General features: G+C 39.5%; 1 protein-coding gene across 1 annotated transcript; it reads left to right on the top strand.

Moving 5' to 3' along the window:
* Nucleotides 1-15743: 15743 nt before the first annotated feature.
* On the top strand, nucleotides 15744-46359 carry MTPN (myotrophin). The gene is made up of 4 exons (XM_038154187.1): nucleotides 15744-15943; nucleotides 37609-37722; nucleotides 38664-38747; nucleotides 43133-46359. Exons 1-4 carry the CDS (start codon nucleotides 15872-15874, stop codon nucleotides 43217-43219), a joined length of 357 nt encoding a protein of 118 aa, XP_038010115.1. The 5' UTR covers nucleotides 15744-15871; the 3' UTR covers nucleotides 43220-46359.
* Nucleotides 46360-72089: the final 25730 nt, after the last annotated feature.

Below are 72089 nucleotides of genomic sequence, written 5' to 3' on the forward strand. Positions count from 1 at the left end.
CTTCTTTCCCATTCTTTCCCACTTGAACCATCCACAAACAAATAGGTTATTGTTTTTAGTTTAAGAAGCCTGGCTTCCCCTCCTGCCTGGTTTATATGAATATACCCACACAAGGCAGTATTTTTCCCCTCCCAGCTCTATCATGATCAATAATGAACTCATATTTCATTGCCATATCCTTGCCAATCTCCTTCAGCATTTTTGAAAAGGGATTATTTCAGTTGCAAAGTGCTTAGAATAGTACTTATAGTTTTGTTTTGTCCTGCTTCAGTCAGTTGTCTTGAGATGGATGACTCAAAAATAAAGGAGGTACCATAAAAGTACAGCTGATGCACTATAAATCTGCACACCTAGCTGTGATTAATAGAGACAGGTGTTTTAGCCAGTGATTGTACGAGGGATTTTGGTGAAGAGGAAGAAAAAGAGGTCCAAGAAGCCATAGTGAAGAATAAATTGTCCTGACAAAAGTGGCAATATATATATAAAAATTTTAACTATCTGCATAAGATAAATGGTTGGTCAGCAGCAGAGAATGTTATTTGCCATAGTGAAAAACTGTCCTTTCCTACCAGGGAGCAAGGCAGCAGTGCCTTTGGCTAAAAGAAAGTACAGAAAGTACCTGAAAGCATTACTTTTTGGACTGTTTCCCCAAATAAGTACCTTATTTACTTTTCCCAATCCTCTGCCTCCAGGCAGGGAGGCTGATGGGATAAAAGCACTTAGGCAGTGCTCTCCTAAACTGTCAGGTGCAAGTCTCTGGATGTAGCACAAAGTACAAAGGGTCATAATCTGCATATGGAATCTTCTAAGGCTCTTTCATCCCAAGCTGCAGGAAAGATCCCATTGGTACATGAACTTATGGCTTGGGTCATAGAGACATTCTCAGAAGCCCTGTAATATCATCATGTAATAAGCAAAGCAGCAATGTAATAATCATCATGTAACAAGCAAAGCAGCAAGCATGTAAGTTTATCTTCTCTTTGAGAAATTCAGCCCCAGATAAAACTAAATGTCATGGATCATGTTAAGTTTAAGAAAGTGACTTAGGGTGGTTTCTAAAGGTCTGAAGAAGAGGTTGAATGAGTGACCTCCACGTGCCAATGAAAAGAGTGCTGGACTATTTTAATGATTGTCTGCACAGAGGGAAGTGAAACTGTGCCTGCCTCACATGTCCTCTCATGCATATCCAGACTGTGAAAAAAATAAAGAGCACACAGATATCTCTTCAGAAAGTTGCCAAATAGCACTTCAGCAAAGCATGCAATGGTAACTTACAGAAGCTACCATGAAACTAGACAACCTTTCAAATCCATTTATCAAAGTAGTTACATTTCTCATTTCAAGGCAAGTGACAGATAATAAATATAGATCAAAGGAAGCCTGTCCATACATAAAAAGTTGTATTAAATGAAAAAATGATTCACAAAATAGCATTATATATTTTATAGCCTCTTCAAAGCTCCTATTTAAAAACTGAGCTTTGTTTTCTACATTGAACCTTAACAGCTATTATATCACATGCTATAAACCTTGGGGAAAAGAAATCACAGATTAAAGATCTGTAGTGACTAGAGATGGTTCCAACCACAGACCAGAAGCAGGATGTGAATCCTTTTAGATTCCAGGGACATCTAAAATGAGATTTCAGTTGGGAAACACAAACAAATGCTTTAGTTAAGAAAATTCATGCTAGAAACCAGATTGAGTAAACACCTTCAGCCATCCTGCTGAGCACACAGAGACATTTTAGATTTCTTTTTCTGACGTGGAAGAGAGCAATGCACCTTCCCATCAGACAAGAGGCATTCCTGGTACTTCAGGTCATGTAGCTGGGAAAAGCCCCAGCCCTGGGCTTTGGATGCAGATTGTGCCACTTGGCAGGACAATGTTTTACTCAGTGTTTTACTGATGGGTAACCAGCTCCTTGGCAGAACACGGGGGTCCCTGTTTCTTCTCCATTTTGTGATCCCAGCCCATGACCCCACAGGTGATCTCCTTCACAGCTGCCCTTGGTAGGTGTATCAGGAGAAAATGTCAAGAGACAAGCCCTGTCAAAGACAGACAAAAGCCCTCTGTTCAGGGAGGAGTGAAGGAGAAGTCAGATGGACGAAGCTCACACACAGTGTCCAAGACTTGACAGATGTATGGATGCAGTCACCACTGCTGCTCTTGGGACAAAATAAACAGTGGTGCCAATGACCTTCACACACAGCCTGCTTGTCAGTCCTCTGCAATCCGCCAGAAGTGACAGTGACAACACAGGGTGTTATTTTCACCTTCTCCAGCTGGTTATAGTCAACCTGGCTCCCTCATGCACAACTGTTTTCTTTTTGAACCTGACAGCAAATACGGATTTTCTAGAGAAATGAAGTCTAAAATTTGGCCATCATTGCAGATTTTATAATGTATCTTGTAATTTCTGGCTATTTGATTCCTTCCATTCCTATAGTAAGAATTGAAAAGTTACCTTGAAATTGCAGAAGCTGAAGGAGGGATTTTGCACCCCCTAATATCTTAGGGATGTTCAACTGTAAAATTTGTACACAATTTGTTTGAAAACTATCATTATTTTAATAGAATTTTCTAAATGCCAAGTGTCACTTTTTCACGATCATTCACTCCTTGGACATATTAGAGAGAAAATTTTAAATGTTCCATCTATTCCAAAGTTTATGCCTGAAATTTTGTTAGAGTTTGCAATGCATGGAATGAAAACCTAGCTTCTGATCTGGAAAAAAACATTAAAACTCTGTAGAATACTGCATAAAAATTCTATTGCTTGCCAGAAGTGCTTTATATGAAAACAGCATTTCTACAGATTCTCCTGCATCTGAAAGGCTTAGTCAGAAAAACATGGTTTAGATATAGAAAATACTAATAAAGCAAAGCCAGAAAACAGGAGAAAATGTGTATGTATCAGCGAGAAAAATCACAACTTGCTTCCTGTAATGCCATGAGAAAACCAGGGAAAGAAATAAGTCCTTTGGGGTTAGTTACTCAGTCCCTGTGCTGGCAAAACACTGCATAAAACAATGTTAATTTGTCTGTGGTCTCTGCTGAGGTTTGCAGGTTTGAAGAGAAGCTATGGCAATGAGATTTTAAACATATCTTTTCCTCTCTTTTAATATCTAATCCATGCCTGCCTTCTTTCAGTTTAAAGCCAGTACATGCCCTTGTAAAAAGGACCTCTCCAGCTCTCTTTTAGGCTCCCTGCACTAAGGTCTCCCCAGAGCCTTCTTTTCTACAGGGTGAATGATCCCAGCTCTCTCAGTCTGTCTTCAGAGCAGAGGTGCTTCAGCTCTCTGAGCATCTCCATGTCCTCTTTTCATTGGAACCTGTAGGCAGATCCCACGTGGTGTCTGCCCCAGTATCACCTGCCTGCCACACCTTGCCTTTAAAAGTGCAGCAAGAAATTCTCATGAGAGCATCCTGTAGGAACAGAGGGGGTTTTTTTATTATATACTAGCTTGGATAACCAAAAGAGAAACTTTCTCTCTCTCCTGTTCTGCTCTCTGTAAAGCTGTGGGAAAATCTACCCAGGCTCATCAGATGCTACATAAACATAGCGTGACAAAAATCTGAAGTGATACGGGACTTACTGGCCTTCTATATTCTTATTATTTTGTCCTATTACAGCAGTGCTTTTATGAAAATATTTTTTTTTCCTGTTGAGGTTCAGAGAGGATCCTGCACCATCCCTCTCTTCTCTCACCTTTCCACGCCCATGCAGAATAGCTTCCAGATGAATACAGTCTGGTATCATCTCATTTAAAAGGGCACAAAATCATTATGCCACTCCCCAAAAATATCTCCAAGCATTTCTCACAGTGCTAACTCCTCCAAAATTAACACTCTAACATTGCATTAAGGATGGGAGCTTGAGCTAACTGCCACCTCCATCTGCTCTGACAGGAAGGCAATGCAGAATCTGTCTTTTTGCAGAAGGCACAGGCAATTTACTGACAGGATAACAGGACAAAGCTTCCATCTGCATCCCATTACAGGTGCACTGACATCTATAAACTAACTCTTTCTGCTCCCTCCAATTGGAATTGCTCTTTTAAGGACAGCAATAAAATATGTATGACTGCCAAATAAAGGGCATTGTATCATTTTAAAATCATAATGAGTCATGGACAGGGAATACTATGCTTTATATGATGTTCACTAGTAAAATAAGCAATCATTTCAAAACATCAGTGCAGATTAAACACAGTTCTTAGCTTCTTAGAAAGCAAACCTCAGTACCACCAAACCAAACAGCTGGGATCACTGCTAGCTAACAAGACTAAAGCTATGTTTACCCTTTTCCTGTATATAATTTCTTTTCTTACAGCAGCTGCAAATGGTGATTTTAATTAAGGCTGACTCTTCATTATCCCAATTCTTCTTAATTTTGCTAAATTTTAGGCACTGGTTAATAATCATAAAGAGGACAATAAATCTGGTACACCCTAATTTAGAAATGCTTGACCTTGCATTTTTAATCTACTCTCGTTAATGATCTTGAGCAGGTAAAGCCAACTTATTGTGGTCAAAACTCTGCACAGCTACTTCAATTACACAACTGCCAGATTCAGAAAGTCTTGACAGAATATGTTTAATATTACTAGCCCAAGGCTATAAAAGTCGTTAATAGAAGAATTGCCAATAGATTTCAGAAGTTTTATGCCTCCAACGTCATGATTCATCCACTAATTATTTTTATTAAATAGAGTTTTAATTCAGATTCTATTCTTGCGATGCTGACTTCAAGCATTAGTTACCCTTTTGATGTCAGATGGTTACGGAGTAAAACTCCCCTAACTGCAGGCAAACAGAACAGCTACCCATTGATGGTAGTGTGGAATATTACAGAGAATATTCAGCTCAGCTCCAAACCTGCAATTTACTAGGGTAATGCTTCAAATACCATGGCTGTTTCATCAACCATGTGAGGTTCAATAACAGAAAATTAAATTTAAAATTTAATATATAAGAACTAGTTAGGTACAACAGGAACAGGCTCCAGAGAAAAGGAAAAAAAAAATCTGTTTACTGTTTCTCAGAGCACATTCCCACATTTTCTCTCCCTACTTGCATACAAAAACTTACTCCCTCTCAGATGTTCAGACTATGATGTACTGGGATTTTACACCATTACCCAGTCTGGTGGATCTATCAACCAGAAACCCCTTCCAAATGCAGGAAGGCTTACTCTACCAATTTTACTATCTGCAATACAGACAGCAAACATTAATACCAGGCTAAAATAAATCAGTTATGTCAACATTTCTGAGCTAAACTGCTCGTGTTAAAATCATTGCCAAAAAAAGTGATGTAGGCACTGACACTAACCATTTTAAAGCCACATTCATGCTTCTGGGAGAAAAACCTATATATAGGGATCATTTTTAGAATTAGGTACATACTGAAAAGCAAATTTTTTTTTTTTTTGATTAGCAAGGCAAATGTAGCCAGCAAGATTCTGGATGGAAAAGTGCAGCAGCATCTGGGAATTTGCAGAGCTGAGCTGCTGAGATACAAGTGACTGGAAGAGCAGTGTGAATACCTGCCCATTCCTTTCTCAGGTAACTTGGTTATGAACATGTCTGTTCTGGTGAATATGAATTATTTATGCTTCATCTACAGTTTGTTATAGCAGTTGTTAAGTAACCAGACAGTTATGAAAGGTATAAATTCACAGAAAAGGAACATGACTAATCCTCCTAGGAAAACCAGGTTTGAGCACATCAGACTGATTGTGCACCCACTGAAACAGGACTAAAGCAAGCAGAAATCTGCGTAAAGATTCAACCTGTAGAAATATGTTCTAACACTTCTCTGTATAATCTACATGTACATGCATGCAAACAGACCTGAAAAGAGGTAAGACCTACAATTACAATGACAGCTTAATTTGATTTTGCAAGCAATAGAGATAACCTTTGAGCATCCAGGTACTGGTGTGTGATAAATATGGACATAACACACTGAGAGAACACACACCCTTACGTAGCTCCAGAAGGTCATTCCTGCTTTATAACATTAGGTCAGGATAGCTGCTATTTGGTGTCCAACCTCTTTATCTCTGCTAGGTCAAGCCAACCTAAACCCATGAAAAACTTATCCATGGATCTTAAAGCACTTTATAAAGATTGATAGGTATTATTTCAACTCAACAAATGTAGAAGATAAGACTAAACTCATGCAGTTAAGTCAAGTCTTTAATCACACGCAACTAATCATGCAACCCTCTGTGCAACAGCCCTGAGAAAGAATCATAAAATCATTTTGGTTGGAAAATACTCTAAAAATCATCTAGTTCAACCATTAACTTAATGCTGTAAAGTCCTATTATTAAACCATGTTCTTAAGTGCCACATTTACATGTCTTTTACATACCTCCAGGGATGGGGATTCCACCACTTCCCTGGACAGCCTGTTCCAATGCTCATCAATCCTTTCAGTAAGGAAATTTTTCCTAATATCCAACCTAAACACTGCTGCACAACTTGAGCCCTTTTCCTCCTCTCCTATTGCTTTTTCCTTGGAAGAAGAGACCAAACCTCACCTGGCCACAATCTCCTTTCAGGTAGTTGTAAGAGCAATAAGGTCTCCCCTGAGCCTCCTTTTCTCCACCCCCAGCTGCTCTTCATTGGATTTTGCTCCAGACCCTTCCCCAGCTCCACTACCCTTCCTCTGGTCACACTCCAGCACCTCCATGTCTTTCTTGTAGTGAAGGGTCTAAAACTGGACACAGCACTCGAGGTGTGGCCTCACCAGTTCCCAGCACAGGGGGACAATCAGCTCCCTGGTCCTGCTGGCCACATCCCGGCTGATACATGCCAGGATGCCGTTGGCACGCTCCTTAAATCCCATTTAGCTTCTCCGTGTTGCACTCTCAGCACACAGGAGATTCACTTCGGAAAAAAACCACTAGAGGTCAGGCGGGATATAATCATGGCCACAATGGAAGGGGGATTGCTCAGAGTGCCATTAGCAAGAGAAATCAGGAACCAGAGTGACACTTATATTAAAAACAAAAATACTGGCTACTGTGCTCTTGAAAACTGATATATTCGAGACAGATTCTAGCCACTGGTATGAACTTATCAGACAGGAAATAGTTTTATTAGATAGAAAACAGGTGTGCAGGTAAATACAGGCATTTTATATAAACTGAAGTTGTTCCCAATAAACACAATTTGTGAACAAACACTCAGAAAGCACTCAAATCTACCCAAGGTTTACTTATTTGCTGTATCTTCAGCTGCCACTTGAAACAGGTTTTCCACATTGCTTTCATTATACAAAGGTGTCTGGACAGGACAATACATGGAAAAACACTGTAACACTCTTTTCTCCTCTGAATGAGAACTGCAGTCCCAGTCTCAGAATACGTATGGAATATCATACTGAAATGAGCACAACTGTTCAGCAGCTGCTTCCCTGAACCTCCCAGTCAGTTGTCACTGCTTTGGTGATCTCCCCAGGGACATCTATTCCTTCAGTGCAAATGGATGAGTCAAGCTCATAGGTTCATGGGTGACCACTCCCTGCGCCACAAAACCGGTGGCACCGCTCAGTGGGAGAGCTGACCTGCAGCTGCCATAGCCTCCTTTAGCCTAATAGGTATTCCTGGCCACAGGAAAAGTGCTACTTCTGTCAAAAATACCCCTGCCCTCTGATATGGATACTCACAGTCCCCTGCATCCTCTTTAGGGCTGTAAGCTCAAAGGCTACGTAGCATTTTGTACTTCAGAGAATGATTCAGGGAATTTCCTCAAACAATCATGTTTCTTTTTCCCCTGTGCCATGTCACTACCTGGTACACTCATCATCCTGCCTGATATGCAGCTATGTGCTCTAACAGCTCTTCTATATTTCCTGGAAGCTTATTTCCCAGGAAGCATCCAAAATAATTCCACCAACACTGGCATTAAGGAAGGCTTAGTTAACAGAAAGAAGGCAATAACAGCTTTGGTTTGTTTACTCACTTGCAAATAGCCATATTTCTTTTATCAGCTACCATACCCTCAAGCGAACAGAGGAAATCATTGAAAAGTCAGTAACATTTACTAAGCTTCACATCTAACTGTATCTCCTACATTCCTAATTCAGTATAGGTCTGTAAATCTATATTTAGTGATACCTGTCTCTGATAGTTCTGCCAAAACCAGCACATCCAGGAGAAATATCACTTAATTCAAGTTAGCCAAAATCTGTATAGGTACTTGCCATCTATTGGACTGTGAGATAGCTGTCTGAAGTACCCAAGTCTTTAATGGTATTAGGCAAAAACAGAAACAAAAAATTTACAGATACTTGCCACAATACAATGGGAAATTAAAAAAGAGAGAACATGCAAACATATGTTACTCATTAAAAGAGAATCTGCTAATCTCTTAATACTTACTGATTTCTGACAGCTCATGTCATCTTTAACAGATATTAAAAGGAAGTCCTACATCTTCTATTTAGCTGCTTCAATGTCAGAAGCAAACTTACACAAAGCAGAAAAAGCTGGGAACTCTTCTGCTCTATGTCTGAATAGACACACAAAATTTAATGTCTAATTGCTTCCTGTAACAATGTAAAGTTATTTCTGAAACTGTGGCTAATAGTGACTTGATTATTTGTCTCTTACCACTATGAACAGGGTCTACAGAGGCAAATTGAAAAGTGCTGCTGAAATCTGCTCTGGATCCTGTGCCCCCATACATATATATAATGTGGCATTGCTGTTTTAATACTTCTAAACCATATGCATAACCAGAATCCACGTATACTACAGTTTTCTTAGATTCAAAACAAAAAAGCACCCCTAAAAAAAAAAAAAAAAAAAGCCAAACAAACCAAAATACGCCAACCAAACAAAACAGAGGGCCAACTCCTCATCAGTTTCTACGGAGAAGAGGAACAAGGAAACACAGACATAGGAAAAGTCATTCTTTTTCTCTTATTTGTATTTTACCTCCACTGCTAGGTCCTGAATTTCACATTGCATAGCAGCTGGAAATTAGAGAGTAACACCTGGTGGATGGATAGAGAAAAAAAAGTCACATCTCTGTGCACAGGCTTTATTATTAGCATGTACATAATGTAATCTGCAATTGTCCTTCAAATGGGAACTGTGAGAAAACACTAAATACTCAATCAGGTGCCATTAGTGATTCTGCAAGATAAGGAAGACCATTCCAGAAAGAGGGAACAGATATGGGATAAGACATACACAGCATGTGTTGCTTTATCCAGAGAGGCTAAATTACACACTGCTCCAATACTCCATTCCTCTAGCAGAGACAGAGTAGGCAACACCACAAGAATAGTGACAAAGCCCCTGAGCATATTGGCTGGATGGAGCAAAGCATGGATAAAAAGTGGCTCTGCCAGCTCATGGTGGATAAGTACAAAGCTTTAAGATTATCTATAACTGCAGAAATATTCTGGGCATAGGACTCTCCCTCTCCTTTTCCATGTTGAGACTTTATAACTCCATTAATTTGCTAAGGAAATAAACAGAAGCATCCTATTAGCAGAAGGTTGGTTAACTGAAAGCACAAATAAACAATGACAACCAGGAGGGGCTGCCATAGCCAGTCTTCTCCATTACTGGGGGTACTGCAGGCACTTTGGGAGGCCTGGGATAGCACAGAGCAGAGGCACCTGAGCTGGCTCCACTGCTCCAGCCAGGCATCTCCTAGGACAAGAAAGAGCAATGCAGTTTTTGTGCAAAGGGCATACGGTGATGGAGAGCTGCAGTCTGTTAACAGTGGCGATGGCTGTACCCTGTCACTGTGCCTGCCACTACAAACATCAGCAGCTGTGCTTCTAGAGTGTGACATATAAACAACAGGAACAACCTGACAGAGCACACTGAGCAATACTTAGCTGCTCTCCTGAGATACTCCTGCAGTATTCCCACTACGATGTTGGAATAATTAATGTTACAGGTTTGCTGGGGCCTTCAGTAACTGCACTAGTAAGGTGAAAGATAAAATTTTAAACAAACAATTTCAATTTAGGATGGCATTTAGTCCTTCCACTACCTGCCAGGACTGTGGAGAACGCAGCAAAAACATTCCTTGGGAAGACAGAAGGGGCAGTGTTGCAACACAACATTGCTCTAGACTGTACTGTACCACAGATGCACTCCAAACTGAGAACAAAATGTTTCATAATCCATACAATCAATGTAGCAAGATGAATATACACCCACTCAAGGAAGCTATTCCCTTCTGCAAAAGGAGGCAAAAACTCTTACATAGATTATGGTAAGAGCATTACCACAGTTCTGCCTCCGTTAATATAAAGCGACGGCCCACATATTAAATAGGAAATGGAAAAGAGAAAAATATGGAAAGAGGAAGGAAGGAAGACCTCAGTTGCTGCTTCAAAGTAAGGAAAAGGCTGATTAAAAATTGACAGTAAGTCATTATGGTTAGCTGAATAACACTGGTTAGTTCTCAAGCACAGCATTTTCAGTTTATATAACCTGTCAGATTTTTACAGGAAAAACAGAACTGGAGACACAACTGAAATCCAGGTGACATAAGAATACGGTTAGTTACTGTGAAACAAGAACATTTTCATTAATGTAGAAAACTAAAGTTTTTCAGTGCTGTACCACAGAAGAGAATTTGTAGTGTGGCTATGGTCTTTCTTGCATCTTCCACTGCGAGTGTGACTGTTATTGCTTGTTGTTTGCTAAACACCACTAGTGAATAAGGCAAAACCCAAGAAAATAAAGCATTTACTGTCTGTGCACTTATAAGGGGATACCTGGCTTATCAAACACATTGGTATATTCAAAATATTTCTCAAAGTATTGGACTATACAAATTAGCACAAACATACATAACCAAATGAAGGGGTTTTTATAGTTTTGGGGATTTTAAAAAAATTTTTTATTGGTCGGGGGATGTTCAGATTTTGGTTTGTTTTTTTTATCTTCTGATGCTTATAGGACATCCAGTACAGCTGTGACAAGCCTACACAAATCTAGCACCACACTGCTCTGAAAATGTACATCTTAGGGTGGAGCCCTGAGTGGTACCTCAGTGGTCCCAATTTGATTATGATACAGAGTGGACTATGAGCATAAATTTTTCATCACTGTTTTCAAATGCTCAAATATTGAATCCCCTGTGTATAATCTGTATGATTAATTTGGACATTCTGAACTTGAAAACTGTTGGTTTGATTAAAGCAGATTTATTCCATATCTTGTAATCAAAACTCCTGGGTTTTCTAGACCAATGACAGCTTACAGTACACATGCAGACTATACATGCTGTAGAGTTCCAGGCAGTGCTTAATATACTTACAATATGAAACTTTCAAAAATAGCAAGATTTGGAAGCCAGCAGTCAATGTCTCTCCCACTTGCAAAATCTTTCCACCATGAAAGAAAGGAATTTTCTGAGAATCTATCAAGGGTAAGGAAACCATAACACACGATGAAGCACATCATTCATGAGAGGAAAATTGCAGATCTAGCAAGGCAGAGATCATGAGGCAGCTTCCTTGAAACTTCTAGACATTTTCTTGGGTTTTGTTCTACTTCTGGCATTACCCAACCTCTCGGGTCCTTCTTTAACCCAACATATAAATTAGACCTATTTATGTTCACTTTCCAAATGCAACTTTCACACAAACACCTTTTCTGAATTTGGCTAAAAATACATGCATAGGTGTAATTTCTTTTTTCCTCAATGGCCACCATTTCCACAAAAGACAGAATTTTGCTATCCAATTCTTCCAAAAACAGCTAGGAATTCCCAGTTTTCTAAGTGCTTGTAAAATTCTAGAATGTCACTTATGGTGTTACTCTAGGCAGCTGAGAAAATGCAATACTAATAATAATAATTTATTTTCATTTGGCTAAAACAAAAAAATCACATCAGTATCACTTTTAGTAGTCAGTTGTTTATTGCTTTAACAATGAGTACTGTGAGGGAAACGATGTTGTTACATTTCCTCTTTGTTAGTCTCAGCCCCTAATGCATCCAACTCTCATCTGCTTACTAGCAGAAGATTTCACCTTTGTCAGCACTGCAAAGCCCAAGCTGTTGTAGAAAAAAACCTAAACTGCAACCTATTCAGCCTCTGGCCCCATCAACAATGCTTTGGGCTAAGTTCTCCTGATTGTGATGCTCAGCTGCCCTGAACAGCCCCCTGCTTTGGAACAGAGACGTGTTGACACTCACAGCCAGCACGGCAGGGTTAGATACCCAAATGCTTAACCCTTCATTTCATAGGGTTGCTTGAAGGCAATTTCCAGCCTCCAAAGGAAAATCAAGGACTTCCTAGTCATCCCTCGTGACGCTGCAGATGGAGTACCACTTCCAGGTTTGCACTTCCCAGGGTAAAAAAGACAGGGACATATTGCAATGAGTCCATTGGAAGATGACCAAGATGATAAGCTGACTTAAACAACTGACTTGTGACAAAAAACTCAAGGAATTGGCTTCTTCAGCCCTGAGATGACAAAGTTAAGGTAGGAGGATCTTACTGCTATCTTCACCTATCTCATGAGAACACAGAGAAAAGATAGAGACAAACACACTTGAAGAGGTAGAGATAGGACAAGAAGTGACAAATAAAAAGTCACAGCAGTGAAACTGGAACTAGAAAGAAGGACTTATTGTTTGTTTTGTGAAAGTAATCAAACACCAAAATAAACTACCAGAAAAAGTTGTTGTTTCATCACACTTTGAGAGATTCAGAACTTGACTGGTTGTAGCCCTGAGCAGCCACATCTAAATTAGCCCTGCTTTGAGCAGGGATTAGATGAGGTATAACTTCTAGGGGTTCCTTCCAAGCTAAATTATTCTGTGTTTCTAGAATTTTATAACTTTAACTTAAAGAAATAACAGAGATCATCAAAAGATAATTTCTTGAACTTCTGTTTTCTATGGCCTGCCCTTGAAAAGATAAATAAGGTTATAGAAATAAAAGGTAACTTGTCTTGTGTGAAGGCACAAAGATTTTAGCTTGCTTTAGTCATGGGAAATAGAATAATGTAACAGCAACTTACATACATACTCTTGTAAATAAAAGGTGCAGTACGTCACAGTTGAGGCAGCCCCAATACATGGACTATTACCAGACAATTTCAGAAGGCTTTAAGGACTTGCCCAAACAGCATAACACCATATCACACCAGAAGGCTTCAAGCACCTGCCCATACAGAGCAACACCATACCAGTTCAGAGGGCTGCAAGCACCTGCCCTTCTTGTTCTTTAGCCCAACCTTTTATACCCCTCACGTTCATGCATTGCACCTGTGTGCCCTCTGTTCCCTTTGGAGATGGGTCAGTGCACCTGGGCACTCCACGGCTCATTACCTTCAACACTGTTCACCTGCCCTGCACAGCTGTAGCCCATTGGGGATGAGGCTCTGCTGCAGCCCCACTCCCAATTACCACAAACCGTGTACCTACAGCAGCACTTAGATGTGAAATAAACAATAAAAACTATAATAATGAAAGAAAGGAAACCTGCAGCCAAAAGGAGATTTGTACTCTGGGTTAATAAATAAGTCCAGCCTGGTTATGTATTATGGGTCAAACTTCCAAACTTCTTATTATTCAAACTTCTGATTTGGCTGAGAGTGTTTGTCAACATTGAATCATCCCTTGGTTTAGTTTTCAGACCCAGCCCCTTGTTTAGCAATTGCTAATTGTGTTTACTATATGGTGTCCAAGGAAAAGGCATTTCCACTCTATGGGAAGACACATTTCCATAGAATAACACCCTTCCTCACCACCAAAGGCTGGCCCCAAGTAACTTTCGGATGCCCAGCCTCACTGGGATTCATGAACAAGCACCAAAGAACTGGTGGTGTGTGTCTGACTTTGTCTGCTTCCCCTCCTACTTCAAGTCCAATAATGAATACAGTCAATAATTGTTGGGTTTCCCTGTCTGCAAGCTTTGCTTGACCTTGGGAAAAAAAAATAAATAACTCTTCTTTCCTTTTCCTTTCCACTCCCTCTTCCTTCAGTATAAATACAACAAGCTAATAAACAGAAATAAGATCAATTTTTCAGTTTTCACTTGTCATTCTTGTGTCAGTTCCATAACTTTATCTAGGCTGCTATCTGTCACCTTTATTATTTTCCCCTCAACAGACTGAGTTCTATATGAGGATATTTTATATTACTTGGGTGTTGTTGCTGAACCAAAGCTGTTGTATATGAATTGTTCAGAATTACATAAATGGAATATAGCAAGTATGAGATCAAACTTGTGGTTTTAAATCAAACCTGCAATGGGACCAATATATATTCAAGTCTACTTCTTGGATTTTTATGTTGTTTGTTCTTTATTGGCTTGGTTTGGTTTTTTAGGTGGATTGCTGAATTAATTAGATTATCTTTTATTCTAGACTGTTTGTGCACTGTATTTATGACTTATACAAGTGGATACATTATAGAATACCAACAGCGTATAACAGACTGCAACAATGAATTCATATTTATTTATTAAAACAGACTGGGACACTTTAACAGTAAGGTAGGACTTCAAAACAGAGCTTAACCAGTAAGCAGAAAGTTGCATTTTATCTCAGAGGGAGTAACTGGGCCAGAAAAGGCACAGTTCATTAATCTAGCAGTCTCCCTACACTTTAACTCATTATCATAGAATGATGGATTCACACAATCATAGAATGGTTGTGGGTTGGAAGGACCTTAAAGATATATCTAGCTCCAAGCCCTGCGCCTTGAACAGGGACAACTTAAATTAGACCACATTGCTTCAAGTCCTACCGAGTTAGGTCCCGACACTTCCAAGGATGGGGTATCTGTTAACTTCCCTGGGCAACCTGTCCCAGTGCCTCACAACCCTCACAGTAAGGAAATTCTTCCTGATCTGTGTGTTTTCATACTGCCTCCAATCACCTGGACGAGTTCTGGGAAAGCCTGGACGCAGCACTCGGTGGCATGGTCTGGCAGGCATGGTGGTGCTGGGTCACAGGTCAGACTGGATGATCCCAGAGGTCTCTTCCAACCAAACTACTCTGTGATTCAGACTGGCTACAGGCACTGCAGAGCAGCTCCAGCTCCAAGGGTGTTTGAGATGCTGCTTGCCAGGGGGGATTAGGAAGAGCGGCTGCCTGTTGGCAGACAAGCCTGAGTCATACAACAGGCTACATGTTCCATAAGCAAAACATGTGGCTTTGTTAAACAGATGCAACCGCCGAGTGCCAACATATTAATTAACCACCACATCCTTCCTTTCATGTCTCCCCGCTGCCGCTTTGGAAGCATTATGGTAATTATCCCCAGCTCAGAGCCTCGGGGTTTGCAGAACAGCTATCCAGACACGTGGTTCCCGCAGCGGGAACAGACTGTGAGGGTGGATCCCGTGTCCGACCGAGCTCGGTACTGCTCGGTCCCTGCGGGCCCGGCCTAGGCCGCGTCTCCATGGCAACCGCGGGGCCCGGGCGGGGCCGCGGGGCTCAGGGCGCATGCGCATCCCTCCCCGCTAGCCCACCCCATTTCCCCCGCGGTATCCGGGGGAACGCGGGGACGCCGGCGGCGCGCGCATGCGCCCTGCGCCCCGTGTGCCGCCGACCCGCGTGGGCGTCGCGGCGGAGCGGGGGCCGGGCACGGGAACCGGAAGCGGAAGCGCGGCCGCGCGCGAGTGAAGCCGCTCCTCGCCCCGGCGGGACCGCCCGCGCTGCCTCGTGCCCGGCCCGGCCCGGCCCGGCCCCGCCCCGCCCCGCGCTGCCCGCGCGCCTTCCCGCGCTGCCCCGAGCTCGGCCCCGCCCCGCCCCGCAGCCGGGGAGGGGCTCCCGCCGCCCGCGCCGCCGCCCGCGCTCCCGGCAGCTGCTGCCGGCCCCTCGCCGCCTCGCCCGCCTGCGTCCCCCCGCCCGGCGGCCGCGATGTCCGACAAGGAGTTCATGTGGGCCCTCAAAAACGGAGACTTGGATGAGGTGAAAGACTACGTGGCCAAGGTAGGAGGCAGCGGCAGCGCGGGCGGGGGAGGGGGTGAGGGAGGGATGTGCGCGCAGCCCCCGGGATGGGGCCGGGGCGGCGGGAGCCGCGGTCTGGGCGGGTACGGGCTCTCCGCGGCCGTGGGCTGAGCCCCGTGTGGAGCTGAGGGCCCCCTCCCCCTCCTCGGGGCCTCTCGGTTCCTCGGCTTCCTCCTTCTCTCCTGCCCCCGGCCGCCCCTCGCGTGCCGGTGGAGTTATTCCTTGTCACTACGTGAAACTTAAAGGATTGACAGGCAGGATCCCGGTCCTGCCTCGCTGATCTTGTGTGGATTTGTGGCCTCGGTGTGGTTATCCTTCCACCCTGCGCCTCAGGGCTCATCCTTAATAGGGTGATGCTAAGCTACCGGGTGTGCTGAGGCTTAATTCATTAACCTTCTGCGAAGTGTGTTGGTACCTAGTCAGGGCGAGTGCTGCGGGAAGAGCAGACACCTGTGTGATGGCTGAACAGTCCTCAGGTACATGGCAGGGTGGCAAAGCTGCCTTCTGTCCTCACTTGCCTTCTCTTGTCACTGAGGTTTGTGGGAAAAGTACACAAGGGCGACGTTCTGCTTCAGTGAATCCTTACTGCTCAGGAAGATTGTCTGGGAACTGTTACATCAGAGCAGAGGTGTACCTCTAATTTACCTGTAATTATTTTGATCTCTGAACAAGTTAATGATTGTCTTTGGGAGCTTGACACATGCTGACACAACTTGCCGTGATGATTTAGGTTCTCTCTACTCTAGTTGACAACTTTCAAACTTGTAGTGCTCCTGGCAAAAAGAAAAGTGTGCAAGTACTTCCAGCTGCTTTAGTACAAAGTCCAACAGCTTAGCCTGAATAGTCTTCTGTGACAGTTCCAGCTAAGCCTCTGGACTTTGCATCAAAGTGGCTGTGCACTCACATGCTCTGCATATAAAGTTCTAGAGGAAATAACTGGGAACAATGTAATTATCCCACTTCAGCTGTTTGCTAAAGGTTGTGTACCTTTGTCTGTGTAATAAAGTTGGGTAATACATTGGTATGTCTAATATCTTCTCAGATTTGGGTACTTGCAGAGTGTATCAGCAGCATATTTGGATTTTTCCTGCTGCCTTTAAATGGTTTCCATGTCTAGAAAATTCACTGCACGCTAGTAATTATTGGATCCTTGTGTATCTTTTGCTGAGGCAAAAGCTTCAATGCTTTGGTAGTGTCTTGGTTCAGTTTCTGTCTACAAGTTCACTGCAGTGCTAATTAGAAAGCTTTTTTGGTATTCCCACTCTTCCTGAGTTGTCACTGCAACTCGTGTAGCAAATGGATTTATGTGATCACTCTTCATCTGCTTCAGTGCCGAGTCAAATACTTGGTTCCATCTGCTACTGAAAGAGGCTTGAGCCAGCCTGGATGCTGCTGTAGTAAAAAGGCTGAAGTCTATCATCTAACTGCACTAATGAGGCAGAAATCCTTAAAAGAGAGATTCTCACTGGAGTTAGATGATTAGTGTAAAAGGAGCCTGCAATCCTTGAGTACTCTTACATTGTAGAACTGCTTCTAATGTAGAAGTTGAATAAACTCTGGGTGTTTTCTGTTGATTTGTGATCTAATCTTATTCATACTTTTCTCACACTTTCAAGTATGTGTTGTGTCTTCAGTTGTTAAACAACCTACAAGAAGTCAAATGTTTTCAGTCCTTTTTGTTTCCTTAACAGACTAGCGGGCTAGTAAACTCTTAGGCTGGTTTTGTTTGTGGAAACAAAGCTTATATAAGCAAGTTTTGACTTAGTGGTTTGTAAATTTTTTTATGTCTGATTTTTTGTAAGTTTTAGAGAGGTGCAGGTAGGTCGGTTTTGGTAAGGTAAATGAAATACAGGGGGTGCGTTCAGGAAAGGAAAAGAGTACAAGAAGGAGTTTAGGTTTTACTGTATTACAGGAAATGCACATTGAGGAGGGGCAAGAGAACTCAGTAAATCATCTGAATGTAGGAGAAGCCTCAGCTGGAACTTCGCATTCTCAGTTCTGAGATTAATGAAATATGTGAAGGCAAATCAAGCTTTGGTAGTTAGAGTTCTCAGGAAAGTATCTGTTCTGTGCTCTATGTTCTTTCTGACTTTCTTCCTTATCAGTTATATGGCTTCTGCTCCCTGCTGTGTTCCTGCTCTAAGTATGATTTAATGTTCAGGAATTTTACTTATATAAACTTTGCAGTGGCATAAATTTCCTCTCCCTGTAACGGGGGAGGCAGTCATGTACCTTACAGTCTGCATCTTCATAAAATTCTTCCTTGTCTGTCTTCCTGAAACTTTTGTTTCCCAGCTTCTCGTTTGTTTTGTTTCTTGTTCCAGTCTTGTTTCCTCATTATTTGTTTGGAAACAATACAGCCTTTAATGATGATCTTGCAGTTTTGCCACCAATTACCACATGAAGGGTTTGACCTGTGATTTTGATTCGTATCTGAATGGCAGTGTTTGAAATGCTAACTAGGTGACCCTGGGTGCTCTAAAAATAATAATATAAATGGATGTTGCCAGTGGGACTGTAGGAATTGAACTCCCTTAATCAGACTGGACTTTTCTTCACTTGTGTGTAATGAGCTCTGGAGGTTCTGTCTGTGGAGTCATAAGTATCTTTTTTTTTTTCTTTTTTTTTTCTTTTTTTTTTTTTTTTCTAATCTGAGGTTTGGCTAGTAACTACCAAGAAGAATGTGAATGTTTCTGCCACTTCAACAGTTTCTGGACAAAGGATACAGAAACAGAAGCAAGGGTCTCCATTTGCATTACATGTTTTTCTACATAGGGATTTTGCATTCTCCTGAAGACTTTCTTCAGGAAACTTTTCACAGAAAGAGTGGTTCTGAGGGATGCCAATGAAACAGATAATGCCAAATGATACTGCTTTGTTGCTTAGGAAAAGAGATCTCAGTGTTGCCAGTCTGCATTTGAGAGATACTGGTGGCTTCCATTTGATTAAAATGTGAAAGATTATTTTTATAGTTTGAATAGCCTTGTAAGACTTCTGTTTTTGTAAGAGACATGCTATTAGTGTCTACATTTCTCAACTTGCAACAGTATCAACTTTTTCTTTATGGTAAATGTAAATTTCTCCTGGAATACTGTATCTAGTGTGTTATGCCAGCAAGTACAGTGTCAGCTATTTTTATGATGGCTAGATTAAAAAGTAGTTTTTACTGTTTGCTTTCTTTGATGTCTTCCTTTTTAATATAACCAGCATATGTTAGCTTCAGAGATGCCTACAGGAATCTAAGAGATTGAAGGAATTCTGCACTCTTCCCACGTACATCCACTCAAATTTTTAAAATTCCTCAAGAAAGCAGAAACTTCCATGGGAACAACTGAATCAAATGTGCAGTTTAATGGGTGAGGAGGACCCACGCAGCTGAAAGAAATTTAAGGTAGGGAGTGGGTTAAAAAGTACTAGTTAGAAGAAGAGCAAGTTGTATTAAGCCTACAGAATTTCTTAAAATGAATGGTGTTTGCTCTTTTTCCCTTTCTTTAGCCTTCTTCCCCAGTGGAATTAGGTAAACTGTGCATTTGCTTAGAACTGACATCTCTATCAGCATGTGCACATAGCATTTCCAATCAGCAGTAGATTTCTGAGGTGAAGTACAATTTCTTTTATTCACTACACATAAAGTTTTTGGCAAGATAAACTTAGATTTGTAGGAGAGCCTTCAATAACTGTTTGTTTGAAGTAATTTCATCTCCCATAGCTTAACTGAGAATTCCCCACTTCCATGAGCTGATTTAATCCCTTACTTTGTTTCTTAAACCTACCACTGCTTACATTTAAGTTTGGTAAATCAACTAACCTAATACCATAAGAAGATAGGACAGGCATCAAAGCTGGTAGCACCAGATTTTTACTGCTCAGAGGACTGGGAGGCTGGAGTTATGGTAGGCTGTGAAATGGATGTTTGTAGAAAGTGGCCTCATAGGCATTTCTGGTGTGGAGTCTTGTTTTTTTAAATAACAAAGCAAACAAAACCAGATTCCTGGAGTAACTCCTGGAGTAATTCCTCCAGTTACTCATCTAGACAACAGCAACTACCTCTGTGTTCTTGACAAAACTGTGATGCTGCAATCTTGCAGTTCTTTGGGATATAGTGAAGTTTGAATACATGTCTTCAGACATGTATAAAACTTGACTACTGCTAAACTAACTATGGAGGCTAAAAAATAAAATGTCTAGAAGTACCTTTTTGAACAACAAGCAGCAGACAGTGGTATAGTTAAGTGTTGTGAAAAAGAGAAGAGACTTAAATACATCTGCAAGAAGAAAGATTAACATGGAGTAATAAATAGTTTTTAATTCTTGAGGATAACCTCTGTTCTCTTCAGTGTCCATTCCAATGACTTTTACACCTTCGGTTACAAACTAAATGAAAATGTGTGCTTAAATGGTTGCTATATATGAGCGGATTACTTGATTTACAGATAAAGCATATAACAGGTACATTGAAATTCCCCTTATCTCTCATCATGCTGAATGCTGAAGTGCACATTATTATTATGGCTACATTGATACCTGAATAGCCTCTGGTCAGGTAACAGGTTTCCTGCTCTTGAGTGACAGCCTGGAAGCCTGTCTGGATTACAGTGCGGGGCAGCTCTACCTCACTAGCTTGTCCAGGAGCATATCAGAACTAGCCCTGATCTGGGAGCTGCTGGACTGAGCTTATTCCCCCTGGGGCCTCTTGGGTATCTCTATAACTCCCCAGTGTTTTGCCAGCACTTTTACTATGAAGGTTTGTCTTTATCTGCAGATTCTAGGAGTTCTGTTATTTTCCACTTGATTACTGTTGAGTCTGCTGAAGTGTGATTGCTAAAGATAATTTTGTTTTACTGCATAGTTCTAATTAAACTTGGTGTTCAATTTACATTTTGCAGATTTTGACATGATGACCTAAATCCTTCTTTTATGGAACAAGATAATTGTTTGCTACTGTAACCTGCCATTAGCAAGTTCCATATTCATGATGGAGTTGTTCTTAACCAAAATCCCAGGAATGTACTAGAAAAACTTTCAGAAAAACACAGCACAGCTGCCACTTCTTAGTCGTGTGCACAATGAAATGAATGAGGTTGTTGAAAACCACCTCTTCAGGATGGCTAATTAATTTCCCCAGTCTGATCCAAGAGAGTCTGAGGACATGTGGCAAAGAATTATTCGAATATATTAATAGTTTGTGCATCAGTTCTTAATTACTTTATAGGAGCAGCATGGAGTAACAAACTTGCCTGCAAACCTGGAATTGTGGTGGAATGTGTGACTCACTGACTGAATGAACATCCCAGGATTCTCAAATCTCTCTTTTTTTCTTTTTTTTTTTTTTTTTTTGTGAAGGTACAGATAGAACTGATTCTTCAGCTATTTCAATTTGAAATGTAAATAGAATTCATTCCAGCTGTGATCATTTGAATGGTCATGAATCTGGAACTGCTAAATGTAATCTTTTCTTTGGAATGTTGATGTCAGGTGATTTTGTTCATTGAGTTTGCGTCTGTGCTCTGAAAATCTTGGTGGCTTTAACATATTGCCTAAGTGATTCATAATTGACCTTTCTATGCTTAAAACCCAAGTTAAGTACCTACTTGATTCTGTCTGGACTGTTCTTACTGTGCTGATTTGTCCTGTGCCTAATGGGTGTTTGCTGCAAAAGTAGAGTTATTAAGATCAGATAATAAAACATTGAATTTATTTTTTTTGTTTTTGCTGATGTACTAATATATTCCATTCCCTAAATTGAAAGCAAATTTTATCTCTGAAATATATCCTGTTTTGTCCAAGTTTGTGGTATACAGCATATGCATTCCTGTATGACAGTCAAAGTTGGGAATAGGTTATGAATAACAAGCAGAGAATTTGGTGGTGTGAGGAAAATATTTAATTCTACTACTGCTCTTCTTCTTTCTGCCCTCCTTTATTCTAACTGCAGTTTTCCCTGTTGTATCAGTTTTATCTTTAATAAATCCTTGTTTTTCAAGCCTAGCTCAGTTAGCTAATTTTGACTTCAACAGAAGGCTTACAGGAGATGAGCTAAGCTTTCTAAAACTCCAAGAGAACAGTTCTGCAGTGGTATGGATCTGTATCCGTTTGGAATAATGTGTGGAAAGTTGAGTTAGATGTGAAGATCGTGCAGTGAATGTTGACTTGGGTACCATGGCATTGGTGACTCACACAGGCTACATAAGTAAAAAATACTGAATGAATGGATCTTGCAGCGGTGTCAAAATGCATAAATAAAGATTCCTTTTGGTAGTTCTCAATAGACCAAACAACTTCTATGTGGTTTTTCTGAAGGACGATAGGCTCAGCTGGTAATATATCAGGATCTGAAGATCAAATATTCTACTTAAGTTCAAGGAGAACATTGTGGACTGAGGGTTCTCAATGTCCAAGAATTTTTATGTCTGATTAAAGGTCAGAAGAGAAAATTTCGGAAAGATGCAGAAAACCAGGGGGTATATATGATTTCATTGCTGAAGTCATGGGGCCACAGTTTTATGTGAAGCATCAGTTGAATTTAGCATATTTTTTATGGTTTCATGTTAATGCTTGTTTGAACTTCTGAATATATGTCCACACAAAAGTGTGAGCAAAGTTACTTCTTTCTACCTAATTTTCCCACTTCTCTAGTTGAAGGTTTATGTTAAATGATCCCTAATTTTTCGTCCCCTCCATAGTAAAATGAGTGTTGAATTTCCCTGTATAATTCTGTGGAAAGAAGCAGTTGTCATTTCCATAGACAGATCTATTGCTAAGACAGAAAACATGAGCTGGAATTAATAAGTGCCAATAACTGACCAGTTGGTTATACAACAGTTGTTTTTCTTACAAGTTGCAGTTTCAGCAGTTTTGAACAATTAGATGTTTTTCTGCTTTGGCTCATTATGAGGAGGGGTAGGTACAAATCAGTACAGCTCGTATTAAAGCAAGTTTTAAACTTTTATTGGATGCTGGGTAGGAGATTGACTTCTTTTTATAGTATACTGGTGTTAAAGCCTATGTTGATCGTGACCAGTGATGGCAGATTCTACAGTTACAGGCCCCAGATGGGGAAGGAAACAATACTTTCATTTAAATGGTTAAGGAACTGCTATCTGTAGTGTTGCTATTTTGACTTGGAATGCAATCAGTACTAATAAGTCCTATTGAACAAGCTACAGTGTTTGTCTTAATTCTCTGTTTGATTGGAATGTACTTGGGTGTGTTTTGTGTGAGGTTTTTTGTTTGGGGGTTGGGTTTTTTTTTTCCCTCTTTTTAATAAAAACCAGGGTAGCAAATAATCTGTTTTCCCAAAACCAACTGAAATGCTGATGAGGGACAGTAGGAAGTGAAAGAAAAATATGGTCTTGAAAACTCATAATGCACATGAATATGGCTTTGAAGTAGCTTGAGGGAGTTGGGATTTGGTGCTTTTAGCACTTTTCCCATTTTTACATTCTTTATTAGTATAATTTCATATGCAGTGTAATTCTGTAGCTCAGTTCAGATACACTGTTTGCCAAGGGCATTGCATTTCTTCAAAGAAAGAATTTTTGTGTCTCTTTCTTGCTGCACCAAGATTTAGAATATGGTCTACAGTTTTGTCTTTGCTTACAGACGTTGCTGCCTTCCTCAGTGGTTACAGGCCAGAAGGGAAATGGTGAAATCCTTTTACTTAGCCTTCAGCTGCTCTTTGGAAATCAAAGAGAGCAATTGCATGCTGTGGCTAATGAGCTGAGCAGACCAAAACATCACTAGATAGGTGTTCTGGAGGTTGCCCTGTCATACTTCCAGCTGAAGTTCAGAGTATGTTCTGAGTCAGTTTATGCAACAAAATTGTGTGCACAGAGTTTCTGATGAGCTAAGATCAAGTGTTGGTAATTATTGTTGGATGACTGATTCTTTGATTTCCCAAACTCTGATCATTTATGAACTTGCTTTTTAACACCCTTGCGACCTATAAATTAGTGATTAGCTTCAAGCAGGAAAGATGAGCTGTTAGGCCATTTGAGACAATAGATAGATAGCTGTCCATAGAACAGTTACCATCAGTATCTCTCATTTAAACTGATTTGTTAATGACACTATGAAAGCAAATACCATAGGCAATAAATGTTTAAAAAGTATTTTTCTGTTTGTTCAAAAATACTTCCAGTGCTTGATTCAGGTAGAAGATTTCAAGTCAAATAACAAAGAGTACAGGAGAGTTCCTGTGAGGTGAGAGCTGCATTTCTGTTTGTACCCTGTATTAAGAAAAAACAAACAAACTCACAAAAAACCCCACAGAATCCTTTGTACTCAAGTGAGGCATTTGTGAGAAAATCTTTATTTCTTGGATTGCTGACTTCTCAATAACTTCAGTAATGCTGTTAACTGTTTCTGGGCTAAAGTCATGGATATTTAGCATAGTTTAAAAAACATGAATTTGCCTTGTGATAAAAACAGTAATTGTCTATTATTTAAATTTATCTTGGGCATAATGACAGTAAATATAATTACTTTCAAAATCGGGTCTTCTAATTAGAGTATAATATGAGATACAGTTTAGATCCATTTCTCTGACAAGTTAATAGACTGTGTTTACTAAAGCATTTTCAACAGTAATTCCTGGAGAAAATAGCTTAACTTTTGTAGGTGGATTATTTCAAACTTAAAAGTGTAATACCAATATTTATAAATTTTAAGAAAAGTATAACAGTGAAGCTGAATATTCCAAGTGTATATAATTGGTTTAGGGAGCCATTCAGTAATTGTTAATGCGTATGTTTTTAAGTATATACTGCTTAGAAAGCAGCATTTATTTTATGGATGTAAAAATAGCTTTTCTGATTGAGTTTTTTGCTTCCATGTTTTGTTTTTGCATGATTCCAATCACCAACTGCTTCATCATGTCAACAAAACTCTGCATTAAGGTGCAAAACTTCTAGAACTCGTTAATGCTGCTTTTGACATTTCATATCATTTTATGCATTGCTGCATGAAGAAAATGTAAATTCACTGCACAGGAAAATAACGCCTGTTAATCTTATAGGAAAACCTATTTAGAAACTAAGCTTCATTTCTTTGGATTTGACAGAACACTTGATTTTGCCTTGGACATATCTTTTGTTCAGTTTCTGGAGAGGTAATTCCTGCTTATGGTGCTAAGCCCCAATTAAAGCACTTAAATTCAGGGAATTTTTAACCATAGCAATAACCTTTGGGAGATAACACTCATCTTCCTGTTTATTCTCTCATCTCTTCCTGATACAGTACAACCTGAGCTTTGAGAATTCACATTTATTATTTTTGCAGGGATTCTTTGCTTACTGTGTCCTTAGATCATGCAGAAAATTCAAAATATCAAGCTGGCATCTATTGAAACTGAAACCCAGTGGCTGGCGCCGTGTGTTTGCCTCAAAGGAAAACATCCACTTCCTGTTCATTCCTTGGACACCATGTACTGAGCAGTTTAATGCAGAACTTGATGTGGGGCTCTTCCAGAAACTGAAAGTGTTTTAATTGGCAGTTAACAACTCAATGCAGAATGCGTGGCAATGGCTGGGATCCTTTGCTCAGCTGCTTAATTTTTGAACTAGTTTCTGACATATTAAGCTTGAGGAAAAAAAATTCCTTTTTGCAGGAATAGGTGTTGTTTTTTAGATTTTTCTGTTTTCATAGTGTCATCTGTTGTCATTTTGCTGATGGTCGATTACTGAGACAGAATTAATGCTCTGATTCCTGGTTTATGTATGGTTGATGGCTCCTGTTAAGCAATTGTCTGGCACCCATGTGAGCTGGAATATCTTCTGCTTAGTGTACTCTTGGAATAGGTATGAATAGGTATCATGCAAATCACACCATCTAAAATACACTGGTAAAATATGAAGTCTGGCCAATCATTTCTACAGTAAAAATTCCAACCCTTTTAGGCCAGCTCAGTGTTGCCTATGAAAATGGACACTGCCCTGTGTTAAATAGATGCAGTGCCTAACACTGAACATTAGGTTTATGTCAGCTTAAGGTACAAAGTCATTAGATTGATCTGCAATTCTTTAGAATTAATGATTAAGGGCTTTTATTAATGTTTGTGCCCTCCATATTAGGGCTGATAGGTGAGTCCTGATGCTAAAGCATTTTAATTCTGAATTCTAACAATCTTTCTAAGTAGAGACAGTTTGGAAAGTGTCTAATCATTGGCTGTTTCAATTCATCATCCAGAATATTTCATGCACTGACATGCATGCACTTCATCAGTTAAAGAGGTAATCTGAACACAGAGCAATGTTACATTTGTCTGCAGCAGCTTATTCTGTCAGAACTATTTGCTGCCATTACTCTCAGCTGTTGCCTAACTAAGAAACAAACTTATAAATGGAAGTTTTGGACCAAACTTATAAATGGAAATTCATAGGAGCTAATGGAAGCTACACAACTGGACCCTTCATTCCTGTTTCATCCTTGCTAGCACAAGTAGTGAGTGGCTTACATTATTTCTCACTCAGATTTTACACAGGTTAAGCGTTTTGGGGGATGGGGAGAACAACTGTTTTCAATAACAGTGTTTGGCACATCTTTGAAGCTGGGATTGTAGCATGAGCTTCTGGAAGCTGTAGCTAGGAGACAGTTGGTTCATTACTGTTCTACAGACCAACTCATGTATCAGGTTTGTTTGTCTCCCAAAATGCTGATACAACTGAAGCACAGATGGCTCAGTAGTTCAGTTTATTTAGCAGTTGTTTCTGGAATTGTATTCGTTTGACTGAGACAAAGGACTTCAGATTGCATTTGATTATGGTGGATAAGCTAGATACTTGTTTACCAGCAACAAAACCTGAAAAGTATGCTTGTTAAGCACCTTTTTGTTGGCTTAAGCCAGAATAAGTGTAGCAGTGCTTTAAAAGATTTTCAGAGTACTTTAGATATGATGTCAAGACAGGCAAAATTCATCATCAGGTTCACAATTCATTTTCTTAACTTTTATAGACCAAGTATTTGTGTTATTATTAGCAATTAAGACTTCTCCTAAAGTAGAGAACTGTAAAGTAGATATCTGTTTTTTCATGGACATCTACATCTGCCTGCTCTGGTTGTACAACTTTCTACAAAATGCCAGCTGGAGACACACACTATCCTGAGAAAAGAAACCCCTTTTTTGATAAACTGATGAGGATCTTTTAAGGGCAATGTTGTGCTGGAATGAGAAGCCTTTTTTTCATATTTTTAAAAACAGAAGCTCAGTTGGATATTGCAGGATAAACTAATAGCAAATACTAGAAATGAATCCAGAAAAATAATGAAAACTTGATACTCATGTCTTCAGCCTCTTCCACAGGGATTTAACTTTCTGTATTCAAGTTCCCTTCTCAACATCTGTTAACTTGGATTTGGTTTTTGATCACTATCTCTACAGGATTTCTTGTGGATGTTTTTGCTATTTCTATTTGTTTCAGTAAGATGTGATAAGGGGGAGGTGTAAAATCAGCTTGTCCCATATTTCCCAAAGCATACAGGGTAGAAAGAAGACATCTGGGAGAAAATTCCTTTTTGCTTCAAGTTATAAAATTTAAAAGGTCAGGGAATAAAACACCCAGAGGTGTTGAAAAGATGTTATTAAATATGTCTGAGGGTAAACACAGAAATAATAAGTAGGAAGGCTTAGCTAATGCAGTCACTCTCAGCTGTTAAACAAAAACCAACAAACTTCTGGGTTTTCTGAAATTCTCCAAGTGCAAAGTGGTTATCCCACACAACAAATCTAGGTCATTTGCTTCAGTTCAGTTGTCTGCAGACAACTGTAGTCCACTCAGGCTGCAGTTGGAAAACTCCTGGAATGGTTGGAATATGCTGAACCACTGAGCAGCAATAGCAATTGTCTCTGTGCAGGCTGTCTGAGGCCGGGTTACACTGATTTTTTAGGGTGGACTGAAAGTAAGTAATGTTTGAAAATACAGGGGATTCAGGTGAAAATTTGGATCTGGCACAAAATTTTTGCAGTTGCCATTGGAAACTGCCTACTTTCAGTTGCAGTGAGTTGATTTCCTCAGCACTGGCAGGATCTTATTGCAAGTTTTTAACTGAAGAAATCAGCTTCAAAATGATAAACAATTCACAGATTTCAGCATTAATCTTTTTACTTCCCTTTCTGCTCTTTGGCTTAACCCAGACTTTGAGTCACTAGTTATTTCACCAGGTTCCACTCTTGCTCTTGGTTGGAATATTTAGTGACTATTAATGAAACATGGCCATTTTTCTTGTGAATCAGAAGATAGAGACAAGAAAACTTGAGACTCAATAAACTTACTGGGCAGAAATGATAAAATACTGTTGCTTCTTCTTAGGCCTCCTTCCTTGTTTTAGAGGTTTTTTTCAATAAAACAGGTTGAGTGGAAATGTGAAATTTCTTTTCCATCTGCTCTGCCCAGTTCTTAGGTCTGCAACCCTTGAGGCATCATATGTCAAGAGTTTTTTCCATTTATAAGAAAAAAAATTTACAGAAGTCTAAATTATACATTGCACTGACTTGTTTTGAGCTGGTCCTTTGAATTGTTCTTATTCTTAGTTAAAACAGATGGGAATATGAAATCAGCACACTGGACTAGTATTATGATGAAATACACAAAAGCTTACATAAATTATTTCCTTGTCTGAAGTATTGGACTGGTGGTTCAGTTACCTTCAGATCTGTATTAAGGCAGATGATGTGAGGGTCTGTTTGCTGTATCTCTGTAAAGCTGTATCAGTTCCTGTCATAGATGCAAAAATTTAACCTCTCTACCCAGCAAAATCTGCTTCAGGCTGGTGCTCTTTTCAGTTACAGTAACGAAGTGTTTAAAGGAAATTTTATAACCAGCTTGGAATAAGAAATTAATTTATTTTCTTCTGCTAGTCAAAGGTGTTTAGAGTTAAGTTAATTTTACACTTGAAAACAATTAGTAACTTTTTTAGATACACCATAAAATGGATTCAGTAATTCATACCTAAAGTCTTTTCCTATTGGTAATCTCCAGGAAACTGTGAAAGTGCTAGCATGGATTTTGGTTGGCTAAATCAGTTTGTCTTGGTAAGAATTAAAACTACTTCATCAAAGTCAGTGCTGCTTTTTAGACTCTGATACTGTTCTGGACTGCTGGAATGTTCTGGGATCACTGAAGTGAAGGCCTAAAGGGCAGACCAGGTGACTGTTTTTGTGTAGCAAGCTGCATTGTTAAGACCTGGTATTCTACAATGCTGTCAGATTTCTTCAACATATTTTATAAAAATGCATCTCTTGGGTGTGTAGGTGTTTTTCATTCCAGTTTGCAGTTAAGGTTGGCAGTGTGTGAATTGATGCTTTAGGTGAGAACAAGGTTTGCAGAATGGAATCTATACAAAATCATTCCAGAGGCAGACTGAGGAGCAGGAAAGCACTCTTGTTCAGGTCATATGGGAAATCTAGTACTTCTGCACTTATGCCCAAGGATTGTTTCAATAAAATTCCAATAGTAAGAAAACTGAGACAGTAGCAGTTGAGTCTTCATTGGTAAAAGTCAGTCTACTGTGTTGACTTTTTGTGTTTGAACTCATAATCAATTTTAGTTCTTCTCAAGACTTCAAAGTTAATTGAAAAACAGAGTATTTGAGGTTCCAGTTCTGTGCTTGAACAACTGATTTGTGGAAGAAGAAGTCAGAGGAGGAAAGGTATATAAAGTTCTGTTTCCATGATGAAAGGTCAGATTGCCCTTTTTTGTGTTATTTCATAGAATCACAGAATGGTTTGGGTTGGAAAGAACTTAAAACATCATCTAGCTCCAACCTCCCTGACATGGACACAGACACATTTCACTAGACCAGGTTGCTCAGAGCTCCATCCTCCCTGGCCCTAAAAACTTCCAGGATAGGGCATCCACAGCCTCTCTGAGCCAGCTGTCCTAGTGCCTCACCACCCTCTCAGTAAAGAATTTCCTCCTAATATCTCATTTAAATGTTTACCAGAGCTGAACACAGACTCCAGGTGAGTGAAGAGGGGTAGAATTGCCCTGCTGGCCCCATGGCTTTGGGTGCAGTCCATGGTACATTTGGCTCTCAGGGATGTGTCAAAGTTTCTCATCCACCAACACCCCCAAGTCCTTCTCCCCAGGGCAGCTCTCGATCCATTCTCTGTCCAGACTGTAGCTGTGCTTAGCTGTACTTGAGCTGTTTGAATACAAATAAGATGGTACTGCAGCCTCTCTAAAGTGAAAAAGCTCAAGATCCTGCAGGGGCCTTTCTTTAGAACTTGGAGCTCTCTTACATGAGAGCAGGAGAAATGCTGAGTGTTTTTCAATACTGCAGCTTGCATCCCGTGCCACATACTTTGAGGAATTTATAATAAATACTCCGAGTTACTGAGAAGGGGAAAGCAAAATGGTCCACTGGAAGGAATCTGGAAGCATTGTACAAATATGTAGAGATGGAGGAGGTATGACAGCTGAAGTGCAGTTGAGGTTAGTTAGGAAACTGAAAGACACAGGAAGATCTGTACCAGCTGCTTTATAGAGCAAAGGACCTATTGAAAAAATTATAAAAGCTTTTTTACCTCTGGTTTTATTGGTAGGTAAAAAATGTACAAGTTGATGCTGTTAAGAGTTGTGGTAGCTTAGGTTTTTGGGGTTTTGTTGTTAGTTTTTGGATTTTTTCCTTTTAGGAAGATAAAGGGAAGATCTTTCTGTACAAAGGGCAGGATATAGAAAAGTTTGCTTAGCTGTGCACAGGAAAGAGACAAGAGTTCCAGTTAAAATGCAAGAAATTCTGATTAGGTGTAAGAAAAAATACTCCCTGTGAGGATGATCAAACCATGGGCTTATGCCCAAAGGCCTTATGCCTGGAGAACTTTTGGAATCCTCAGTCCTTGGAGGTCTATGGAACTCAGCTGAGCAGCCTGATCTGATTGAACCTACTTAAGAGCAAATGTTAGACTGAATAACCTCCAAAGTTCCCTTTCAGCCTTAAATAGTCTGCAATGGCATGAGTCACTAGACTGACAAGCTTGTAGAATTAAACTCTCCTTATATTTTTAGATTATTAGTCAGATTTCAGGAAGTGTGGTATTTAAGTTTTCCCTCATTACCACCAGTGTTTATGACCCATGGATTAGCTATATCGAAAACATCGTGTTGTTTTTGCTGTTTGAGTATGGACTGAAGTTTGCTTGGCTTATAACATTTCTGAGCTCACAGTTATTTTAGAAATTGTAGAATGACTGGCCTTGTGTGTAGAAAATGGGTGGTTTTTTCAGTTGTTTCTACTGTATTGTTTTTAACAATTCTCAGTCAAAGTGTTTACATTTTCCTTGCTAGAGAGGTAACTTTTGGTTAGATGAGCCCCAGAGCTGCAGCAGTAAACACTTGAAAACTCTATGAACATACAACTAAAACAAACAGGTTAAACAGTAAAGTACTTTGGCTTATGTACTTAAAATACAACCATTTTGAGAATTTAAGTAGAATGACAAAAATAACTTAATGTATTTTCATTTTCAGAGTACCTACCTGGTGTTTGTGGATTTTTGAGGGGTGGGGGAGTGGGCTTGTGGCTTTTTTTAAAAGTCTTTCCAGTGATGAATGAATCTGGAGAAAGTTATAGTGGAGAATGATTGAAGGGGTGTGAGCAGACTCAAACTCTGAGAAAATGAAATAGAGTGTTTGGGGAAGATTAAGACATAATCAGTTCTTCCATGCCCCCCACATACCCACTGTGGAAGTGCAAGATTGTTTTGTAAACTAATAATTTTTTCTACAGGTGTGATTAATCCAAGCTTGCTCTTCCTTCATAAGACTGAAGAATATATTGTTCTTAAGTGATTTCAAAGCTCAGTTTATATATGTTTCACTGCAAAACATAGAACTTAACATTTCAGGCACTTGGTTTGATTTAAAAACTATAACTTAGTTATATTGGAGGGAAAAATTTCATTCAGTGGATACCAGTATAATTTCTGTTATAGCAAAGCATGTCTTGAGATTATATCCAGCATCTTTAATTTACTTCTGTAAACTTAAGTTTTTGGAAGTAGTATTTTCAATATGCAGCGAAATAGTCAAAATATCTCATCCATAGGGCTTAAACTTTTCTTTATAGAAAGAGGATTTTTTACTCTTCCTCTTGCCCACTGAGACAGCAAAGTTGTTGCTATATTTAAAATGTCAGAGTTATCTAATACACTGTAAAGGTGGCCATCCTTTGTATGAAAAGAGATGGAAGTAATGCAACAGACTGTACAGTGAGTTATTTTCTTTCCTACTGTAATGAAGACAGGAATTACACAGTAGCTCCTGCAAGAGGCTTCCTTGCCCTCTAAGGACATCTGACTGCATGGAATCTGATTTCCTTCATTAAAACTCAAATGGAAGGAATGCATGAAAAGGGGGCAGTTATTTTTGCATGATAAGTACAGATGGGGATATGTAGTTGTTTCTAAATCTGAAAGAACATTTTAATGCCATAAGTATTACAGGCACTGCTCTACTAATACAGTTAACCTATGTGGTAGGATTTAATGAGGCCACAATTGTCAGTTTCTATTCCTGTGGTAGAACTGCAGTGTAAATCCCAGCTACTAATTGCTGGTGTGTTTAGATGCCCAGTCATGGAACAGATGAAGGAAATGATCAAATAAATTCTCACACTGATTAGTTCCCTCATTGGATTCATCATTCAGCCACTAATTCTGGTGCAGGGGTGGTAAGGGTCAGACTTTGGCTGGGAGTTGCAAAGCTGTTGCTGCCCCACAGGAGAAAATTTGGTGCTAAAGTGAAGGGTGAGCTGTGACATTTGTAGCCTGGCAGCAATGTTCTAGAAAAACACTTCTGACAAACCACAGTGCTCACGTGAACACCTGGCTCAGGTTTGGTTTCAGTTCCTGTGCAACTGCAAAATAAGCCTGTGCTTGAAGCACCTGGAGTGTGCTGTAGGGTGCTGGAATGGGGATTGGGTTTAACCTAGATTAGTTTAATGGTGAAGTTTAACCTAGATTAGGTTAAACTTGAGTTTAGCTCGTTTGTTTTTAAGTGTTGATGCTTCTGAAACTGGCAGAAGCTGGGAAAAGAGGGAGTTAGCAGATAAAGGGAGACTAAGGCAGGCATTGAATACAGCCTTGTGTAATAAAGGCTGCAGAAAGGCAGGGGCAGTTGACGGATGGAGTCAGGTAGGTGTGGTTAAATAATCTCCCTGGAAAATAATGAGCTTCAGAACTTGTACTTTATGACTAAACTTGTTCATTTGCATGGAGCTGATGTCATAACATGCATTAGGGACAAACTCTGGCTCATTCTTTTAACAAGGGCTGCAAAAGAAAAAGGAATTAAACTTGGCACAACTTCTTCAGGGCAGCTGTTAAGGTGCAGCTCCTTCCAGATTACTCTGGGACATTCATCAGGTGTACAGGAGGGCAGCTTGGCTGTCAGGATCTCCTCTCTGAGCTCAGGAAGAAAGAGGGGAGCATAAAAATGGGATTTGGGTACCCAAGAAGAACATAGGCACTTCGCCAGGGTGTGCAGGGATGGAACTAAAAAAGCCAAAGCCTTGACTAGACCTAAACTGGAAAAGGACATGGGTTATAACAAGGGATTTTGTGTAGGTATATTGGCAAGAGAAGGTAAAGCAAGGAAAATGTGTAAGAGAGAGGGTATTGAAAGAATTAAGTTCAAGAGTAACTACTTTTGGCAGTAGTCACTTAAGAAATTAGTTAGAGCAGATGTTTTTATGGATTAAATTGCTCCATTACAGAAAGTGGATGATAGTTGCATTCATAGGGTGTCATAATGAATCCTACTCTTAGTTACTCAAAAAGCAAAGTTCTTAAAGTTATTTGGAAGTGAGTTTCCAGTTTTTATTTTCCTGTCCTGCAGTGAAAAATTGATAGCCACGTTTCAACTGATATTGATACCTTAAGATCTCCTAATTAATGTTCTTCTGTTAGCTATTTTATGTAACTTTTTGAAATAGGATATAAAAGTCTTCTTTTATGTTGTCTTGTTTAGTAATTGGAGATTCTTTACTCATAATCAGATTTTAATAGAGGGGATTAAAGCAGATACCTGGGAACTGCTGTTTCTGATGTTTCATGAGTGTAACAGATTTTTAATGCTATTGCATAGCTGGTGCCCTGAGTCTTTGATCTGAAAAGAAAAATGTTACTAATGTGGCTTATGCCAGAAATGACTGACTGAGTAAATTCAGTGTATTCTGGAAGGTCATTATAGAGGGGATCATGTCTTTTCTTTTGCATGGGCAAATTACTTTCTGAAACTGTGCAGAAATATTTGCACCATTGTTAGTGAATGTGTGGGTCTACTCCAGAAAGTGAAAATAAATAATCTTCTTTCAGGAGAAGTCTGAGCTTTGACTGAAGCTACATTTTATTTTGAGGATGATATGATTCCTTGATCCTGGCTTAATTGTATCTCCTCCAAATACACAGGTTAACCTCCTTGCTGCTCTGTTAGACTCTAGAAAATGGTAGAAGTCTCATAAAACTTCCTTGAAGATTCGTTCTGTCACTTTTGGTCTAGTGCACAGAAGATTTTGCTCCTGTGGGTGTAAAGACAAAATTAAGCTCCATTTTGTCAGTTTATGTGGATTCTGACCATGTGCCTCTGCAGGGGATGGTGATTTTTAAGTGTAAAGCTTCAGCAGCTCAGTTTCAGCCCACCAATATATTGGTTACTTTGCTGTCTCAGAGTTCTGTATTGAGAATCATCACCTCATAAGATTACTGATACCCAAGTTCATAATATTCTTTATGGCATGTTTGGCCAGTATTATTCAAAGCCACAGTAAATTTGGAAAACTTGATGCAGAGGTAATGTTTTTCTTTTAATCTTAATTTGTGTGCTGTTTCCTGCACCAACCTATGACAGGGCTTGAGACACCACTTCATCTCATTGTGTTGGTATAATTAGCCACACCTTCACCAGAGCTGTCTCATTTATGAGACTGGAGCTCAAGACTTTATCTTATGCCTAAAGATTTAGTTCTAACCCCCCTGCATAGGCAGGGACACCTTCCACCAGACCAGGTTGCTTAAAGCCCCATCCAGCCTGGCCCTGAGCAGATGGATTGGGACTTGATATTTAAGTCAGCTTCAGTATGTACTCCTGTACTGTGTAATGTGCACATTATAAAATATACCCCAAAAATGGAATTAGAGATGAACTAAAGATGAAATAAGTGCTATTTTTCCATTTTATTAATAGTACAAGATACAGTTTCTTTTCACACCCCAGTGGATTGTCTTGCACATCTCTGGGTTTTCACACCTCACTTTGGAAACCGCTGCTTGTCCTACAGAGAGATACCCTAGGCAATATAAATAGGAGATCTAAAGACCTGAGAGAAATTAACTGTGAAGAGTCCTGCAAGTTTTTTAATGTAAATGTGTTGATGACTGCATTTGAAACAAGTGGTTTTGTCAGAGTTTGATCCCTGTATATTAAATGCATTGTTTTATCTTCCCTTCCTACTTCTATATTTCTTGGACTGGGCGTAGGAAAGGCCAGGTAAAGCTTTATGACATTCAGTGGTCTGTTTTACAGTGGCTTTTCAAACCTATGAAACAACTGCATGTTTGACTTGGTTTATTGAAGAATATAGGAGTACTTGAGTTTTTTTAATTTTTGTAACTTACATGATGTCTGTGTTCTGTTGATTCAGACTAAAATGTTCTGATGTTTAACTTCAAATGTTAATGATACGTGTTCTCAGTGCCAATATTCAGTACCATGTAATCTTTGTTTGGGACATCTTTATTTGCAAACCTTTTGCTAGGTACTCCCCTATAAACTTGTTTTCATCATCTTTACGCGGATCTTTAAAAACCAGGAGTTTGAGTGGGTTTTTTTTCCCTCTAAAAGTTCATCATCCAGCAGGAATTTATTCCACAGCCAGCTTAGGAGAGAACAGAGGACCTTTGCTTTATTCTTTAAAAACAAATGAAAAATTACTATAGTATAAGACAGCGAGCCAAATAATATTTGTAAGGTTAAGGAAGTGAGAGTTTTGCTGGACTGTCCTAATTTTGAGAAGTGATGACTCTAACTTTCCTTTGGACTGTGAACTTCATGGCTTGACTGTGTGCTGTCCCAGGACTTAGCTTGCCTGCCTTTCTCCCATGCTACTTTACTTACATGTTTTGGCATGTGTCAGGCTTTACAAGGGCTGTTGGAGATAGTTTTGGTTTGGGTTGGTTATTATGTGGCTTTCATGTGGTTGGCTTCTTAAACCTGTGCACCCAATCCCTAATGTATCTGCAAACATGAATGGGTTATAAATGCCAGTTGTTTTAAAATTATGGGAACAGGCCATGTGCAAATAAAAGTATGGGTAGAGTTTAATGTTCAACATAAGTATATGCTGCTTCTTTATGTGCTTTCCCAGACTATTTATGTGCTATTAGCCTACTTTGATCTGGGTGATTTTTTTTTAAATTGGAACTTAATTGTCAATGAAATTCAGCAAATGAGAAGCTACATCACAATACTATCTGCTACAAGGGTATATGATGAATAATTGAATATTCTATTGAGAAGAGAGGAGAATAACGAGGTCATCTTGTTATTTCACTAGTAGTGTAAAACTGATTACATAGAACATCAAAAGCAGAATAAGATTTCCTTCTGGCAGTCTTCTCTTCCATTCTTAGAAGGGAGGTAATGTCTGGAAGATGTATGTCAATCCCTCTATTCTGTGTGCTTTCTAAAACTTTGGGACAGGAGGGAAGGAACTGCAGGGGCTCTACAGAGAAGAATGAATTGGTGCTGCAGCTGAAATTCTTACGATTGTTTTTCTGTGGAGATACAGGGCTTGAAGTATGATGCAAAATTTAGCCACTTCCTAAAATACTAAGATTCCTTGCACATAAGAGCAAGAAGCCACTTACCACAAAGCTTGTCTCTAGTTGGTTTCCAGTAACTTCTTGTCATTAACGAAGGGCAGTAAATCACTTTATCCTTAGTTGCACAACCCAAGGTGAGGAAACAAAGCTGATTAGGTACTGAGTAAATTAAATTTTGTTTACGCCTTAAGAGATGCCTCAATCCACTCGTATGAGAGGCATTAGAGTACAACTTCCTGTGGCCTGATTTGCTTGACTCTTCAGACTTGTTTGTATCATGTAGAATTGGCAAGTGCTATTTATAAAACAGGGTGGACAGTTTCATAATTAGGTTTTAAATTATGGATGGCCTGGACTCACCTGCTGGTAGTTATGATGCTGACTTATTTCTGTGCAGCTGGTTTGTCATTATGCAAAGCTTCAGTATTCATAGAAGCAGATAAAGGAACTTAGCCAGATAACTATGATCCTAGTTGTGGGGCGAGAGAAGCAAAAGGAGCCAAGGGAAGCATTTTGTACAAGCTCTAATGATTTTTTTAATTGGTTTGGTTTGGGTTTTTTTTAAATCATGAGTTACCTAGTGCACTTGTACCCTGTGTACAGGTACACCTGAGATGCAGTACAGAACAAGGGATCAAGGTTGTCTTACAGTCATAAGTACAGATGTGAGGGAATAGAAATTGAGCAACTTAATTTTCATTTTTCTTGGGCAGTGACTGAAATATTTGGGTGGAACATTGTTCATCATGTTTAAAGGTGTTGGATTTCTTTCAAGCTCTTCCTCGTGTGTTAACTCTAAAATTTTGCTGATGAGATTATGTTTGTTTTAAAGGGTGAAGATGTCAACCGGACACTTGAAGGTGGGAGGAAGCCTCTTCACTATGCAGCAGACTGTGGCCAGCTTGAGATTCTGGAATTTTTGCTCTTGAAAGGAGCTGACATTAATGTATGTATTATTGTATTTGCAAACAATCTCTTAAAGTCTTCCTACACACACCACAGAGATTGGTTTAAGTGCCTGAATGGTCACTGAAAGATATAAATCAAATGAAACAATTTGATGCATCTAAAATATTTGAGAGGTGGGATTCTAGAGGTTAGAAGTTTACAATTATGCTTATTAAATGTTTTAATTCTCTTTGGGCACACTGGAAAAAGTGTCTCTTTGGAGACATTCTTTCTTGTTTAAGATGTTTTGCTGTAGCTTGACATGCATGGCTTCTTTTTTTGAAAAGACTTGACTAAGCTGTATCAGCCCTTCAGAAGTTAAGTTCCTAAGTACTTCAACCATACACCCCAAATATTGTGCCTTAGAATGCTTGTCCAAAAGTTAACATGTAAGACATCTTAGCTTTAGTTCATAACAGAAATGCTAGGATTTCGCTCCTGGGTGTCTGGAAAAATTATCTCTTCCTTGGGAATTTTCCTAGCTGGGGAAGAGTTAAAAATAGCATTTCAGTTGCTCCATTTCTTATTCTTTCCAGGAATGTAGTTTAGAGAGAAGACAGCCAAAAGAATATTTCAGCCAAAACTTTTCTGAAGGGATGCTGCCTGTGAAATGGGAGAATTAGAAGTAGTGTTCTTAAACTGGGCAAAATTTGTCAGCTGATACTCCACAATTGGCCTAAAATAATGGACAAGCTTTGGGATACCTTGAAGTCTTGTGGAAGATATATCTTGCTATTACCTCTTTTTTTAAATGATAACTTTTCTGGTTATCATTTAAAATATATCAAAAAGAGGTAAAAAATCCTGTGGAATGCATTTCTGGCTAATATTCTTAAATTTTTACTTCCTTACTCTTGATTAAAGAAAATTAAAAAGATCTGTGAAACCTTATAATGCTGTGTGAAATTGTCCTTCAAGTAATTGTATCTCAATTTACAGGCTCCAGACAAACACAATATCACACCACTCCTATCAGCAGTCTATGAGGGCCATGTTTCCTGTGTGAAATTGCTTCTGTCAAAGGTGAGATACAAATGTTTTGAACAAGTTATCCATTAGCAAAGCATATTACTGTGATTTTTTTTTGCAATAAGATTATGATGCTCCGGATGATCAGAACATCAAACAAATTCCATTTGTATTGCTAAAGCAGAGAGGGTACTCTGATCATGGTGAAAGATAGCTGGAAGACAAAGTTGAAGGACTTCTCTTGTGTAGCAAAAGTAACAGTGACCATAAGAGTATTGTGGGCTCCAGCTAGAGAGCAAAGCTGCAAATCAGTAAGGGAAAAAAAAATGCATTCCTTCAGTGGATTTGGCTTTGGCAGCTGTTTAAGTGCTTCATGTGATGCAATCTCTGCTGTGAAGTTGCTCAGAGGTGTGGTTTCCCTCAACTTTTGCCAGATGACTGAGAACCCATCTGGGTTGGCAGAGGTAGGGGAAATAAAAGTAGGAAGCCAAGCTTTCTCTGTCCTACAGCTTGTAAATTTTGTCCTGAGGAGAATAAGCTTAATCTGTCTCTGTTTGCTCTCCAATTTTAATTACAAAAGTGATCAATTTTACAAAGCCAGTAGTTAATTCAAGCAATCTTTTTTCTCTATTCACATGCACTCCTTCTTGATTACACTTAAGTCATTTGGCCAAATGAATTCTTGCCATGTAATACGTTCATATGCCACTTCCAGGGTAAAGTTTTCCTTCCTGCCTTAATGCTGCATGAATTTCACTTAACTTCTTTGATCTTGTCTGGATATTACTTGCGCTTTTTTGTAAACAAATGCAGTGACTGTTAATTTATGATTCAAATGGTGTATCCGACTTGCTTAAATTCATTTTGAGGATTGATCCTTCATTTAGCATCATCAAAAAATAAGGTATCCTTTATCCCATGTTGATTCATTTCCATTTCTGGTTTGGAGGGTTTTCCAACCTAGATTAGTTCAAAAATAAATTACTTTCATATTTCTTCATGCAGAGTTAACTGTCGATTGCTTCCATTTACATGGGCTAGCTGGTGAAATATTTATAAACTGGAAGTTGGCTTAACAGCTCTGTCTTTTTGAGACAGGGCTTATATGTAGAGGTTGTTCTGTCTCTTAATACAGTTATTTTATGAACCTTGTTTAAACATTAGTTTAAACTAATCATGCCTTGTTTGTGCCATATGTTCTTTGGTAGCAGATACCTGGGAATCAGGAGTCAGCCCTTACTGAAAGATCTAAAACTTCCTGACTGTCAAATGTTCTTCCCAGTTACTAAGCCAACATTCTCCATTGCTTTCTGTTGTGGATGGACTGTGGAGGTGTTTGAAACCTTTTACATGAGACTCTCAAGCTATTGAGAGGGAGGAGAAGGAGGAGTATTTCAAGAAATGTTTCAGACATTGATCTATGTTTTTCTTTAATAATCTGGTGTTTGATTTGTAATGTAAATAATTGTGGGTTTTTAGTGTCAGAGAAACCAGTATGTTAAAATAGACAATTAACAGTTTTGAAAGCTTAGAGAATGAGGGTTGTTGCATAGGATGCAACAAACTTCATCCATTTGTTCAACTTCCAAAATAGTTCTGTTTTTGTTTTACAAGAAATATCCTATTAAGTTGGGCAGTTGAGCCCCTTTTTTCTTCTCTGACAGTGGCAAAAGGAAGAGCTGTGAATATGACCACATCTGCTCACTTGTTTCCCTCATTGATGGTTGCTGCACTGGGGATTTCAGAGGTGCATACATCTGTCCCCTGTTCAGAAGTGTTGGCAGATCTGTTGGCCATGAATTCATCCATCTACTTTTTGAACAAGAAGACATCTGCCTCTGTTATGTCATCTGGCAACTTCTTTTTAGCAGTTTGCTGCTTGCTGTGTAAACCAATCTTCTCCCAGCTTTAAGTGCCCCCAGTTCTGGTTTCACAGTTTGGTGGGAGCTCAGCTCTCATCATGGGTTCTGTGTTTGTTGCTTTGGGTATTTTCCAGAACTGCAGCTGGAGCCAAGTAGCTCATGTGTGGCTCTCAGAGCCTGTTTAACATTTGTGCTTTGCCTGGTGATTTAAGTGGGCAAACATTCTTGTTTGTTATTTCCCTGCCGAGGAGAGAGGGTTTATATTTATTTGTGTATGTGTATTTTCGGAGTAGAACATAACACAAATATTAGGCACTTTTTACTTTGGGGAAATAGAGAATACTATGAAATCATTGTACTTCTGTGAGTTTTTTAATAAAGTTGCTTCCAAGCAGTGTTGTACTTCTGCAAATTAAAGTCCTCTTGACCTGACCTTTATTGTTTCCTTCACTTTTTATTGAATGTAGTCAGGAGTCTTTCTGTCTAGCTAATGGCCAATTTTCTAAATTTATTAGCACTGAGTTTAATAGATGGTGTCCTCCTTAGGTAGTCATGACCCTCTTATCCTACATTCAATAAAGCTGTTTTAGAAACCCAGGTCCTGAATGCCAATAATTTTTCTGAAGTATGTTTCTGAGGGGGGAAGAGCAGTCCTGTGTTAAGATTAAACCCTTTCTTTATGCTTCAAAGTTACCTCAGTTAACTGTTATCTTTGGTACCCTAAATTGGTGGAGAGTTTTGGTACATTGATGGAGAGTTTTATGAATTAAAGTTCTTTAAATTCTGTCAGGTCAGTTACTGCATAGTTCTATTTTTCTTCAAATCAGGGTTTTCTGAGCTTAACATCAAGGAACAGCTTTGAAGGCTCCTTGATTTCCACATAAATTCTAATCTGAGTGCTATCTAAGCAGTAGAAATAATCAACACCTGCAAAAGAAGCTATTTGTACTCTTCTTTGCCTTTTCCCTGGACAACTAAGATTATAAGTGCTGAATACCTGCTAAATCTCTTGGGGGTTTTCTTAGGGGGAAAAATAAATGTTTTACAAGCCATGTTCCCATGGTTTCACCCAAGTGTGTGCTTGCAGTAACCAAATTGTCATTTGTTTGGAACAGGCTCATTCTGCTCATGTTCATATGCCAGAGAACTGCAACATGTTTGTAGTGTTTGGGCATCAGTTTGGTCAGTGGACCACAAGACTGGCAGTGCTGCCATAAAAACCACTGCAAAACCATCTTTTTCAATTGATGGGTTGAGTATGTGCAAGTAAAGAGTGTACAAGTTTCAGAGAGGAAAATATGCTACATTGTGAAAAGTAGCATTGGTAGCACATCACAGTGGTATCAGATCCAGTTTATTAGATGTTTATTATTGTTGGAAAATTTTAGGGAAGTAAGATTTGTCTTGGGAACAGACATGGTATTATGTATGGAAGTTCAGTAGGGATTTGTGTGTTTAATTAGTGAAGAAGCTATGGAAATTCTAGGTACATTATGTCCCTAAACTATTCAGTGTCCTTAATGGTAACTAACAATCTTCCTTGTAATTGAGAAGGGATTTGTACCTACTCTGTGGAGAGCTTATGCATAAACTGAAGACAGCCCTCTGCTGTACACACTTTCGACAAAATGTGTTTGTACCCAAAGTGTTTTTCCTGTCATTTTCAAGCAAGATTTGCATATCATCTTGCAGAGTTGTTCTGAAATCAGTCCTATGATCTCTAATAACTTTTGTCCCCTTATTTAACTACCCTATTTACAGTTTAGTCTGTGTTTTCCCTTTCATGAAAGTGATTACACAGTGCTCAAAGCAAACATGACTAGTTAATGAGTCTGTTTCCCTTCTTTTGTTCTCCTCCCTTAAATCTGGCACTGTGCTTGTGCTTACTTGCAGCAGTTTATTCTAATTCTTTGATTTATCCAGTTGGTGCATTATCCTTCCTTTTCCTGTTGCCTCCCTGTTCTGTTTGGTTGCCTTTTAGGTGTAGACATAACTCTTTCAAAAAAACCTGAGCAGTTTTGGATGTGGAATGATTTTGTGGTGTTGTTCTTCTGATGTATCAATAGGGGCATTTTTTTTCAGAATGGAAGAGAAGTGCAATCCTTGATGAGTGTGGCCATTTTATGATATAGAATGAATATATTATGATTTGTTGGTAAATCAGCTCTTCCAGGTATTACCTGTGTAATTTAGCATGCGAGAGCTTCTTGCACCACAGATTTTGTAGAAGTGTGTAACACTGAATTTTTGCTTTTGTAAGAGTAGTAGTTGCCGGAAACAAAAATTACATCTAAAACTAACTGATAATTTGTTGGACTTATAACTTTCTGTGTAACAAAAATTGTGGTTTTTTTCCTTTTTTTTTGAATGACAAAGTTGGCAACTCAGATTAGCTGCATGCTGAAAAGTTCTGTACATCTTGTCTGGTTGGTTTCTGAATTAAAACAAGGCACTGCAGTGAAAAGCTTGTTTTAATATGTAATCAATATAATAATTCAAGTTATGTATCTTTTGACACACTTTGCACAGATGCAGCCTGGCTTTATGAACTGACAGTGCTTCCCATTGTCTTTGCAGGGTGCTGATAAGACTGTGAAAGGCCCAGATGGACTAACTGCCTTTGAAGCCACTGACAACCAGGCAATCAAGACTCTTCTTCAGTGACGGATGGACTGATATCTTAAATGTCTCTCCTGTGGCCTCACACTGCTGCCTGTCTGTCACTCTTTGCATCTTCCAGCTTCTTCAGCTAAATACTTTGGGGGGAGGGAAATTCTTTATGAGTCAGACTAGTTAGGGGCTTGTATCAAAGATAATCTGGTTGGAGAGGGTTGAAAACTATTATGAACAGTGTCCCTCTAGAACTTCTTTCCAGTGCACAATCTCTTCCCGTTTCTAATGAAAATGGAAGAAGGAAGACAGACCATGCTGAATATTTGGCTTGTAAGCCTCCTAGATTAGTACTAAGATTTGTTTAGATGGATGGAAGTACTTCCTTTAGGTGGAAGTACTGTGCTATGTACCTGAAACTAATTGTGAAGGAGACAATAGTCCCATGCTCTTAGTGTCTGCCACAATCTGAAGTGTAGTAATGTAGGTGGCTGGGTTGCTCTTCTCTCTCAGTGGGTAGCTTTATTCTTCTTCTGCCTATAGCTTCTGTTGCAGTTTTGAGGACTTTTGATACTAGTTATTGGAGCTGTTCTTTATATTGACTAATTGGATGTCACACTAATGTTTTCTGACTCATGAGCAAACCAAGAAAGACCAGTTGAGGCATGGTGGTGTTACACTCCATAATATCTGCCAAGGTACTTTCGGATGCTTGAATTGGAAGTCTTTCTATCCCATATTTGTTTCAGTCCAGGATAGACATTTTAAGTAACTGCTTTTGAGAGAGAGGTCAAAATTTCGCTGTAGTTTTTTTCCAAAAGGAATGTAAGATGAAATTTCTTTACTCGCCACATCAGCATAAAATTCCTAGACACGTGTGAAAGCTCCAGGCTGTTTGGTACACAAGGATAATCAAAGCAAACGGGGAAAATGAACAGCAGTTATTTAGACATTCAGATCAGGTGTATATTGTTGCTAAACTTTTCTGGTAAACATAGAACCTTTCTAAGTTCAGATGTAGAAGCAGGAAGATGTACAAGCAGAAGTCTTAACTTGCTCTAACTACTACACATTTTTTTTAATTGTGCATATCTTCAAACCAGTGTTTCATTGTCAAATGGGTGAACTTCTTAAATTCCATTAAGGCATGAGGCTTGTTCTGGAAGTTCCCAGTGTGACCATACCACATTAACCATTGACTTTTAGATAAGATTTACTATACTAATATGACAGTCTTGATCATTCATGGGAAGGTATTTAATGATGTTGTAGGCACTCCTGTCACATCTTGTGGTCCTCAGGAATATCTGAGCTGCTGGCTTTCATCCTGAAAATTTTCATTAGACTCCTGGTTCACCTAAAACTGAGTAACAGGTTCTATACCACAAACTATACATCTTCCTCTCTTTTGAAATACAGATTTCAAACTTTCTGGTAACAAACACAATACAGAAAAACAAATGTATATAATGTCTCATGCTGAATTCTTACACAAAAGTAGCTGATATTATTTTGATATCACTGTTGAAATTGAGAGGATATATAGAAGTAGCCTGGTGACTACCACTTGTATTTAATGGAGGTTTAGTTTTACTTGAATAATGTTGCATATTAGGATTGAATGTCTCAGATACGAAAAGCATTGCATTGAGAGTGTAAAATGAGAGCACGAAGTGATTTACATCTACACATAGCAAAAGAAAAGCAATGGAGAAAACAATCAACTCTGGCCATAATTGTACAGTGCAATTACTCTCTTTCTTGGAGATGGGTGGCAAGGAGGAACAGAAGGGTTGGAAAGCAGTGATAAATCAACTGGTGAACTGCTGATAAAAGAACAAGAATATTTGGTGAACAATGCTTTTAATATCTATTTATAAGAGGATTCTTTAATCTTATCTCTGATCAGTGCTGGATTGTTATGTCATTGTAATAGTGTGAACACAGACTATAGGTTTAACTCTTTATTCAGCTATGAAAGTAACAATCTTTGGCATCAATTTGCCTCCATATTATGCTATTAAATACTTAGCTATTCAAATACTAGTCTAGAAAACTGCAATCTGTTTTTATGTGGAGAACTTGATTATTCAAGTTTTTTGTGTTGATTAGTGTCAAGTTGTCAGGCCATAGTGGTTTTGTATTTTTGTTGGTTTTTTTTTCTTCTGTATTCTTTACTGCCCTTCCCTTTAACTCTCATTTAAGTGAGCAAAGAAGCATCATCTTTGTACTAACTCTTCTGGAGATTCACTGAGGCAATTTTGCCTCCCTTTTTCTACAATTATGGGGACACCTTATTTTTTCGTACTTCACCCTTTGGGGGAAAAAGAAGCAAACAGACTTCAGTGAGTCGTGTTAATTTGGCTGTAATATATACCCAAGCTGCCTTTTGAGATAGTTAAAAAGATGGCATTTAATGTTTGGCTTATAAAGAAGAAATACTTTTCTGCTTTTTGCACTACATAACAGGTGTTTAATCATTTTGCCCAGGATTAAAAAAAAAAGTAAAAATAAAAGCTTATACATTTGTAATTGTCTCAAGACTGGGCTTGTTCATTTGTTTCTTTCTTGTTAGCTATTTTGTGGAAAAAATAATGGGTGGCTTCCTCTATCTTTGAGTAGGTCCTAACTAGATAAAAATACCAAACTGTAAATTATTTTTCATTCTATAAACAGAATTTAAATACTTTGTCAGACTGGAATTGCATATACTTGGAAATCTACTCTGTTCTTAAACCTTTTCCTTTGAAATTTGTGCTGAATAAGTTATAAACTTAAGTATATTTTTGATTTTGTACCCTCTGCTCCCTTCTTACTGGGAGCAAATGAGAAAAGGAGTACAATAGTTAAATGGAACTGAACATAACATTGATTATTTGTAGAAGAGGCTGGTAAGAATAGAGTGTCCTAGGTCAAGCAATTGCAGTGTTGCATGCAAAATTTCAGAACGAACTTGTCTTAATTATATTTTGTAAATGGATAAACAATCATCTTTCTACGCAGTGACAGAAGAAAAATTAGTGCTCTGTGCATTTTGATATTTGACTTTCTCTTTTCACCATTGTTAACTGTTTTGACACAGTTGGGTTCATCATTATCATGGTTCATAGACATCAGAATGCTAAATGATACTGTATTTTTAAGTTTGTGTTGCAAGAATGAATGGAATAAACTTGAATTGTGCGATATGAGAATTTGGTGTTTCATTTCTCTTTCTGCTCCTGTGTTTTATTAACCTCAGGCTACAACTTTTTATTTGCCTGGAAGTCATCTAAGTTCCAGCTCACATGTACAGTGATTAAACTGTTTAGCTGCTTATAAGAAACATGGAATGGAAGCTGCTTTGAAAACTAAATCTATAGTGTTCTTTGTGGTTGTTTTGGGGGGTTTTAAAGTACATCCATTTAAAGCAGTTTTGATAATTTTTGTGGCCTGGTAGTCTGCTTTTCCTGCTTAAATGGTTAAGGTTGAAAATCTTCTATTCATGTTAAAATTCTAAGAGATAATCTGTAGAGAGAGGAAATGTTCCTGCTATTACCTGTGAAGACTGAAGCAAATTGCTTTCTCCTTCATCAAAGAAATTGAAAACAGTTATTAACAGAAATCGCAGCTGAAGTATGAAAAAAATTGTATAGAAATGTTTATTCATTATTCTTGTGACATCTTTACAGTGACTTTGTCAGAACTTCCTTTTTTAACTTTGCTTGTCAGTAGAGATTTGAATCTAATTGCCTGAAGTGTTTGATATGATTTATTTTAAAATAGACACTTACAAAGAAAAGTACAGGAAGATGTGTCAAAGTAGAAGAACTATAAATGTCAAAAAAAAAATTCAAAATAAATTAAATTTTCCTGGTTTTCTCTGCTAAACTTTGAAAAGTTTACAGAACTTCCCTGGCTGTATGCACAACCTTTCAGTCAAATATTGGAGAGAACAAGTGTGTGTTCACTATAAATGCCAAAGCAGTTCAAATGGTGTAATGGCCAGTGGCAACTGATGTGTGTGGGCTTCAGTTCTTGGTTCATATTACTGATTCTTTGTCCTGTGAGTGGTTTTGGTGTGACTTTGGGCCTTTTTTTATGGGCAGTTTTTTTACAGGAGGAAGTATTCTCAGTTCAAAATGCAGATTTCTTTCACTCACATTCCTCAGTGACTGGCAAACCAAATTCATCTCTGCAGGTAAAGAGTCTCTAATATTTATCTATCTATGGCTGATCTTTTGAAAGAAAATGGTTTCCCATCCAAAAGGATGTTGGCCCAAGAAAATAATTTTTCTAATTGCACCACTTGATTGTTTTTCTCAGTTTGGAGAAAACTATACTCTCAGAGCTCTCCTCAAAATATTTATGTTTTAATTGTGATCTGGTAGCTGGAAATAGCTTCCAACTCTAAGCTATGCCATGAACTTCCTAGATGAGTATTTGAAAAGCACTTGGTTTCGTGCAGTGCCTTCAGAATCTTCAAACCCATGCAATTTTTGTCTGCTTGGGAAGTAAATGAACATTTTTTCCTAGAATCAGAGCTCCTCTCTTCCCACCTTAGCAGTCAAAACAGTGTTTTCTAATTTTAAACTTCTAAGTGTTGCATTTAAATAGCATTGCTTGCTATTGTAACCTAATGTTGTTTTGGAGAGCCTTCTTTTAAATAGAAATTCTTTTTTAACTTTGTGTCTCTTGTGTCTTCACTCTTGAGGTGGTGTTTGGAGAGCACCTGAGTGCACCTCTCCATTCTCCCACATCCTAAATGTCTCTGGGTTGGGTGCACTGCAGGCTGCCACAGAACACAGGATTCTTTTGTGCTTTTCGGTCACTTCTTGTTTACTACACAATTTTGCAACATTTCAAAATTAAGAATAGAGGCTTTCATGCACTGAGGTTCATCTCGTGGCCATCCAAGTTAAGAGGCAGGACAGTGTGCCAAAACCACAACAGACTGCAGGTCTCAATCCATTTATCAAAATTAATTAAAGGAAAATTTATTTTGGTTGTCTCAAGCTGAACATAAATTTGAAGGGTCCAAAACTCAGTCTCAAAAATAGTTTCTTGGCCAGTGAGCTCAATTTTAGTGCCTATATTAAATGATTCACCTCCGAAACATTTCTTTCTGTGTGTTTCATATTAGTTTTCCTCTAAATGAGAGTAATTCCTCATTACATTTGAAAGAACATTCAGTTTGTTCAACTAAAGCTTTTATCTCAAAGTAAAATAAATAAGATCTAGTTTGGATTAATGTTTTAACTCTTTTGTCTGAAAAGTATTTGGAGGTGGGAAGTCTTGAAAAGTAGGTAACTCTTTGTGGAAGTTAAATTATGCTTCCTCTTTCCTTTTGAAATACACTTTTAATTAAGATATGTAGCCTTTTGTTTGAGTAACAGCATCTTCTGACCATGTCCAGATACCTTTTTTTTTCTTTCATTATTCTTTTTATTTATTCTTATATTATTTTCAGTGGAAAACCAACAGATCTGTTTGATTGACACAAAATATCTTGTTGGTTGGTTGGTTATTGCCAACTTGTCAGTGCAGCCACCAAACCAAATCTGTGACAAAAAAAATTTAGTTTTACATTCCAGAAGTCTTTCCCAAAGTTTATTCTTGTTACTTATAAATATTTTGGTGAGCTTTGTCTTGCAACACTAATTTGAAGGGGTTTTTTCATCACTATTTTGCGTGAAGCGATAATTTCACCTTTTACAACAAAAATTTATCTTCTACAATATTTTGGCCAAAAAAAATTATTCTGTATTTGTGAGTATCTGTTATACAAGAACATTTGTTCTGAAGGATACCTCACATCTATACTTTTGACAGGTTGCTATGAAAAGTTATTGCTGCACCTCCTACCGATACCTACGTGTAGATAAATCTGGAACAGTTTTTGAGATCCCATTGAGAACTGGGATCAATACAACAGCAGATTTTTTTTTGTGTGTGTTTGTGACTACACACATGATGCATAGTCAGATAAAACTTAAGGAAGTTGTAGCTTTCATATTTTCTAGATCCTGTATTAGTCTGTAACTCTGAACTTCATATAAAGTGTTAGCATGTTCACAGTTTAGTCAGACAAAACGATCCTTTTCCAGCCTGCGAACCAAGGACACCATTACAGCTTTGGGCCCAAAAAGTGTAAACAACAGCGAACTGAGGAGAGCAATCTGGGAGGATGGGACTTCATAACCTGAAGCTGTAATTGGATACTAAACCCCAATATATAAATGGACCAAAACTTATAAAAGTGTCAAAACTTGTGACCAGGAGTCCATCTTGGGTGGAGCTATGGCCGGGCTCTTGTACTGCCCAAGGTGTATCCTTTGAAGGCCTTTTTAATAAATACCTACTTTATTCCTTTAACACTGTCCAGCTTCTGTTCTAGGTAGCCTCTCTAGGCATCACACAAACTTCTCTGTACTTCAGTTATCAACTTCTTTCCTTTTCCTTTGTTCACTTAAGATGTAAGCTGATGGGAGGATTCTCTCTCAGGTCTTGATACATCTTAAAGGGTTTTTAGTGCAATTTGCAGTCAGTATCAGTAATGTTCTCAGCACAGAAGAGCACATTTAGAGATGAGACAGATGGAGGAAGCACACACAAATTTCTAGTGTCAGAGTCTGCAAACATGAGAACAAGACCTAAAATTATAAATTAATGAAATTGCTGAAGGTAGCTATACATTTAAATATTTACAGGGCCATATTAAACAGTAACTTGAAAGAAAATAGATCCAGCCTACAGCAATGAGGCTGCATAACCTGTACACTTAATAAGGAGGTGCTTCTGAGGCTGTGTTCTCACCATAAAAAGCTGAATATTTATAGGCCATCCTTTCTTTTAAAAAATAGCCCAAGAGGAGCTAGAGTTGGGCTTTGCAGGGTTTTAAAATATTGCACCAATGAACAAGGCAGGCAAGTAAAGGATAAAAAATAAGATCCCATAGCTACTGAGTAGTTTTTCAGAGACCAGTTTCTATTTCAGGCTTATTTCTTCACAGTTTCTATTGGAGACTAAATGTTTTTCAGTAACAATTATAAGCCAAGTTTATAAAATCTGAGCTGTAGACTAGGAGTTGGAGGGCAGTACATGTTGAGGTAAGGCAAAGAAAGGTGTACTGCATTCAGGTCTTGTATCTGACAAATCTGAGCACCTGGTAATGTAATGAATAAGCTTTTTTGTGCATATGTGAGATATAATCTAATTAATTAAATTTGTTAGCTTTTGTTATATTTTGAGTTAAATGTTTGGTAATACTTGTGTGTGTTCATGCTGAAAATATTTTTTATTACCTTCCTGCTTCAAAATGATGGATGAAACATGTTCTCTGTGAATTGGGCTTTATTCCTTTTTTTTTGGTTTTTTTTTTTTTTTCAGAAGATCTTAGGTGTCTCTTACTCCTCAGCCATTTGGGCTGGAAAATGCTGGTTCTCTTGCACTGCAGTTTTGCTGTGAAGCAGAGGCCCATGTCAGTGCAGAGCTGCCTGCTGCACACACAAGCCTTTTCACTCTGGAGAGGAACTGTGACGCCCTGTGGACCTCCAAATGCGCTGCTGACTGGGGAAACCCATCAATAAGCTCATGGCCATCTAGGCAGAAAGCTGTTAGCTTTTAAGAAAAGGTTTCAACCAGATTGTTGTTCTTTTTATCTAGTGACAAAATACCAAAGTGAGGAAACGCTGATTTGAAAGAGCTTACGTGAGTTTGATCTGCCTGGTGAAAACTTCCTGCAGATATAAAAGCATATCCTATTGGAATCTCTCCCGAGGAAATGCTCAAATATTTGTCAGGTAGTAGGTACATGTGCTAGGGTGCACCCATAGATAGGTCACACCTCAGTGATTTTCTGAGGATTTGGAATGTTTCTTCAAAGGTTCTGTGTCCCACTGTTAAGCCTGTGGCCAAAACCCCAGTGTGAAGCTTTGTCACTCTTGCCAGCAGTCCCATTAAGGAATCACTGTGGATGCACACTAAGAGGGTAGCAGGTTTCTTTTTAAGTTTTATTTGGTGTAAGTACAGCAGTGATAAAGGCAGATATCTAGTCAGGGCTTCAACTTTGTAAACTATTTGACTAAGAACAAATGCAAAGCTTGTCTTGCAGAGGCTTTGAAATTATACTAGATCTGGTTTTTGACAGGTTAGTAGTAAGAAATGTCACTTTTTAATGTTACCAGCAGTTGGGATTATTTTTCAGGGTTTCTTTTGTCATAATGAGGATTTCAGTCAGGTTTTTTCCTTTGCATTCAAAAATTCATCTACCTGTAATGGTAGATGAATTCATTATTCTGTGTCTTTTGGGTTTTTTAAAGCTGGGAGTTATGTTGTGTATGTTCTTTGATTAAAATAGAATAATCCCTTGTTGCCTGAGGGAAACTTCTGTATGTGTAAATAGTCAGAGTAATACATAGCACAGAAGTAGATTTTTTTCCCTTTAATTACTGTTCTTTCATTTTAGGAAGAAAGAGAGAGGGTAATTCATCTTACTCATGGACCATTGATTAGCAGATAATAAGAGGTAGGAATTTCCTTGATTCTTGAACTTTGATAAAATTTTGTGGTTAAAAATTGATACCTTATATCTTTGGCAGGGTTAGATAATAAGAACTGATGAAGTTTTTGTAAAAGCTGAATGCTACATAAATGGATCACATCAGACATCATTGTTATCACAATAGGTACCTAACATGTAGGAATTTACTCTTGAGAACTGAAGAATTTAGGGCTGTTTAATCCAAACACTTTCTTTGTAATCAGGAATTAAATGGTTGTACTTGGGTTTGAGAGGCAGCTGGTAAGAAACATGAAAAGCTGGTATGAAAATAACCTTGGTATTCTGCCACTTCCTTTCCAAATGCAAAACAAACAAACAACCCCCTACCCTCCCCTCTCAAAAAAAAAAAAAAAAACCAAAAAACAAAAAAAACTAACTACAAAAAAAAAGAGGAAAAAAAAAAGAAAGAAAAAAAAAAGAAAACCAACCAATGAATTAAAAAAAAAAAAAAAAAGAAAAAACTGGAAAATTACTTTGTGTCCACTTACTTAAGTTCTTATTGGCGTTTTGATACCTATGCCAGTACTGGTAGCATCTTACAACTGGTTTCTGCAAGGTTGTGTGACTACATCAGAGAAATATGAGATGCTCAGCCTCAAAGGTTTGTGTATTAGCAATCTGCTCTGTTGTCCACCATGTCAGGAGGGAAATGTTTCTCCATGGTGTTGTTTTCGTTGCTATCCAGGCCAAGGGTCTACAGGAGGCCAACTCTTCTCAAAAACTTTCATCTTTTCTACTTTTGTGAGAGGTAGTGCTTCCCTCACTTGAGAATACTGGAGGAAAATATTTAGGGAGGGTGTTAAACAGTTTCACTGTTTTAATCTGCGGTGTTTAGCTCTTGCAAAGATAAAGCTGAACTTTGAGCGTTGTTCCTGCAACACGTTATTTTTGCAGCAAAGGAATTCAGACTCATACAAGAAGTATGTAGGGAGAGGAAAAAAGACAATTTTGTTGATTTCTGGTTCTCCAACATATAAATAAACTCAGGCCCCAGAAAATCTGTGCCTCCCTCAGTTTCACAGTTATTTAGCAAGTCCTTCCTTGAAAAGATTTAGTTTGACCTTGCCAGTTATGATTTCCCTCTGGAAAGGTATGATCAAAAAGAGGAAATGCTTTTGAGTTTAAGGACTGTTAACCTGTGCAGTGCAATTGCCCAGGGTATTACTGCCAAGCTGAAGAACCCTGAATTTGTCCTGCTTGCATGTTAAGAAATAATACTAGGCTGGAAAATAAAATGTGGTTAAAAAGTGGAGCCAGTGGTGGGGAGGATTTTTGATAAACACAAAACAAGAAGCTGAAGTGTGCAGGGTCATATGCAATTCATGTGGCTGTGCTGTCAAAGCAGCTGGGTCCATTGCTCTCTTTTTGATTATGAATTGATGAGTTTTGGAGGAAATTGCATTGGAAGGTGATGCTACAGAAAACATCTCTAGAGGTAATACATAAGAGGGGTAAAGCAAGATATTTTTTGTGTTACTAGGGAAACCAGAGAATTATCAGGTAACATAATAAAAGGAAAGTAATGCAGAGTGTGCATTGCAAAAAATTTGGTAAAAAAATGCACATGACAAAATGATTCTTGCAGCAAAGCTTTCTTTGTGCCTGGGGCTAGAGAAAGAGTTTTAACCCTACAGGAAAGGAAAGCAATGAGTGTCTGTTGCAATGCATTCACTAATACATTTCATGTTTACACAGTCCAGTAGTTTCTGCTACAGAGAGCTTTGACTCAGTATAGTAAGGCAAAAGTTGATAAAGTTTGGAGCTGCAATTTTTGTGCTGCAATTTGGGAGAGAGCAAAAGAAACTAGTCCAAACTTGAGATATTAATTATAATATTTTCAAATTAATTAATTGGGCTTTTTCATTTAGCTTTTTTTTTTCTTTTATTGTAGTTGTAGTTTTAAATACATGGAAGCTGAATTAGTGAATGTTGCAGCTTTGAAGTTCTTTGGCTCAATATTTGCTTTCCAAATGGTGCTATTATTTAACCTTGAACTGTAAAACCACTGTATTCTGCTGAGTTGAAAGAGTATTGTGAAATATAGTATTGCAAAATGCACAGGAAAGCAGTTTTAATGTTTCTTCCTGAAACAGACAAGCACAGCAGCCCTTCTAAAATGCAAAAGCCTATTTAAAATTAGCAGTATATAAGCGAACAATAATTACCAAGAGCTGCTTTCCACAGGCTTTCTACACTTTCAGATTCTGTCTTTTTTTTGAGAATGACCACATTCTCTTAATTTATATACAGCTGTCTTGAGGTTGTGAAACTTCCTTCTGGTTTGATTACACAGAAAAGTTTGAGAACCACTCACCCAAAGCAGTAATCCTTAATACAGAAATAACACAGAAAAGTTTGAGAACCACTCACCCAGGGCAGTAATCCTGAATACAGAAATAACAAAGATAAATGCCTATTTCAATGCCATAAACAAGCACTAAGCTCTCTCCATTCTGGAGCCAGCAATCCCAGTGGAGGTTGGGAAGTACAAATCTATCAGGCTGAAGGTGAGCTAATCCACTGTGACAAAGCTGTGGGATCTCCTGTCCTTGAGGCAGCTCTCTGCCTCTCAGTGGCAGGAGTGCCTGTGTAGGGTGGCTGCAAATGACTTCATTTTTCACAGCTGTCACCTCTAGGGCCGCTTTAAGCTCTGCTGAACACCTTTTTTTACTCTATGGTCTTGCACGCCTTGCTTGGTGAGCTTCCACAAGCCACACTGGAGGGAGAGGAAAATCTATTCAAAGGGTGGCATATTGGGGTCTGGTGCGTGAAGAATCCTTATGCCACTGGTATGACATGAGCTGTCCTGGCTTCTGCAAATGTGTTGCTGTCATTGCAGCAGTGGTGGGAGAGTTCCAGATACCCACAAAAAGACACTGTGGAGACACTGCCAGGACTTGGCAGTGCTTTCAGTGCTTTCCCCTGCTGAGAATGGTGTTCCAAATGGTTAAGTGGCCATCCCTGGATTCAGGAGAGCTGATCTCCTTGTTATTTTGTTTGTTCTTCAGACAAATAATTTGTGCTGTGGTTTGGTGAAACAGTTAAAATAACAAATGCTGCTGAAAAAGCAGAATTCCTCTCCTCTCCCCATCGTGGTTTGAGCCCCAACCTCTTTTCCTGTGTTAGCACTACTTCTCACCTGGTCCTAAAGAGAGCTGAAATAGCAGAAAATGCAGCCTAACAACAACAGCAAAACTATGATAACACTGAGACAATATTTTAACTGCTGTAAGGGAGAAGAAGCAAAATTTTCTTTCTTAATTGACAGTACTGACAAAAATTGTCGCTGTCTGTGGATTCATCACATCTGGCACATTCCCCAGATCTTTGCTAGGTCTTTACAAAGTTTCTTGTAATCCCTAGTGGCCACAAGAATCCAGAATAATCAAGGGGACATAGTCACCTTGGTGTTCACCTTCCCTTTCAATTCATTAATTCATGGGTTGAATGTGCTCAGTCCAGTCCTGAGGCTGGTCCCTAGGTCACTCCAGTATTAACCTCTGTCAACAGTGAGAAATGGCTACTGATGTCCAATTCTTTCTGTCTCCAGTTTTAAACTGTGCCATAACTTTTATCCGTGCTGATTGCCAGATTTCTTCAATAGCTTGTTGTGAAGGGATTTTTTTTTTTTTTCTGTCAGAAGTCTGGAAAACTTAAACATTTTCTATCCAGAAGTTTCTCTTATTTAAAATCAAATGGCTACCAGGGGTGCGGAGCAATAGAGAAGAAATTATATGGACAATTATTTCACAAAGCATAATTCCTTAACAATCAGTAATTATCCTGTAACTTTACAGTCCTTGGGGACTCTGGACTCTGACTTCAAAGGAAGCAAGAGAATGCAAGCATCCCAAATGTGTAAACGGTCAGCCAATTAAAAGTTCTCGTTTTCCCCAAAGTCCTTGTGAAGCATCCTCCTCTAGAAACTGCTCTTTACAAGGGTAAACATATGCTTAGGGGAGTAATCGATTCCTTTCCTGAATGAATGAATTGATTCCCTGCCCCTGCCTCTTGTAGCAAACAACAAATTACCAGTGGCTGTTTTGGCAGCTTCCATGCACGACTTCATCTCCATCTAAACTAAGTTGGGACAGATCATTAATTTTGCAGGCCCTGGAATGGAGTGAGCTTGTATCTCCGCAATATGTTCCAGAAATGCATTGCAACTGAAAATCCAAGGTTTCCAGCAGGCTGACATTTCAAACAGCCTGTGACAAGCCATCAGACTGTCTTGTGTTTCAATTACCTATCATCAGTCTGCGAATACAGTAGACAGTCCTTTGGAATTTGAAGAAATACTTTGAATGGAAATGTATCAATTTTGCTACAGTTCCCCAACACAATGATAGCATGGGCAAAGAGCTGAAAAATAAAATTAGTAATGCTGGGTTCTTATGCACCATTTGCATGTGGGAGGTTTGAGAGAGGAAGCAGATACTTGGAGATAAAAGCACCATGGTCAAGGACAGAAATAGAGAGAAAATTCACAGTCTCCAAATTCTCAGTCAAGTTCCTCTGGGGCTTGCTGGTACTAAATCTATTTAGGGCCTTATAGTGGTGTCCAGAAGTCCTGGCCAAATACTGGTGTCTCTGTTCTGTGATACAATGCACACAGGTAAACAGCTTATAGCAGGCTAATGTTTGACATCAGCTGCCACTTCAAATAGTTCTGAGAGATCAAAAGTTCTCAGTTCCAGTAGGATAAACTCTGAACGCAGAGGAAAGCAGCAAGAATGATCAAAGGTCCTGAAAACATGCAAGAACAGACCTTCTGATATGTAAAACACTCCTGTAAAGAGGAAGGGAAATTGTCTTTCTCCGTGGCTGTGGCGGATGAGATAAAAATGGGTATAAACTACAGTGAGGAAACTGGTATCAAGAACTAGTGAATTTCTGAAGCATTTCTGAGAAAGCCTATGGAGGCTCCATCACTAAATGCTTTTAAAAACAGATATGAGGGTTGTTTTTTGTTTTTTTTTTTTTAAGGAGTTACTTACTCATGTAAACCTTTTCAACAATGTGCTTTTTAAAAACTCTTCCTAGGCCAGCAATTTTGTGAAGTTTCATCTTCTTGAGGGGTGCATATATATTAAATGGAGCTAAATATAGTTTAAAAAAAAGCATTAAAATACATGCCTGGCAAAAAATGTATACAAGGGATGCATATTTATGCAATTTATATGGATTATCATATTTTAAAGTCATATTGAGAATTAGAAGTTCAGCTGCCTTTCTGGGCTTTTTAAAGTTTGGGTTTGGATTTGGTACCCTCTGAAACTGAGTAATTCAGTGTACTTTACAGATACTTTCAGATGTTTTCAGATATTGTGCTTGTTGAAAGCAATCTCTGTATAGACCTTATGGAAAAAGAAAAGTGACAAAGGCTTGGAATCTTAAAAAGAAAATTATAAATCTTAAAAATGGGGTTGTTTTTTTTCTTCTTTCTTCCAAGGATGCATCCCCTGCAGCTGTTTGTATTGATTCTAACACTGACTACTCTGCAGAATCCTACTGAGTCACAGTGACAACTCTGTCTGTTAAAAACAGATTGCAAACCACCTAAAAAATATTTCAAAAATGGCTCTGAAAGCCATATTGGATGTTGAACAGTGTTAAAAACACAAAGCTGTTCAATTGATCAAAGCTTAGTTCTGATGCCTTATACAGCCACAGGCTATGTGCTGGTGTAATTAATTAATTTCAAAGTGTAATACTTTATTTTACACACTGGCTGTATTTGTACTCTAGTGTGAAAACAGCTTCTAGCAGCAAAGTTTATTTCCATTCCCCCTCAGATATGATTTCTGCCATCACTGGCCTCTCTTCACTCATGCCTTGCTTAGCTGCATCTACAGTGCTAAGACTGTGCTTCTCTAGTTGTACAGGTCTACAAGTCTAGACAGGATTTTTGTTTTGTTTTTAAGAGGTTTTAGTTTCCTTCATGAAACTAATCATCACTTCTGATTAATGGATCTTTATTTCCAGGAAAATTGGATTTATAAAAAACAAACCATTTGCCAACTTGCTTTGGAGATTTCCCCCATTCCTTTTAGTTACTTGAAATTATAAAAATTCTGCAGCTTCTCCAGCAGAGATTCCTCTGCAGAGTATCCCTTCTGGCCATGCCTCACACGTCTATATTACTTCAGCAGATACAAGTAGTATATATCAAGAAATGTGTTAATAGGCCCCATTAATTTGAAATAACATGGCCTGGGGTGTTGTTTTACTCTTTAATAAACATATTTGTGGTTGTAAAAACCTTTTTCTTTTCTGCTATGGGGCTACTATTCCCTGAGTTTTGAAAGATATTCCAGGATCGTTTTCTTCTATTATTCATTTGTGCTTAAGGTACAAATCTGGTGCTATTATTGTCTCTTTATTAGTAGCAAATGATGTGCAAATGAAAGGAAAGCACAGCGGTCTGCATGCAAACTTTGAGCCTTTCAAGTGTGTGACCAAATGATCATTTTAGCTGCAGGCCATGACTACATTCCTAGTGTGCTATGCTAGAAAAATGCTGCTGGAGTGAACACAGCTGCAGTAGGAAAACCATGCTTTCCATCAGTCCAGATATCACCCTGAGCAAAAAAAAAACCCCACACAAAACCAGCAAAAGGTCTGGTACGGCAAGATCTGCTTCATGGACTTCAGTGGCCAAATATGTCCACAGATACCACATCCCTCCTGGCTGCAAAACTGTGTCTACCTGGGTTGGGGGTTAAACTTTCTTGTGGAGGTTGGAGTAGATCTCCTGAGGTTCCTTAGAACCATGCCATAATTCAGATTATATGTTGCATTTTATGTGAGTGTTAATATTTCATTCAGCTATGGCTTGAATTCATACACACAGAAAAGAAGTATTTCCTAAGATTCTTCCTCATTATCCTTGTTTTTTCCTCTGAAACTGTAGGATGGTTTACTTGTTGGTTTTGAAGTCAAGCACAGGCTAAAATCAGATACTTAAAGAACAATCTTGCTACAGCTGACAAGCAATCCTTTGTAAATGGGCTGGCGTGTTGCACGTCTCAGTGAGTCAGTCAAATATATAGCTTCCAGTTTTGATCCAGCTTGTCCATTTTACAGGTGAAACAACCCTAAAAATGACTTTAGACAGCACTTTGCCACTGCACAGGGGCAGTTTTTATGACATGTAGCCTGTTTTTATAGCTCCTCCATTGAATGGGGCTTTGGCAAACCACAGAGGCCGGACTGGCAGCAGCCCCCTGCTGTCACAATAGGACACAAAATGAACGACACACACACTGAAACCTCCAAGGTAAAAAGAAGGAAGTTTATTTGTCGACCTTGATATATATAGAATTCCAAAGGTGACCCTGGATTGGAGGATGAAATTGCCACCTTTCCAACAACACTGGTCAAACCAACAGTCCATCAAACTTCTGCTCCTCCAGAAAAGAATGCAAAACAATCATTATTTACATAAAAGTGCGTGAGAAACTCCATTACAAAAATATGAACATCATAAGGCTCAGAAGAACTTAGAAGAACAGGGCGACACCCTGTCTCATCCTGCAGAGTGACCACAGATTTCTCTGAGGGCTTGTACAGTTTCTTCCCAAAGGTCATGTTCCAGGTCAGCACTGGGGAGCAACATGGGCACTGCTGTGGTGTGTGGGGGTCTGTGCAGCCTCTCTGACCATGCAGAAGTGGCTGAGGGCCTCTTCAGGTACCTGGGAGAAACCCCATCATGGAAACCATGGTCCTGCTGTGGGATTGAGAGCCTCATGGGGTCCGTTTTGCTGGTTCTGGACCCCAGCTCCACCCACAAGGACAAAAGCAAAAGACTGAGGGGCTCTTTCTTCTCGGGACTAAAAGTCCCACAGGTCATCGTGGAATGACTCCAGGGACGTCTGGGGAGGCAGCTCTGGTGTTTCGGGGTCTCCCTGAAAACGGCTGCCGTGGGTGGTGGGTGTCCCAGACAGGGAAGTCCGGTCAAGCACGACCTGTCCAGGCCCCTCAGGCAGGCTCCAGGGCTGCAGGCAGTCTTAGCAAGCTCAGCTCTTAAGTGAGATCAGCTCTTCAGTGATTCTCAGCTCATTTGTGATTTCAGCTCTTTTGCTTGCGATGTGCCTTTGGCAGACGCAGGGAGAGAGAGGAGAAGGCTGTATGAGGTTCCACAGAGATGTCTTTATTGATCTTCTGCGAAGGTTCCCAGTGACAGCTCTTCTGCCAAGCTGGGCAGAAGTAGGGGTTTATATAGGGTACAGGGGTTTTGGAAATTATCCAGTGGTGAGAGTGGAGGTGAATATGACCTGTAAGCTTACAGAGAGATAACAAGGGGCAGAGGGCGGAAGAGGGGCTTCTTAGGCCCAGTCATCAGGACTCCGCATTTCTCATCTTAGGCTGCTGAACGCGATGGAGGCCTTGCAGGCTCTGGGCCTGCTGCAGTCTGGGAAGGAGGGGGCCAGGAAAAGAAAGAGAAAGAATCTTTCCTAGCTGGAGGTTTTAAATCCGGGGAAGGGGGCAGAAGAGAGGGGCCACAGCCAATGGGATAAAAATGATGGGAGGGGTGAGGGGAGGAACCAGCCTGGGGCAAGACCAGCACCAAGGGCTTTGGAAGAGAGGGGAGAACTGAACAAACCATGTGATACAAACAAACCACCGAGTGCAATATAAAAACTACTCAGTGCAAAATTCCAATCATCCAGTGCAAAATAGTAACTGAATAAACTATGTAGGGCAACACAACAGTCCTTCAACAATGGCAGGGTCTACGGCAAAAACATTTGAGGCAATATAAAAACCTGAAAAGCAACCCTGCTTACAAAGAAGTATCATCAACTCAAAGGACTCCAAGACACAAAAGCATATCAATCATAAAAGTGGCTTCCTTGAGCCAGTCCTACATTATTAGGGAGAAAACAAGGGGCTGTAAATAATCAGGAGGGTGATTTCAACTGTACTTGCAAGGAAATATCGATTAATTCTAAGTTCTATCGTGCTGCAAACAAATCCACACTTCTTCTTCTCTAGTTACTAGAATTTTTATTAAGTTACAAGAGACAAATACAAATAATTACAGCTCTAAGAATATCTGGAAGTAGAATAAAGCTTTGACTCTGCAGAGCTTTTAACTGTACCTAATTTTAAGGATCTTCTCACCTTGCTTGTCAGCTGATAACACATAAAACACTTATTTCAACACCTAACAGCATAGCTGCTATAATATATTCCTTCCTGGAAAAATGATCTGCTGTGCTACACTCACCTGGAACAACTATAATCTCTTGACGGAACAAAATGCAGGTTTTTCATGTACACGTTCCATGCCACACATGGTTTGATCCAAATCATCAGTGAACAATCTCAATCATCTAGCTCTCAGTGTCATTTTTAGTATAGATTTTGCCATTCTGAGGATGACAAAGGAGAGAAGGATCAATCATCAGAGCAAGAGCCAAAAAAAAAAGAATGAAAAAGAGAAAAATGGGAAACCTATTTCCCACAACCTGGGAAAAAATGGTTATGAGACTCTAGATATACACACAGAGCCTTCGGTGAGCTAAGAGCATTTTGGTCTTCAATAACAAATGTGTAAGTCTGTGGCTGAGCTGGGTAAGAGAATGTTTCTTTCCAGTGTTCTTGATTTGGCTTCTCAATAACTTATTTCATCATTTATTGAACTGATCCATATGGCCTCATAATGAATAGTTAATGCTGAGATATTAAATGTCTTCAAGCTCTGAAGCCCTGTTTCAGCTATTATGAGATTTGCCCTTTTAGAGAGCTCTCTTAAAAATAGACAGAGAAAAGTTCAAAGGTACTACAGGCACCTTTTTTTATCCCAGGTTTTTTTGCTTCCTGTTGACTTGGACATGTTTAGTTTGCCTTTGCAGAAGGCCTCTGTGGGGGCGCTTGAAGACATCAGATACACTGAAACTGAAGAAGGGACCTCCTATACCTCAAGGATAAAAAGTTCACTTGGTTAATAGGCTTTAGGGAAAGGTAAACTTTCCTGCCTGCTAAAATGGACATTTTTTGATATAACTAAGATAAGAAGAAACAAGTGGGGAGGAGGGGAAGACTAGAGGAAACCTTAGAAAACCTCACAGCTTTAGGATTCCTTGCTTTTAGAAAGGTGCAATATTGAGAAAAGATGATGGTTTTGTTATTTATTTCCCTAACTATTAGGGAATTAATTTATTATTTAAAAAAAAGCTGTATATGAAAGAATTCTTGGTTACTTCCCAAAATGCCTGAGTGTTCTCATACCAAACATTAGCAAAATAAGGATAACAAAAGCTGGCTTCAGGATCTTACTTTATTTCTACAAGTCTGTTACATAACAGACTTGTGGAAAAAACATGTGGGCTCTGTTAATAACTTTCAGCATTATAGAATCACAGAATATTCTGAGTTGGAAGGGACACACAAGGACCATCAAAGTCCAACTCTGGCCTGCATGGGATATCCACAAGAATCTCACAATGTGATCTCACATTTAAAGCAACTCATGTTTAGATCTGGAGAGGATTTTGTATTATTTGCAGAGCCATGTGTTCCATGCAGGGTGAATCCTGGGTTACCTTTTCGTGAAGTTTCACCACTGCCATGACTGGAGTAGAATATCTGACAATGAGCAAACCTTATTAAGTTTAGAAATTTCATTTGGGAACTAGTAAGAATTCCCAAAAGCTGAATCTGACTTTAATCTTCAGCTGAATTTAGTGAGAACAGTGTTGCATGCTAAGCTTTGGTTTCCAAGTATTTTTGGTGTGGCTGGAAATAGTGTAGCTTATTTTGTATTTATTTCAGCACTCCTTATTTCAGCCAATTCTAGCAATAAGCAGCAGTGAAGCAAACAGCTAAGGCAAAAAAAAAAAAATGTGGCCAGTTTTATTTTGCTGCCTCCTTGTTTTGCATTTTGGATTAGCGGATCAAATTCCCTTGGAGGGCAGCCATTGTCATCAGCTGCAATATTAAATATTTGAGAATGACTTAAAAGCCAGCTTCAAACCATTCTGGGTAACCTGACTGTCCTTATCTGTAAGTTACACCTAGGAGCTTTGGGATGCATCACAAAAGACTGAAATGGAAAAAAAACCAGAGATTTGATGATGAAACCTCAAAAGGGTCTTCTTTAGGGCTCCAATAATTCTGCTTCTTCTCCTGCCCCATGCTGTCTGGTCCTACTCCCTTCTTTGGTGCTTGTATGACTGTAAAGCTGCTGAGCATCTGAGCCTCTGAAAACTTCTGACTTTTTGAGGATGATGCCAAGTAATTCTGCTGGCTCCTGATGGCCAGCACCAGGGTTGTTGCAAAGGAGTGGGTTGTGCTGTGTGACTCCGGGTGACACCTCCAAAGCAGATCATGTGAAGCCTCTGTGCAGGTGCACAATGAATTATTCAAGTGCTGTTATTAAAGTGGTGGCAAGCTAAGTGTGGGTTAGAAACAGTGCTTGGATTCATCAAACAAGCACCACATTTAGACACTCAATCAGAGGCCCAAAACACAGTGTTAAAGAACATTGTCAAATCGCTCAAAAAATAGGAAAGAGAAAGTGCAACTTGGATTAAGCTTCCTATTGCATTCATTTGAAGTGCTGCCTAAAATTCTGCATCTGGAGCACTAGAATAACTAACATCTCTCTAACACACAGTCCTATATTAGGTCACAAATGACAGACACATGATCTAGTTCAGGGTTGGGGGTTTTTGCCCCTTTTTCTTTATAAACTCGTTTTATTTTGCAAGAAACTCTCATTTGCAAAGAAGAAAGGCCTTGTCTTAGAAAAGGCTTTCCCTTGGGCAGTACCTTTAGCAGCACCATTTATTTCTCTAGAGGAGGTTTCAGGTGAACTGGGCACTTTTCAAAGACACAGACCCTGAGGCAGCAGCTCCTTTAGGTCACACTCCAGTGAAACACTTTCCGTGGCTCTGTGGGTGACAGGAGGTGCCATACCCCAGGTGACATTGTGATGATAAGGGACACCAAGAGGGTGCTCTGCTGTGCATTTTGTATTTGATGTTTGGCAGGTCCATGGCTGGGGCTAATACACTGCCTGCTGGAGAGCTCAAGTCACTTCACTGTGACTCAGAGGCCAGGGAAGTGAATCTCATTATAGACCTAACCTGCAGATTAATACAAACTTTATCTTTCATTATAAATGACATCTGTGAAATGCAGCTTGGCTTCCTCAGAGAAGGAACACTCCAGCTCAATACTAATTCAGCAGCTCCATCCTGTCCTGTGACACAGTGATCAATTGCTTGTTCTTCTTCTCCTGCGGATGTAGCACATCTTGCTCAAGCAGGGAAGCACTTTAGTCTAATGTGTGGATTTAATTTTCCCATCATTCTTCCTGCTCTGTAGAATATGTGCCTGAGCTATGGGAAAGAAATGTAAATTTTTCCAAGACGCTGTGGCTGGAAGGAGTGATTGAGAAGCAGAGAGCTGAAAAGAGCTCATAGCAGTAATTGCTTCATGTCCTGTTCAAGCTATTCTTTATGATCTTCTGTTTTTTCTAATGGAAAAAATGATCTTCTGATCTTCTGATTTTTCTAATGGAAAAATTATATCCATGCTATGAAGTCAGGGGCTGCGTTCAACATGTAAACCCCTCTGTCTCTTGATTCAGAATCTACCTCTGGTGGTGCTGGAAGATTTTATGCACTGTCTGGAATTAGTGGGGATTAGATCAACCTACGACTACCCCTTTTCCTGCAGGATAGGTGGTTTCTCCCTAATATAGATTTGGAAGATTATGAGTCACATAAGCTTGTTACTTTTTCTCCAGATATATATATATATTTTTTTTTAGAGAATGCCAAGGAAGAATTTCTTTTCTATGTAATTAAAAAAGACCCCAAACAAACATGATCTTGCTAGATATGACCATTTATAGGAAAGAGGAAAAATAGAGCACCATTAAAAAGCATAGAAAAGCACAGTTCTACAGGTTCTTTTATAAAGACCAGAGAGAGCTGCTTCTAAATTTGTTTCAGTATTACTCACTAGAGTTTGCAGAGGTTTGCAGAGGGCAGTCTGACTTTCTGAAAGCCTGTCAAAATTGCCTTACATAGGGGAGTGGTGCCCTTTAAGAGGAAAAAAATGTGTCCGCAGCCTTAGACTCGAAGCATGCAGGTGGGGTTTCCTTTGTGGCCACATATCTCGTTTTCTTGATCTAAAAATAACAAGTGACAGCAGGTTTTGTTGTAGCTGCCAGCTTATTCTCAAGTTCAGGTAATTTGCTTCTGCTTCAGAAGTGATGGGACACCTTGAACTGGATCACCTGGCATCTGTCTTGCAAACATATTCTCCCTGAGGGCTGGAAAGCTAGGCAGAAACTAAAAACAAGGGTTAATTAGGAAAGAAAGGATAATTATCTGGTCTTCCTTTTTATTTTTTTGTGGGGGTTTTTTTGTTTGTTTTTGTTTTTTGTTTTTTGTTTTTTTTAAGTTGCAACCTTCATTGACCTATAGCTACTGTTAGTTCATTTCCCATTCTGCACTGGTACTGGTGTGCATTTGAAATGGCTTTGCCCACTGCTTCTCTGCTTAAATAAAACCCTGGGGATCCTCCAGCCTTTAATGAAAATTACAAAAGCCTTTGCATATTGTGCAACTACCTCTCCCTTTGTTTTCCTACAAAATGGATTCAGCAGCTCCCCGGTGGGACACCAGAATTAGCCTGTCAACATCCCAACATCTCTGTTCGGAGTCCTGTTGGGTTTGTAGCATTCTGATTCAAGGGTAAATGTTTCTAGGTGCAAACCACTTCGGAATGAGCTGTTCGCACCGGCACCTTCAGGGCGCATGAACAGTGAGTAAGTTGCTCGTTCCTGTCCTGGCTGCAGGGTCTGTCACAGGCATTAAAACAATTGCGGTTTAGAGTGAGAGGTTTCAGAGGAGTTTGCCTTTCCAGCACCCCGCCCACTACTGCTGCTTCCCAGAGTCCTTTCACATCAGACTTCCTCTACTGCTCCACTAAATTTACGTGGAAACAAATTTTATTTCTCTTCCAGCTTGGCTTCAAGCATTGGAGCCCTAACAGTGACATCCTTATTTTCAACAGATTTAAGCTTATTGCATCTTCACTATGGTTTTCCTGACATACATACAGTGTATAGACAGTGAACCTCTTCTAAGAAAAAAAGAAAGTACATCTATCTATCTTTCTATCTATCTATCTATCTATCTATCTATCTATCTATCTATCTATCTATCTATCCGTCTCTTCAAAAACACAGGCCATTCTGAAAAATTCCCTAGCTCAACAATACGACATTGATATAAGGGTGTTTTAAGGTTAAATGTCCCAATTAAAGTCTGTCTCCAGTTCTGAATCATCTGACTTGCACTAGAGGTCAGAAATGTATTGATATTTTTCAGCTCACATACCAGAAAAAAAAAAAAAAAACAAACCAAAAATACTATTTTGTAGGCTCTGATCCTGTTTATGCAGTCTGCCAGCGCAGATTGTGCTCTTCTGATAACAGAGAGGCAGGTGAAACCAAACAACCAGTTCAACAGAGAGCAGCAACACCCAGAATCTGGTGAAAGAACAGTTTGCACAAAGCAGTGCTTCACCCCTCAGATCTCCATCACTAAGCCACAACTCTGCAGAGAGATCAGAACAAGCTTGGGAATTGCCACATCCATAGCATTGCTTCAGAATAAAACCACAGACTAGGTGAAAACACCTCACCTCCCATTTCTCTTTGAAACAGTTAAACTGAACATCATAACAAGACTTTCTCTTAGCAGGGTTGTACTCCACCCTCTGCTTAGCAGGACTGTGCTCTGCCCCTTCCCAGCTCATAGGAAACATTAGCTCTGTCTCTGATGTGAAATTTGTACGTAGCAGATCTTATTTTCTTTTTTCATTTCTTAGTGCACTCTGTTGATTTTGGAAAACATGTTACCCATCCCTTCAAACCGTAACTTTCAGAAAAGATTAGCAGTAAACTGATGTCATTGCAGTGTTTGTTGCTGATGAAGCAAGTAAATAAGTTTGGGTTGTGTGTACTCCTGGATGGCATGATGCTCTCTTCTCTTTGGAAGAGATAATAAAAGGAGCTTGAGCAAGCTTGTAGCTGGATCAGGCTGCATATTTGGCTCACTCACCTCTCCTCCTTTTGCCTCAGTTTCCTTATCTGTAAACTGGGAGTAACGATGCTGACCTCATTACAGTGCCTTAAAGAAAAGAATTACAGAGAGCTACTGAGCTCACCAAAGCCTGTGCAAGAAGTGTGGGCACCTGCTTCAGAGGTCTGCTCTGGGAGCATCAAAAAGTTGATTATTTGTACTCCAGATTTCTGGGCCTAGATCTGCATGTCCTCAGTAGATCACAGTACCTTGTTCACTTCAGTTGCTGTTTATCTGCTTGTCCATCCTTCCTTCCCTGCTAAGAACTCATGATGATGAAAGTTCACTTATTCCTTCACATGTTTTCTCCTGTGCTTTGGTATTAACAGTTTCAGAGGATCCTCAGCCTCAGCAACATCCCACTGGATGCTGCTGGACTTGCTGCTACTGCAGCTGAAGGGCACCAGAACATTCAATGCAGCACATGCACTGATGTGTTACAGCAGCTCCTTGGGCTCATCTGAGGCACAGGGACCGTGACTGCTGCCAGACATGGTGCATGAACACCTCAAAGTTTACAGCCTAATCAGGCAAACAAGACCCATGGTAAAAGAACAGCCAGCAGACTTCTCCAGCTAGCAGACAACACACAGCAAAATAAAGGGATTCGCCAAGGACATGGCCTTATCTTGCTGTACCTCTCAGGTGAGAGCTGGGTATGTACAGACAGAAGGCAATGTACCCTTGTTCAAGATGAACAGACTCTTTGGATTTTTAAGTGGTTTTGCTCTTTCTCCCACCCCTCCCTTTTGGTCTCTTTGCCTCTTTCATTCTTTTGTCTTTCTTTTTCTTTTCTTTTCTTTTTTTTCAGGCCTGCTTCACACTGTCCCTGGCATTCTCTGTCCCTCTCTCCAGCCAGGTCACAGGTGAATTCTGTCATCAGCCAGCCCTCACTTCCCTCACCCAGTGCTTGCAGGTAGCTGGTGCCAATTCCTCTTTTCTCCAGTAATAATGGATTCCCTGGGACACTCTCTGCCTCAGCTGTAATTTTGGCCTTGAACAGAATAACTTGACCGTGCCAGTAGCTGGAAACAACAGCTACGTGCTCAGGTCTGTCTGCCTCCTCCCTCTGCCTGTTTACAGTTCCACTTGCTCTCCCCTGCCTTGCCTTGCAGTAATCTGATCATTCCCTCAGCTTCCCAGCCCCGGGTCCCAGGGGCTGCACAATTATGGAGAGAGAAACAGCCCTAGACTAGGGAGATACAGCACAGGGCTTTGGACAGTGCTATTGAGTAATCCATCAACAGCGGCATCCCTGTGGAAAACAAGTCATCAGCAAAATGAGAGGTGGGTGACCTTCCCCTCTGAACTCCAGGGCAGCTTAGGGCCCAGCTCTGAATGCTAATGGCTTCCTGTAGGGCTCCTTGTCCTCCACCTGTGCTCTGAAGAACAAGAAGAAATCTGCTTCCACAGGAAAACCCTTCCAGCAAGGTCCATAGGGGTGTTTGCACAGCCCCACCGAGCGGCTGTGGAACTCCTCCAGCAGCTCAGAGCTACTGAAGGTTTCCACCAGAAGGGCTCCACCCTGCAAACCTCCTGCGTGCACAGAGCTGCAGCTGGTGCTGCTGGCCTCGTGGTGCTGTGCAGTGTTCTTGCCTGCTCTTGCTGTGGCCACAGGCTCTGTGCTGCTGCAGCTCCGGGGACCACAGCACTCCTGCCTGTGAACCACGGCCCTGAGCCAGCCTCGGACTCTCAGCTCGCCAGGTTTCCATTTTAGTCACAAAAGAAAAAGGGAATTTTGTTAAAACTTTGCTCCTGTAAAGGGTGTGGGGGGAAGAGCTCGGTCCTGTGTTTTTTCTAGAAGTGCATTTCTGCAGGATGCTGCTGCTGATAAACTCCCACCACTGTTCTTTTGCCCATGCATCTCCTCTCATATAAATCCCTTACTTTTGTGTCAGTCCCCCAGTCCAATGCAACATAAGGTATGTGTGGCACAGATGTCCAGTGACCTTTTCTGGAACATCTGAGTCCTGTGCTTTAAAGGATACATTGGCTTTCCTTTCCATACCACTCGATATTAAAAGTTAATTCCCCAAACCTTACCTCAACTAGATTTTTGCTCTTATAGATTTGCCCTGCTTCAATATCCAAAACAGCCTTGTTAGCTAGAAGAAAGAACTTTTTTTCCCCTTCAATTTTCAAAGAGAGAGCTGTGTGTTGTCTGCAAGTCTTCAAAGCCTATGGTCTGTGGTCCAAGAGCTAAAAACAGTCACAAACTTCACCACCAGATGGATGAAAACTTAAGACTCATCTTGCTCCTCTTTCTCCTTCAGCAGTAAAAAAAAAAAAAAAAAAAAAAAAAAAAAAAATTATCAGTTGGAATTTTTCAATTTTTCTCTGCCTGTAACTGGGAAGAAGCTAAGAAACCATGGCAAGATCCCAGATTTAGACTAGCTATAGGATTCACAGTCCTGAGAAGTCTGAGAAGTGTTCACATAATCCAGTGAGGTATCACTCAAATATGTAAATAAGTTTCCCATGGGGATCTCTCAGACTCTGCCTCGGAAGAAGAATTTTGCTTAAATAAGCACAGAACAGCTTTGCTGTTGCAACTTTGTGGAGCCTGTCCCTTCAGGCTGCTAGTCCCAAAAGCTGTGCAAGTCCTGGCCAGGCTCACTGAAGAGCAAGCAAATGTATTCAGTACAGGCGCCTCCTTCTCCAGACCTACCAGTGCTCCTCTCCCAGCTCTGCTGCTGCCCTTTACTAATAATAGACCACTTGTATTTTTTTCAGGGAAGGAACATAGTACATGTGGGTTGGGCACAGTGAGGGTGACTCTGAAGTGCATTTTTTGTGAGACTAAATTAAAATGATTCAGTTTTTGTCTTGCTTTGAGATTAGTACAGTCATGCTATGACAGACTTTTCTTACCAAAAATACAGTGTGAGTTGTCCCTTAAAATGATGGCAATTCCTGCTTCTCTGGAGCAGCGTCCTTCCTGACACAGAATACTAGAATTGTTTTGCCATTATTTTGACAACTCTTCCATTTATCCCCATGTCTTTGAACCAGGGATTTGGAAGTCTTCTGTGCCAGCATGGCCAGCATAATTTAAAGCATAGAACACAAAATCTTAGATAAGTTATTCTCAGAATAAATTATTTTCAGAATATTTTAGAAGAAGATATAGTTCAAGAGATCCAGAGAAAATAGTCACGAAATGGAATGAAGAGGAGGAGGTGGTGTAGGCATAAGAACAGCAGCAAAGGCGCAACCAGGAGAGAGGGAACAGAAACTGGATGAAATCAGGATATAAAAGCTTATAAATCTCTTTATTTTAAGGTACAAAAAATACCAAGTCCTAAAATATGATCTTTTCCTGGCAATGACAACACTGTTAAGAAATTTGCCTTTTGGAGCAAAAAGGGTGGGTGTGCTCAGGGGCATTTTTTCCAGCCTTGTGCTTGAGACCTCTTTTCTTCTGTGCCTGTTTCAAGCAAGTGCTATTGCAAGCCACACATGGGCACACAAACAAAAATCACTTAAGAAAATAGAAGTAGGCTTTACTTGAGACAGCAAAAACAGAGCAAGTTTTGCATGCAGATGGCCTTCTCTGGAATCCCACTGGCTTTCAACACGTCAGCATGGCTGTGTATCTCTGAGTTACTGTGACAAGAGCTGAGAATGGATGGCTGCCTGTTTCACTGCAGCTTCTGAAACCAGTTTTCAGAGACTGGGACTGTTTTGGAAGGCCAGGGTTTAGAATCTACTTTCAGAAGGTGCTTGACATTAGCAAGTGACTTTTGCTACTCTGATATTTCCTTCAAAGATGACGGAGGTTAAAGGAAAATCAGTCATAAAGGAGAAGTGAGTTTGGTTTCTTGTCACATTGTGCTTGCCTAGGGAAGTGTTTTTCAGAGGTTTGTCAGACCCAGCTTCATAGCATGCATTCCAGCAGTGAGAAAGGGCTGTGATCAAGAGAATAAACATACTCCTGAGCACAATACATTTACACTGGCTTGGCATGTGGCCTCCTGCATTGGTTGGAAAGAAGTGGGATCAGCAGATAGTAAAACAGGCAAATTGATTTTGATTGTGTTTTTACTAATTATTTACTTTTTTACTTTTCATTTTCCTTCAGATTTTTTGTTCCCCTTGTTGGCTTTCTTGTGTCCTGGGTTTACTTTCTGATCTCAGTCGCTCAGCTCCCTGCCCCAGTGGGAAATCATTCAGCCAGGATGGTAAATGTTGTGTTGTGCTATCAGAGAAGAACTTAAATGACTGCTGCTAGTATTAATCATTGTATTCCTGAATCCGTTTTGTAAGGTAGTGTCTGGAGAAATGAGAAGAATCATATTTGTCTGACAAACTGCCATAACTCCACTGACACCCAAAATGAGCAGTTACTTGGCTTAGCACTGACTGGGGCCTCTCATTTCATTTAAGAATGCATTTCCCTCTGAAATTCATGGCTGCTTTATACTAAGAATAACTATTCTGTCTGTCTAATTTGGGTCACATCCACTGAACCCAGTAATAGATGAGGGACCAAAACTCTAAAAGATGTATCTCTTCAACATTGCTAAGAAGCAAGAAGTTGATGTGTCCATCAGCAGTTATTCTCTTTCCCTTGTTCTATTCAGTCTTGGTACGAGAATTTCCCCAGACCTCATTTTTTGCACAATTTAATTGTGTTGTATCTTGTTATAGTAGAAAAGTATAGAACAATATTTTCAGAAAAGGAAGATCTCTGGGGAGAGACAACATTTTTTGCTAGCCTTGCTGATATATTTGGAAAAATCAGGTATGCTGCCAGGTTCTGAGACTCTGCAGGTCACTCTGTGCTTTGAAAATGTTTTATATCTGCTCTGATGAATGATATTAGCTCTGCTCCAAGCTTCACTTTTTCTGGCCACCAAAGCTACAACAATGCTACTGTCAAAAACCACGCAGGAGATCAGTCTTTCACCCCAGCCTTCCATAGGCCATTAAAAAAAGTTATTATTTTATGTCCCTTAAGATGTTGGGAGTGAAGAAGAAATGTGTTTTATATCAATGGACAACACTTCATTTCCAGCTCTTGTCTGGTGTTGGCCTTCGATCACTCCTGCCTCACATCAGTTGTGATTGTCTCAGAGCTGAAGCCAGGCTGAATGCTCCTACTCACTTCTGGATATTCTCCCTGCTCTCCACACAACCTACCATCAGACCAACAGCTTCGACTCTGTTCAGAAACACATTTCATAACTGTCAGCTTCTGGTATCAGCTTTTATAGACATGCAAAACAGCTTTCCTTCCCCCATCACCCATATGCTGAACGACTGGATTACA

This window comes from Motacilla alba, chromosome 1A (genome assembly GCF_015832195.1).
Source record: "Motacilla alba alba isolate MOTALB_02 chromosome 1A, Motacilla_alba_V1.0_pri, whole genome shotgun sequence".
Taxonomy (NCBI): Eukaryota; Metazoa; Chordata; class Aves; order Passeriformes; family Motacillidae; genus Motacilla; species Motacilla alba.

Excerpts from the sequence above, each read along its gene's own strand:
- MTPN (XM_038154187.1), top strand. The coding sequence starts at position 15,872 with ATGTCCGACAAGGAGTTCATGTGGGCCCTCAAAAACGGAGACTTGGAT. Across the intron at positions 15,944-37,608 it reads TGAAAGACTACGTGGCCAAG|GGTGAAGATGTCAACCGGAC; the intron begins GTAGGAGGCAGC and ends TTTGTTTTAAAG. Across the intron at positions 38,748-43,132 it reads TGAAATTGCTTCTGTCAAAG|GGTGCTGATAAGACTGTGAA; the intron begins GTGAGATACAAA and ends TTGTCTTTGCAG.